Source organism: Drosophila hydei, unplaced genomic scaffold, assembly GCF_003285905.1.
Source record: "Drosophila hydei strain 15085-1641.00,03,60 unplaced genomic scaffold, DhydRS2 tig00008139-arrow-pilon, whole genome shotgun sequence".
Lineage (NCBI taxonomy): Eukaryota > Metazoa > Arthropoda > Insecta > Diptera > Drosophilidae > Drosophila > Drosophila hydei.
The window spans coordinates 2,172,751-2,241,953 of NW_022045847.1; the positions used below are offsets into that span (position 1 = coordinate 2,172,751).

At 37.2% G+C, this 69,203-nt stretch overlaps 11 protein-coding genes across 14 annotated transcripts; 5 read left to right on the forward strand and 6 right to left on the reverse strand.

Annotated features, from left to right (window-relative positions):
- Positions 1-312: 312 nt before the first annotated feature.
- LOC111602468 (peroxidase) lies at positions 313-2,676 on the forward strand. Its single transcript, XM_023319533.2, has 5 exons — positions 313-1,626; positions 1,686-2,025; positions 2,087-2,285; positions 2,351-2,456; positions 2,525-2,676. The coding sequence occupies exons 1-5, from the start codon at positions 329-331 to the stop codon at positions 2,604-2,606; spliced, it is 2,025 nt and encodes a 674-aa protein (XP_023175301.1). The 5' UTR covers positions 313-328; the 3' UTR covers positions 2,607-2,676.
- Positions 2,677-7,996: 5,320 nt separating this feature from the next.
- On the reverse strand, positions 7,997-19,585 carry LOC111602434 (peroxidase). Its single transcript, XM_023319487.2, has 9 exons — positions 19,211-19,585; positions 10,475-10,650; positions 10,209-10,415; positions 9,941-10,152; positions 9,140-9,884; positions 8,897-9,053; positions 8,456-8,825; positions 8,292-8,397; positions 7,997-8,234 (listed from the first exon to the last, which is right to left on the reverse strand). The coding sequence occupies exons 1-9, from the start codon at positions 19,211-19,213 to the stop codon at positions 8,126-8,128; spliced, it is 2,085 nt and encodes a 694-aa protein (XP_023175255.2). The 5' UTR covers positions 19,214-19,585; the 3' UTR covers positions 7,997-8,125.
- A 2,438-nt stretch (positions 19,586-22,023) lies between these two features.
- On the reverse strand, positions 22,024-27,269 carry LOC111602440 (epidermal growth factor receptor kinase substrate 8). 2 transcript variants are annotated; one of them, XM_030225728.1, is made up of 7 exons: positions 27,183-27,269; positions 24,616-25,018; positions 24,323-24,561; positions 23,097-23,784; positions 22,644-23,028; positions 22,227-22,567; positions 22,024-22,172 (listed from the first exon to the last, which is right to left on the reverse strand). In XM_030225728.1, exons 2-7 carry the CDS (start codon positions 25,012-25,014, stop codon positions 22,077-22,079), a joined length of 2,148 nt encoding a protein of 715 aa, XP_030081588.1. In that variant the 5' UTR covers positions 25,015-25,018; positions 27,183-27,269; the 3' UTR covers positions 22,024-22,076. The 2 variants fall into 2 exon arrangements, with proteins under 2 accessions (XP_030081588.1, XP_023175267.2); XM_023319499.2 differs by having other exon boundaries at positions 24,616-25,015; positions 27,183-27,258.
- A 1,815-nt stretch (positions 27,270-29,084) lies between these two features.
- Positions 29,085-34,708, reverse strand: LOC111602365 (chorion peroxidase). 2 transcript variants are annotated; one of them, XM_023319381.2, is made up of 12 exons: positions 34,621-34,708; positions 34,378-34,547; positions 33,573-33,681; positions 32,857-33,187; positions 32,602-32,797; positions 32,367-32,545; positions 31,734-32,302; positions 31,382-31,529; positions 31,142-31,309; positions 29,713-29,830; positions 29,489-29,651; positions 29,085-29,271 (listed from the first exon to the last, which is right to left on the reverse strand). In XM_023319381.2, the coding sequence occupies exons 2-12, from the start codon at positions 34,475-34,477 to the stop codon at positions 29,241-29,243; spliced, it is 2,112 nt and encodes a 703-aa protein (XP_023175149.2). In that variant the 5' UTR covers positions 34,478-34,547; positions 34,621-34,708; the 3' UTR covers positions 29,085-29,240. The 2 variants fall into 2 exon arrangements, with proteins under 2 accessions (XP_023175149.2, XP_023175157.2); XM_023319389.2 differs by having other exon boundaries at positions 34,658-34,705.
- Positions 34,709-37,220: 2,512 nt separating this feature from the next.
- Positions 37,221-40,178, forward strand: LOC111602511 (splicing factor 3A subunit 1). Its single transcript, XM_023319595.2, has 7 exons — positions 37,221-37,443; positions 37,542-37,706; positions 37,765-37,936; positions 37,994-39,468; positions 39,524-39,702; positions 39,810-39,980; positions 40,057-40,178. The coding sequence occupies exons 1-7, from the start codon at positions 37,335-37,337 to the stop codon at positions 40,156-40,158; spliced, it is 2,373 nt and encodes a 790-aa protein (XP_023175363.1). The 5' UTR covers positions 37,221-37,334; the 3' UTR covers positions 40,159-40,178.
- A 52-nt stretch (positions 40,179-40,230) lies between these two features.
- On the reverse strand, positions 40,231-42,865 carry LOC111602520 (xylulose kinase). The gene is made up of 6 exons (XM_023319607.2): positions 42,627-42,865; positions 42,130-42,251; positions 41,243-42,070; positions 40,925-41,146; positions 40,673-40,862; positions 40,231-40,612 (listed from the first exon to the last, which is right to left on the reverse strand). Exons 1-6 carry the CDS (start codon positions 42,687-42,689, stop codon positions 40,376-40,378), a joined length of 1,662 nt encoding a protein of 553 aa, XP_023175375.2. The 5' UTR covers positions 42,690-42,865; the 3' UTR covers positions 40,231-40,375.
- A 412-nt stretch (positions 42,866-43,277) lies between these two features.
- LOC111602449 (ER membrane protein complex subunit 2) lies at positions 43,278-44,632 on the forward strand. The gene is made up of 4 exons (XM_023319512.2): positions 43,278-43,417; positions 43,566-43,974; positions 44,031-44,187; positions 44,247-44,632. The coding sequence occupies exons 1-4, from the start codon at positions 43,384-43,386 to the stop codon at positions 44,526-44,528; spliced, it is 882 nt and encodes a 293-aa protein (XP_023175280.2). The 5' UTR covers positions 43,278-43,383; the 3' UTR covers positions 44,529-44,632.
- A 536-nt stretch (positions 44,633-45,168) lies between these two features.
- Positions 45,169-46,851, reverse strand: LOC111602574. 2 transcript variants are annotated; one of them, XM_023319741.2, is made up of 4 exons: positions 46,745-46,849; positions 46,596-46,647; positions 46,115-46,525; positions 45,169-46,060 (listed from the first exon to the last, which is right to left on the reverse strand). In XM_023319741.2, the coding sequence occupies exons 2-4, from the start codon at positions 46,643-46,645 to the stop codon at positions 45,625-45,627; spliced, it is 897 nt and encodes a 298-aa protein (XP_023175509.2). In that variant the 5' UTR covers positions 46,646-46,647; positions 46,745-46,849; the 3' UTR covers positions 45,169-45,624. The 2 variants fall into 2 exon arrangements, with proteins under 2 accessions (XP_023175509.2, XP_023175501.2); XM_023319733.2 differs by having other exon boundaries at positions 46,596-46,851.
- A 1,956-nt stretch (positions 46,852-48,807) lies between these two features.
- Positions 48,808-53,560, forward strand: LOC111602479. Its single transcript, XM_023319544.2, has 3 exons — positions 48,808-49,079; positions 52,648-52,693; positions 53,095-53,560. The coding sequence occupies exons 2-3, from the start codon at positions 52,681-52,683 to the stop codon at positions 53,364-53,366; spliced, it is 285 nt and encodes a 94-aa protein (XP_023175312.2). The 5' UTR covers positions 48,808-49,079; positions 52,648-52,680; the 3' UTR covers positions 53,367-53,560.
- Positions 53,561-57,821: 4,261 nt separating this feature from the next.
- Positions 57,822-61,374, forward strand: LOC111602385 (adenosylhomocysteinase-like 2). Its single transcript, XM_023319408.2, has 8 exons — positions 57,822-58,387; positions 58,453-58,520; positions 59,445-59,514; positions 59,575-60,134; positions 60,198-60,304; positions 60,358-60,920; positions 60,995-61,115; positions 61,171-61,374. Exons 2-8 carry the CDS (start codon positions 58,470-58,472, stop codon positions 61,175-61,177), a joined length of 1,479 nt encoding a protein of 492 aa, XP_023175176.1. The 5' UTR covers positions 57,822-58,387; positions 58,453-58,469; the 3' UTR covers positions 61,178-61,374.
- A 2,348-nt stretch (positions 61,375-63,722) lies between these two features.
- LOC111602398 (V-type proton ATPase subunit e) lies at positions 63,723-64,149 on the reverse strand. Its single transcript, XM_023319417.2, has one exon. The coding sequence runs from the start codon at positions 64,096-64,098 to the stop codon at positions 63,832-63,834; it is 267 nt and encodes an 88-aa protein (XP_023175185.1). The 5' UTR covers positions 64,099-64,149; the 3' UTR covers positions 63,723-63,831.
- Positions 64,150-69,203: the final 5,054 nt, after the last annotated feature.

The window sequence follows — 69,203 nt, forward strand, 5'->3', positions numbered from 1 at the left end:
GCTGACCTCTACCTTGTGAAGAGATGTGCGATGCGTAAACGTCACGAAGTGAATGTGCTCTTAGCTTGAGCTAATGAGCTTTCAAGTACACATTATCTTGAAATCTGAAAAATAAGCATTTTGCTTAATCTTCGCCATCAAAGTAAGAATTTGGCACGTGCGTGTTATGCTGTGCTATGCGGAAGTTACCATTCTATCAAATCACGACTGCTATCGCTCGATGATCGTGCGAAAACAGAAACTCTTCTTCGCTGAGCGGGCGTATATATGCCATATATATAAGGTGTCAGTGAAGAAAGTGCATCACAGTTAATTCAGTTCGATAACAATGAGAGTGTTTATTGCGGTTGTTGGGCTACTCTTGTTGGTGATCAGCGCCTCAAGGGCGAAGGATCAACCATTTGGTTGCCCATTCCATCAGTTGGACTCGTCAGAGTTGGAATACACTGGTAGACACAAGCGAAGCAGCGACTCGTTTGATGTGCCAACTGGCGAAGGCGCAGAGCATCACCTGGACGACTTACTCAAAAGCATTTTACCTAAGAACAGCATCAGCTCAGGACTCAGCAGTTGGATAAGCACGACTGAAAATGAAAAGCGAATGAAGCAGCCCATTAAGTGCGGCATACCACCGCTGAACTGTTTAAATGATACGAGGAATTTGCATTATCGCAGTATTGACGGCGCCTGTAATAATTTGCTGTATCCCGAGTTTGGAATCGCCACCTCCAGATATAAGCGACTTTTGCGCCCTACATACGTGCAGCATGGACAAACTGTGCCCAACGCACGTCTCCTTTCGCTGTCAATGTTCGGTGAGAAAACAGTTATGGACAAGTTCCGCACGGTGGCGTCCATGCAGTTTGGCCAGTTCGTCGCCCACGACATTAGCCAGTTGACCACCCAGGGAGCACCCAGAGATTGTTGCGCCGAACCGCGTCACCCCCAGTGCCAACCCATAACTCTAGCAGCAGGTGGACCCATCGCCTATAATACAGGGAGGTCTTGCCTTAGCTTTGCACGCGCTTTATCTGACGCGGATGGCATTTGCCCAAAGAGCGGTCTACCTTATAGTGAGAAGCTGTCTGTGGTTACGGCCTATTTGGATCTCTCTTCACTGTATGGCAATTCGCCGGCACAAAATCAACGAGTACGTCTTTTCAAGGGCGGACAGCTCCGCACTTCGTATGCCAATGGCCAGCAGTGGATGCCCGTGACGCAGAATCATGAAGGTGAATGTGGCATTAACAGTGAGTGCTACAGCATGCCAGACTTACGCAATCGTTTCACACCGACAATTGCCGTACTTCACACAATTATGCTGCGCGAGCATAATCGACTGGCAGAGCAACTGGGCCTATTGAATCCCCATTACAACGATGAGCGCTTATACCAGGAAGCTCGCAAGATTAATATTGCGCAGTATCAGAAGATCACATATTATGACTACCTAGTGGCTGTTCTAGGCAGCGCCTACACGCATCTGAATGGCCTTACGTATCCCTATTCAGAAGGCTCAACGGACTATGTGAATGACTATGACGAGGGCGTTAATCCCAATCCCTACGCTGAGTTTTCTGCTGCTGCCTTCCGCTACTCGCACACTCAGGTTGCGGGATGGTTCTCGTAAGCTATAATATCTTGGGTGTTAAAGAAACAAGAATTAACTTTCTACTCATTTACAGAATGGTTTCATCTAATCGCTATGCAAATCAGACTCTACGTCTCAGCGACTTCTTTGAGCGCCCTGAGACGATTCGTTTATTGTCCTCGAACTACAATTTTGCTGATTTGGTTCGTGGAATGGCCACGCAACTACAGAAGCGAGCAGACTCTAATATCGATCGTGAGATCAAACACTACTTCAACCGGAAAGAGTTTGAGGAGTTCGGATCCGATCTCAAGTCGTTGGACATCCAACGTGCTCGCGATTTCGGACTGCCTTCTTACAACGATGTTCGTGAGTTTTGTGGTCTGCGGCGAGCCAGTGACTGGTCGGAATTTGCCAGCGAAATACCCAGCGAGGTGGGACACATATAACATATAAATTTAATGTCAATCACGAGCTTAAGAAATCATTTCGCAGAAAATTAATTTACTGCGTAAGCTGTATGCCTCCCCAGCTGATGTCGAGCTTAGTGTGGGTGGCACTCTTGAGTTTCATGTTCCTGGCTCATTATTTGGACCCACATTGCTCTGTGTTGTTGGAAAGCAGTTCCTAAATACACGTCGAGGTGATCGCTTTTTCTTTGAACGGGAAAATCATCTAAGTGGCTTTTCACGCAGTGAGTTTCAACTAAAGTATTTCAATATTATTACACTTCTTTAACGTTATTAACTTCTCGTAAAGGCCAACTGTCGGAGATACGGAAAATCAGCTTAGCATCATTGTTCTGCAATAATGTTCAAGGCCTACATTATATCCAGCCGAATGTTTTCATTTTCCCTAACACTCGGTAAGTAACACTGTGCATAAGCCCATTAAATGTTAATATTATTAACTTGGTTTTTTATACATTTTCAGCAATATTTTGCTAAGCTGCAATGATATTCCACAGCTGGACCTTACCAAATGGCAAGACCTCACTCCCCAACTGGTTAACTAATAAGCAGCAAGTCACTTTGGAGAGAAATGTAGAAATATTACTTTGTTAAATAACCACCTGATAGATAATCAAAAGCACTTAAATGGTTTCAATTTTATAATAAATGATTTTTAATTAAAAAAAGTATTGTTTTCTTCTATTGACAACGAGTTGTTAGCGAGGATCTGCGCTCTAATAGAGATTGTGTAAATAGGTTGACTCAGAAATTATACATTTTATTTCGGTTAATACATTCTGATCGACTCGTTGCTTATGCTATTCGCGTATATATATTCGTACAAAACTATTAGTTCTGCTGCAAAAAAAAAATTTAATCATATATCGCTCTTCAATACACAGACTCACATCGTTTAGCGCCGGCTCCAATGGGCATACCAATATTTTCACCTGGTATATGTTTCTGATATCAAGTCTATTGAAGAATCAAATTATTAAGAGCGTTAAAGCAACGGCCTAATTAAAAAAAAAAACAAAACCTAAACGTTTTATTATTCGCAGAAATAGACTTACATATAACAAGCCCAGAATTTCACATTGTGAGCCAGTATAAAAACCTAATCTGCAATTAAAAAACAAGTAAGAAAGCTCTAACGTGGTGCCCGACTAGGAGATACCCTGATCCCAGTCCTTTGAGTTTTAATATTTTCCGTAGTTTGTATCGAGTATTAAAAAAAAAAGAAAACAAAAATCGACATTGCGAGACCAGGTTTCGAACCCGGATTATTTGTGCAACGTGCACAAACTCTACCAACACCGCCACTTCATAACTAAAAAAAATAAAACAATAAAAAACATACAAGCGGCGCCTCTACCAACGCAGCCACTTCCCTCTTTGCGTGAGCTGTTGCAAATTTGAACATAAGTAGCAGCTAATAATTCAGCACAATTCAATCGCAATTTCAATTCTTGGAATAGAAAAGAATAGGAAAAATGCGTGCGCGTGGCGCTGCTGACATGTGCTTTTGCAAATTGGCCAAACGTTTTGTTTAATAACTTCTGTTTTACTTAATGGATTTTAATGCAATTTTCAGCATTTGATCTACATATCCTATTGGCTTGGTTGAGATGCAAACGCCTTGACGTAATGGCCCTAGTTCCAACTAAACTTAAATTCTAAGAATTTGGGGGAATTTGGAGCCGGTATCCAAAATCCAACAAAAATCAAAATTGCATAAAATATACATAAGACTAAATACAAAATTTGGAGGCTCTAGCTCTTAAGACGTTCGAGATATAATTTATTTACTGCATTTCAATCATGTTTTTATTCGATAACAATTGAATGCGAATAGTTATCGAATATTTGAAACAAACTTGACCTGCGCGTGCTATACACGGACCTACAAAAAAATTTCAAGTCTCTAGCTCTTATAGATGCTGAGATCCACGCGTTCACACATACGGACAGACGGACAGACGGACAGACAGACAGACGGACAGTTCTCAATCGACTCGGCTTGTCGTCCTGATCAAGAATATATATACTTTATGGGGTCTGCCACGCCTCCTTCTGCCTGTTACATACATTTGCACAAAACCATTATACTCTGATTTCCCATTTTCAATGGGATCAGGGTATAACAATAGATCAAGAGATTAAAAATGTCCTGTTTTTGAACTGAATGGATACATATTTTTTGGTCTACGCTCTATCAACAGTCAAATGCTGGGGCTAAGACTCTCACAGTGTCGAAATTACAGTGTATTTTCATAGAATTAATCAAAGTTCAAGTCCCTAACAGTGATGAAATGATTTGAGTTCATGCGGACAGATGGGCGGATGGACAGCAAACTGAGTCCCAGCACAAAAGCAATAAACTATTTTGCTAAATGATAACTACTTTGTGGAGAAAACGATTAGTGATTGGTGCCAGAAAACGCGTATATTGTCTACGGCATCTGTACGTCTGGATAAGCGCAGCAATCTGAGCGTGTAAATGAGCAATTTAGCTCCAGCTGTAGAATATTTAGGTGTGCCTGCCCCAATTTGATTATAGACGTCGATGCTAATGCATGCTAATAACAAGTGGAAGATGCTTTAAGTGTAGAGATTCAAATAGGAAAGTATGAATTAATAAGCAATTCATACTGAAAAAGTGACCATGTTTCATTAGTCTTAGAGATCTTATTAATCAATTAACAACTGAGAGGTATGCAAGTGTCCACTGATGAACTCAAGTGTTGACTATGGCGTAATATGAGCCACAAAGACTGAAAAGCCTTTAACTTTCGCTCTGACCTTGCGGCTTCTTTAACGTTTGAATTCTTTTGACACATCAATCTGTATGTGGGCTAATGATATTCTGACGCGCGACACCTTTGCGGAATGCTTTAACGTTTTACTATCAGTCGTAATGGCGTGACGAAAGAAGCAGATCTAACGCGATAGGTGCCAAAATTTTTATCATAGAAAGTCAATGAGTTTTATATTTAAATTATTGTTGAAAAATAAAGAAACCCAATAACAGATAGATTTCTCACTTGATGTGATGAATAACGGTCCCATAGAATCTGGATTATTGAAAGTAAGTCTTTGAAATATGAATTTGCCTGGCACATTCTTGCGCTTAATATAAAAGCGATCGATTCATCGGCGAAAGACAGCATTTGTCTCTTAGCCATGAAACTGATCACTTCAATCTGCATCTGCTGTGGTAAGCAACAATAATCGACTTTATTCATTGAGGTAAAATAATATGACTCTTGCCGCAGGGATATTCATTGCCAACAATGTTGGTACGGTACTCGCGAAGGAGACTGATAAAGAAACGGGAAGATTTGTCCCCACATTTTCGGCTCCGGTTCCAGCGCCAGCCCCGGCACCAAATGTGGTATACAAAATACCGTCACCATATTATCCGCATCCGCACCCACATCCGCCTCAGCAATGTTTCTGTCCGCCGGGTCCTCCAGGACCACCGGGTCTACCGGGTCCACCAGGTCCTTCAGGTGAGCACTGTATAAAAGTGTGTATTTTACATTATTTTTATTTTATTCTATTTTTCTGCAGGCTCAAAGGGAAAACCAGGTTATCCCGGACAGAAAGGAGACCCAGGATTAAAGGGAGACAAAGGACACTTTGGTCCTCCAGGGTTGCCGGGACCTCAGGGTCCAATAGGACCTCCAGGTTATCCAGGTGGCAAGAAGTGGCCGGCACCTCCGCCAATTTATCCACATCCACCTCCTATAATAATACCTTTTCCTATTCCACCTCCCCATAAGGGACATCATCATTCAGACCATAAAGGTGGTCATAATGGGGCTCCAGGATTTCCTGGATACCCAGGCTATCCGGGTCAACCGGGGTATCCAGGTTATCCAGGTTATCCTGGTTATCATCCCCCTGGTCATCCTGGACATCATCACCCAGGACATCCAGAACATCACCATCCTGGTCAACCTGGAGACCATCATCATGGACATCATCATCCTGGTCATCCTGGACATCATCACCCTGGTGACCATGGACATCATCATCCTGGACATCATCATCCTGGACATCATCAGCCTGGACATCATCATCCTGGACATCATCATCCTGGACATCATTGGGAACACCGGCGACCTCCGCTAATGCAGCCTGAGACAGAAATGCTGAACGACTCTGCCCAAAATGATTTGAATTCATATGACAATCAAAACGATGACGACACTGTAGCTGAAAACGATCTTAATGCATCATTGCTCTACCTGACTGAAACTATGTTTGATGAAGGTGAATCAAGCAATCAGCTGGCTGATGTAGGCAGTTCGAGCGAAAATAGTGTGGAAGTATCCAACCCAGATATGAACGAAGAGAGCATTCAACAACAGCAATCAATGAGCGATAATCAGTCCTTAGAGAATAACGAAGTTGAAGAACGGAGCAGAAAAGGTTCAATTATCTTAGCTATTAGCACCCCACGAAATCCATTGCAAATATATTCATACGATAAAATCAAATAAAAAGAAGTAGAGGCTCTCTAGTCCGGATTGCCCGACTAGAAAATACACTAAACCCTGAGGAGCACTGATATGTCATTAAAAATGGGCGATTTAGGCTATGCTGGTACCTATATATAATGCGTATATATATGGTTGATTGGGAAGACAAGATGAGTCGATCTAGACTTGTGCGTCTGACTTTTCGTTTATCCGGATTTTTGAATTTTGTTATATTGCGATAAAAGCCAATTTTTAAAAATGTTTGCATCTTTACTAAACTCACAAATACTCAATAACTAACTAAACACTAAACTAACACAGATGTTATTAAAACGCTTGATCAACTGGCAACAGCAGGTGTCAGCAGCGACAAGCATACGCATTTACATATACATATACATATAAGCACATACATTCAAATCAGTGCATTCCTCTCTATTGAAGGAATCACAATTATGCTTGAATCTCTAAACTAAAGTAGCATTTAGTTTAAATTTACAATTAGCGGTTTTATTCCTGGAACATTACATACATATAATATATATAAATATATATATATATATATATATATATAGTGTATCTCCGTGAGTTGAGTGTTTCTATGCATAGCTAGCAGCTATATAGTAAAAACGCAGATTGGTTGGCTTATAGTCGGGCACAGCCGACTAGTACTTTCTAACTTGTTGTACCCTGAGCTCATTGAAAACGTGATAACTCTTGGTCAGAACGACAAGTTCAATCGATCTGGACATGTTCATCCGTCTTTTATGCAAATATAGGGTATACACAAAACTAAGAGTAAGAATGCACATATTATGAATATTTTCGATTTTTGATACTCTCTCTAATGCTCTCCTAAATTAAATAAAACGTGTAGACTTGGGTGCAAGTGTGTGGAGTCATTAAAGCTGTTAAGACTTAAGACAAAGTGTCGGCGCTGAATAAAGTAATCTTGCTTACTTTAGGGTATCTCAAAGTCGGAATGACAGCAGCATTTGTAGTAGTTTACAATTATTCATTCACATTTTCTTGGAGTCGACCACAAACATCGTTCGCTGATTTCATTTTCCCCTTTTTTGTATGGGCTTTATAGGAAATTTTTGAATTTGTTTAATTCAATTATTAAAACAGAAAACTTTTTAACTCAAAAGCACACACAAAGCCACAAGCAAAATGGAAAGAACACTCAAAATTTCAACAAAAGAAATGTAAATATGTTTATCTTTTACACATCACATAAATATGCATTGAGAAATATGTCGGTAAATAAATTTGATTTGTTTATAACATATTTATTTATGTATTGAAATGTAGAAACAGTGAAACTGACCAAAGATAATAGCCCAGAACGACGTCGACTATACACATTTTCAGGCCCCTACGTTCAGGATAAAGAAATCTAATTCAGTAAAACCATTTAAAATCTTTTGATTTATACAAATTGAAACATTTTTATTCATTGGCATGATTTATTTATATACATAAAAAGGAAATATAATACATGGAGCTTGTTGATTTCATAGGTTTTAACCTGATTACACTATATGTTATTATATTTTGAGCTAGTTAATGATAGATCGTGTGTATAAAGAGTATCATTTCCTTCCGAATAGAATTGAATGATCTGAGGAGGGATGTACATTTTGGTCGATCCATTTCGTGATGTCAACTTGCGGGATATTTGAGCATGGCACAACAGGGTTCCTGGCAAAGTGATCATTAAGAATCATTTGTGATACACTTTACTTTTATTATACTCACGATCCAGAAATCGTTTTAAATGCTGCAGGTTGCATCGAAGCAATATTGTTGCCATTGTCGCAAAGCAAACGTGCCATGCTTGCCTTACGTAGCTCTGCCAATTGATCTGGTAATAAGAAAGGAACCGTTAATAAAAATATTGGCAATGCGAGCTACTTTAATACCTGGAGTAAAGCCAGTAAGCTTGTCGCCATTTTCGTAGAAGAAACGATCGCCTACACGAGTTCTATAGAATTGTTCTGTTAGGATGCAAAGGAACGTGGGACCGGCCAATGCACCGGCGACATGTGCTTCTAAAGAAGCCCCAACTGTCAAATCCACATCCTCGTGACTATCATAGAGCGACTTGAGCGTAGCGATTATTTGTGGACTGATCAGATCGCCAAAGTCTTCCCATGAGCCAGCACGTTTTAGCCCACAAAACTCTCTCATATCATTATAAGATGCAAGTCCGTGATCGCGATTCCGCTGAATATCCAATGAACGCAAATCGGTACCAAAGGGCCTATTGCGTCTAAATAGGAAATGCTTAATCTAAAACATAAGGAGAACATATTAACGAATCGTATTTTCAATATAACAGTAGTGCATATGTCTATAAGCACCTGTTTGTCGAAATGGATATCCGTCAGCTCTTCTGGCTGCGTCGCATGACCCCTGGTTAGGGAGTCGAAGTTGTCGCCGACTTCGAGAATGCCAGGACGATTAAACCAATCACTCAGAGTCAAGGAGCCAAGCACTGCTCGTAGCTCGGACAGAAGACTACAAATAGAAACAATTATAATACATAGAGAATGCTCTCAACCAATCAACTCTTTAGGGAGGGACATCTATTCTATTGTGCTTACTCCAATCTGCCCTCGATTTGGGAATGGAAATATCTGAAAGCAGCTGTGGCATGTTCGTTTAAGACGCTGGGATCGATGTTGGCATCGTAGTCATTTACGTAGCTTCCGCCAGGTGCCTTGTAAATAATGCGGTTCTTTAACATATTTTCGCCACCCAGGAAGATGGGAAGCCATTCGTAGAAGCTAATATGTTGGTATTGGGCAATGTTTATTTTACGAGCCTCCTGGAACAGCGTGCGATCGTCGAAGTGTGGATTCAGGGCTGCAAGAGCATCAGCAATACGGTTATGCTCGCGAAGTAGCACAGTTTGTAGAATAGCCAGGCCCGGGTTCTGATTGACACGCACGTCGCCCGCTCTGTAGCAGACCTCACTGGCATCAACCGCATCGCAGTCACCTGTGACGTTACGAGACAAAGGTAGCCATTTGGCGCCATTGCGTTCCTCGACAATCATTCGACCGCCTTGGAATTCGCGGATGTCGCTGTTCTGTTGGATGGAGTTGCCGTAAACCAGCGACAGGTCCATGTAGGCAGTAACTACTGTCAGCTGTTCAGCTGGGCCACCAGTGTATTGACAGTTGGAATCGCGATCTGTCAGCGTGCGAACGAAGTTTAGACACTCCGTACCCACTTGGGAATAAGCCGGATCATGCGGCGGCACAATTATAGCAAAACAGGTCTTATGAGCAACGTCTAAGCCAACCAAACGTCCATCATCGGTGCAACAACGAGTCGGATGTTTCCCTATAGAACTGAATATGGTTAATAATCAACTTAGCATATCTGGACGGCTCTCATACTCGATTGGGTTCCGCCAGCTTGCATGCTCATGTCGTGCGTAATTATCTGGCCCCACTGCATATTGTGGAGCGTAAACTGAGGATCGGGCACATCCTGTTCGCCAAATGCCACCAGAGATACTAGACGTGCACTGGGTAGCTCATCGCCAGTAACAGAACGAGTAGGTGCTGATATGCCATCGGCGTACTTCGGCGATAGAAGGCGCCCGTACCTAGAATAGTTACATATATACATCAAATGTGCTGTAAGGGCTACATTGCTTCTTACTTTGTATTGGGAACGCCAAGTCCTGGTCGTTGCAAGTTATTGCATGAGCCATCCATCGTGCGGTAGGCCGTCTTCTCACATGCAGCTGGAGGACTCGCACATGTGACTCGCGCCGGCATCGGAGGAGCTCGTGGAGCATTGGAAACTGCTAGAAAGGGGTTTTGTAGTGCGGGTGAAGTATCTACCAGTACTGGGGGCAGGGCATTGCTAGGAAAAATCAAAGAGTTCAAGAGTCATAGCAAGTGTAAGAAGGACAAGGATCTTACCCTATAAAATGCTGATTTGCTGAGCCTTGCAGATACGCGAATCCATGGTGGCTTCCGCCATGGCCCTGTAGTTGATCGTTGTGAACGATGTGATAGCCAGTGGACACTTTTAGCCCGGCTGCCTCATAGACAAGCCCCAAAAGGCCAAGTAGAAGAATATTTCGCTGCAAGCGCCCCTGAAATCAAGTATTTAACCATTGCAATGAAATATAAACAGAAACTGGAAACCTTTAACCGAGGCAAAGTTATGCAAACAGTGCACATTTTATTGTGAACTAGATTTGTGTGGTTCAACATTATTGATATCGAGCACACAGCTATTCCAGGTCGAAACATTTTAATTGTAATGAGATTGAAAATGAAAATGTTATGTCTCATAAATTAGTAAAACACTGAATTATAATTTATCTTAGGCATTGGTGAATTTGGAGCAAGACCAGCAGAACATTGTGAAACCAATTCAGCTTGACTGGCAGCAGAGTTACGTATTTGCATGTTTGCTTAGCATTTGTGAAGCTAGGAAAAAGTTGACTGCAGCAATTGAAAATCGATCTCTGCATCTTGTTACAGACTCCTGCTGATATGGTCAGAACTGGTTTCGTCGCTTTTTTGGTATGTATTCTATCCATGAATTATTCATTTCGATTGCGACATTTTAATAGCTCTATATACCAGGCACAGGCCAACAATTTGTAGGGAATATTTGCCTAGTTAGTTATGCACTGTGAACTGTGCTGGCGTGAAAAGTCTGTTTATTGTTTTATTATAATAAATGCTCATTTGACCAATTTGCAGGTTTCTTATGTAAGCAAACTGAGCACAATGTATTTTTTTGTAGCTCTCTAACCTCGAGCTTAGACACGGACTCATTTATCTAGCAAGAGCGCCACAGCAGTTGGAGCAAACCACGACTCCAAATCTAGTGTCAGACCTTTGTTTAAATGCCAGCTGCATGCAAATGCGCAGATATTAGCGACCAATCCGTCGCCGTGGGTTCCGCGACAAAAACCAACACCAACATATAGTATATTTTAATTGCATGCCAGGCAGAACAATGGCCCAGACAATGCGATCGGACGGCAATAGTTGCACAGTCAAAGCTGCCATGAGTCTTGACTAGAGCAGCAGGCTCTGGCTGGTCGGCTTCCTAGTTGGGTCAAGCCTCGTAGCTCAATTAAAACCAACAAGGCAGCGCTCTGACGTCCATGTACCCCCACAATCTCCAGCATCAAGCTTATAAAAATTAAAAAAGCAAACACAAAAACGGCTAAATACACGATTTTGAATTCTAATTTAAACTGGATTAACAAGGCACAATGCACACAGCGGCGATTGTTCAAGGTTAATCATTGATGTTTTCGAAACAAATTACAATAATTTAAGGCGGCTGCTCACCCTGCCAGTTCCAGTTCCAGTTGTCGAAATGAACTGATCCCAACTTGCGAATCAGAAAGCTTAAATACATTTCAAAAGGAAGTTTTAGAGCTGCAACAACTACACAAAGATCGTGAACAATTCGAAAAATAATATAACTAGTTAATGGACTCGAGTCTTAATAGTGAATTCATTAATGAATTGGCTGTAACAGCTTACATTCCCAAGTGAATAGACCAGCAAATAATCGCATATTTTATGGGGAATACATGCATTTGAAGTGGAGCAACCTATAACTGACGATTAATGCCCGTATTGGGTAAATGCGAGCAAATTTTTACAACTTTAACGACTTCTAATTAAAATCGAGTTCGCAGTCATTCGAATCGCCAAAGAAATTTGGTGATCATTAAGGTGTAAAATAGCTCTGCACAAGACGATAAAGATATTCAATATAAAATGATTGATTTATTGATGGCTTGGAATACTGGTCGCAACCTTATAGAGCAGCCAAAAGTATTGCGGCTGTTCGCCAGAGCGCCATAATGGATATATAGACGTGCATATCTGTCAATATCTCTCTGGCAGTCTGTTGGCAGCTGGGAGGCGAGGTCGCCGAAAGGCATGTAAACGTGCTGTGCTCACAAATCGCCAAGCATTCCGATGGATCTATGTAAGTAACAAGCACTAATTGAAATTGCCATTTTAAGTGAAAGTGTCCCAAAGACAGCAGAGCACCGAGACTATCAGCACCTTACAGTGCAGATTGGGACGCTGCTCTGGTATTCGAAATGTTAGCTTATAAGTTATGTAAGTGTTTTGCTTCTTTTGAGATCTGCAAAAAATAATTACAAAATATTTGCGCATTTTGCAATCGAAATCGAACACACACACATATTTTATGCAACATGACAGCTTTTCGTATAATTGATGCCAATAAGTAGAGTGGCACATTGAGTGTCCCACACAAGCATAATGAGTGTGTGAGTGTGTGTGTGTGTGTGTGTGTGCATAAGTGCACAAAAAATATTCACTTACAAGCACACGCATGAGTATGCTTCGTATCGAAAAAGTCTTGTGACCAACCAGACCCAGCCAGAGACCAGAGACCAGAGCAGTTAGCTAAAAGTCACATGAGTTTTAAGCACTCAGTATATCGTATTGTATAGTAAAGTACCCTAACTCAGTGGGGTGATTAGCAATTTATGAACTTGTTGGGCACAACTGGTCGCATTTTGGCATTCGAATTTGCCACAGAATTCCATTAATTAATTGCGAATGCAATCATCAGTTGCCTTTGCCGTCGTAAATTTAGATGCTACAAGCAAATTGATTCTTAATAGCCTTTGGCCGATTTGGCCAATTTACGAAAACTGGTTATAAAGGAAATTAAAATCAGTAACCTCAAATCAAAATTATAGATGGATGTAAATTGAGCCTGTGACATGATTCTAACTGCCACATACTGTGTCTGTGCTATGAAAGAGCGTAACATAAACAAAGTTTTTTAATGCAAGACATTAAATTAATGTTAGGCATAATTTTTCATAATTATTAGAGTTGCAATAATTTACACATATATTTTCTACTTAAGTTGCACTCTAAAACCCGATGTCGGAAAGAGTATAAGCCATTATACGTAGTGGGCTTAAAAGTTGTCGCCGGCTTGCACAGTGGAGCTATCATTCTAGCTTCAGATCTAAGGTAGTGCAATGCCTTTCGCCATTCGAAGTGACATATCACGATTTCGACTTTAATACTGGCCTGCAGTATGAAAATTCGCCTGCTTCACTTTTAATTACCGAAAATACCAAGCCAATTGAATCGGCGAATCGAATAACTTCTCTGATTTAGAGCTGTATACATTTTGACATATCCTTAGAACTTTTATTTTGGCAATGTTTATTTATTTAGAAATACTTTCTACCGCCTTGATCAGGTTAAGACTTGTTTTTGCGGTTTTTGTTTTTGTTAAAAAATATAAATTTCTTTTTAATACATTCTACTGTTAGCTACAAAGATTAAAAGAATTTATAAATTTAAAGTACAAAAAACATGCCAAAAGCCGGTTTGAATAATGCCCATATACTCGAATTAGAGAATCGCAAGATCGTAAATATATATATATATTACAAAAGGCAGCGTGTTTTCTTTTAATTTATAGTCTTTGTTTGGGCAAATTTGTTGATGGGCGTTATAAAAAGTGATTATTTTAAAAGAGCACGTAATATATATACACTTACATATATATTTAGATATTATAACATAAAATATCAATATTAATATTATCCCACAAATTTATTGGCCCTAATTACTTTTTTAACACAAAGATGTATGTGTGCTGGATTAATTAACGCTTAAAGTAATTAACATGTCGCATTCACTTTAGATGGATATTCCAAAAATGCCATAAAAATGCATTTGTCCTTAGACTTTCACTTTTGCCACAGAAAAAATCCATTCACAATGACACTCGTGTTCACAGTACACTATTATTGGTAGATAATTCAATCCCTTGCTGTGTTATAATAATTGTCTTTCCCATGATCTACTGCATGGCTGAGTTTTGACCGACACATGCTTCAGCGGCAATTAAAAGCGAGCTAATTATGATGCTCTTAACGCAATTGCCTCATCCGGCCTGGTTCCGGCCCCTACGACAACGACGGCACTGACAATGCCAACCAGAGCAGAGCCAGCAACGTTGTCTTTACAACGGAAGAGACTGAACGAAAAACTATAAGGCGACAATAACGAGAAACACGCGAGAAAAACAATAACAATTTGACGATCAAAAGTCTGCGGATATGTAAAAAAGCCAACGACCAAAGCTTTGAGCTGTATGTATTAAGGGGTAGCTCCTTAGGGGTCTGTACTGAGTCACATGTGTAGCTTTCAGCTAATAGTTAGCTACAGTCAACTGATCTTGTGTTTTACTCACTTTTCCAAATTATGATTTATGTTCTCTAGGAAGCCACATTAACATTTAACTAAATGTTAAATATTTAACATTTAAACTGACTCGAGTTCCAGACTAGACTATATCGTAGTATCTAATAATTTAGTATTAATTTTAATAATTAACGTTTCTACTATGATTCTCAGTCCAAGTTTATCGTATTCTTTTATAGGCTTAACGCAACTTTTATAAGTTGAGATCAAACAGTTTTTAAAACTGTTCTGTGAGCATGGCAAATAAAAAGATCTCTTTTTCAGCTTCAGTCTTAGAGACACCAAATGTTGCGGGTGGAGCAGTCTTGATCTGCTCTGCAGATAGACTTGAAAGTAATATGATCCTTATAAATGATATGAATTGGAAAACATCCCTATCGTTAAATGTATCCTTTTTGGAATATAAACAAGTATAATGCTGTCAATTCTGCTTCAGCTTTTAATGTAACTCACCTACTTCAGTTTTCGTATAGCTCTCCATATTCAAAATTCAATGCTCCATATTCGAATCTATTGTGTAACGAACGCATTATAGGGTATTTCTTGGCTGCCCTCTCCCGTCTGTTGCTTAGCAGCAATGATTTCGAAAATTGATGTGATCGGTATCGGTATGTGACCGCGCAGACTATTATTGTCCCCGTTGGCAAGCTACAGTTAACAGCTAAGTAATGAGCTTCGGAAAACACGAAGTGTGTGCAACATGCTCGAAACAGTCATAAGTACACTGACAATACTTTGTGTGTAGAGTGTGCGAAATATTATGTGAATTTCTACAACTTCATTCAGATGTCGCACGCGATTCGCATCCGCCTCCCCCATCCCGCCGTTCGGGCTGTACGAACCACAAGCCTCCGTCTGCGGAAAGATGAAGTTGTAATTGGCTTAAATTATGGCCAGATGGCGTTTGCTTTTAGCCGTTGTCCGTTAGCCGTTAGTCGTAATGTCTGGCAATGACTTGAGCGCTTGTGCTGCAGCTGTTGTTGTTGCTATAGACCTTGACTTTGAAAGTGTACAAGTTGCTTGAGTAGTTGCATCAACTAACGACTCGCAACGTAAATGAAACCGAAAGCTAATGCCAAACCCAAACTGGTTAATATTAACGTGTCATTTGCTTTCTTTCGGCGTTCATCCAATTAGCTCTATTTTTTTAGATTTTGAGGTCGCTAGATTTGATTTGAATCACATCATTGCCTCCATCCATAATTATTTCAATACGAATCGCGTGTGATTTTCTCTCTTTGAGGTAGGGCAAATTAAATCATAAGGCCACAGAAAATTAGCAAATTATGATTTCAGGCAAATACTTCTGTCGGAGAGTTTATTTCCCATTTATTACTGATCGATAAAAACTAACTTAAGACCGCTCAAACTTATCAAATTTGTTATACCTTGGCTTTTTACATTAATACCCAATTATTCATTTTCAGGTTTCTTTACGTATTTTTGTAATTTGTCTATTTCTTTAGTAGAGCATTTTACTTTGTCAAGTTATCTGAATATCTTACATGCAAATAGTTTTAAGTTTACCAAACAAATCATTTTTCTTTAACTTAAGTTTTACTATTAATTAATTTTTATAATTTAAATTCTAATAACATATATGAGCATTTTTTGAATCGCAGCAAACGTCAAAACCGCATTCTACGTTCCGCTCAGCTAATTAATTTTGAAATGAATTGTTTTTAACGCTATGCATTAATTGGGTTGGTTAGTGAATTCTCGAGCGGAATTCGATGAAAGTGCCTTTTGAGCGCGTTCATAAAGTGAATAGATTATATTTGTTTTGTGCAATCTTGAATCCTATCATCGCTTTTATGTCACATGACTTGAAAATGGAGGCCTCTACTGATATTTCTGTAAATCATATGAGCCTGCCATAGGGTGTTGTAAATTGAAAAACATCGCCTTTTTAATGATATACCCTAAATGTATTGAAAAAAAAAAAAAAAAAATTCAATCTCGATGTTCGACTATCTGTCAATGCTCGCATCAAATTCCGACTTCAAATTTGAAATATATATTCTTGCTTATGGCTTATGCTTTACAAGTTTGTTTATATATACTTTCGATGTATATCATGACCTTTTTCTCGATAAAAACATTTGTTTTGACTGGAAAGAGCGTTAAACCTAGAGAAACACAAAAGTAACCAGTTTGAAATTCTGAATGGCTATAATAAATAGAGTATTGGTATTTTCACTACTCGCCCCCAAAATAAAAAACTCTTTTCTAACAGCACAGAGCGCTGGCTTCAGGCTTCTGGCTGTTAACCAGTCGGTCATGGGCATTTGTTATTATTAACTTTTGCTTTTATAAACATGTTATATGAATGCGCCTTTAAACTCTGTACAGACAATATCTGTTTCTTATCGAATAAACCCATTGAAGCTCTGGGTTTGGATAAGTAGACATGTGGCAGCATGCGAAAGGTACGCATAGCTTTTTTAAAGTATATAGGTAGCTTTATGTTTGTCTTCGAGTAAATATGTACTTCCACAATTATTGCCGTCAGCATACCCAATGATTGAAAACCAGTAAAACAATGCATAAGAAATAATGTAACTCTCAGTTTTGGAAAAAAATCTTAAATCTTCGGTTCGCCTTTGTGAGATTTTTACCCAAGACCAAAGCAATGCCATTGTTCGCTACGCCCTGAGATGACGTGACTGATTTGAAAAAATCCCCAATAATATGTAATATTTATAGTACATGTGAGTGCGGGTACTTAACCAGTGCATCTGTTTATTAATCACTTGGTCTAAATGTATTTTGGAGCAAGTATGTATATAAGACATAATAAGTCTATGTGCTTATGTAGCATTTGCATATTTGACTTCTGGGTTTTGGTTTTAACTAAAGCCAGTGAACTGAACTGAATGTAATCGGCAAGTGAATGGCAAGTCGTCAAATTGTGGTTATACTCGTGCATAAATAAGCAAACACACACACACACTAAGTCAGCCGTAATGAAGTTTGTATATACATAAAATCGTCATAATTGAGTATATTGCGTAACTGGCTTAAGATTCCAGTTGAGAGTGAGAGCCGCCTGGCGAGTAAGAGAAAGTATATATGTGTGAACTGCTAAGCCCTCCAGCCACCGAACTTAAGGCCTGTCTAAATCAAATGCACTTAAGCCAGTTCAGAGTTCTTTTGAATACTTAATTCCCCCTCTATGCAAATAGCTCAAGCAAAAATCAAAACAATACCAATGCTCGCTTTTAATGTAATCGACATTTAGCTTTGGCCAGTTGCAGCAGTTGGCCCCACTCGAAAAATTCAAATATGTCGGTATATAAAAGTAAATAATTTATGGTTGCTGCTAAGAGTTGTTGACTGTCTGCATTGATTAATATCGAAAATGCTTACAATTCTGGTTTACCTAGAGCCGATACTAAACAATGGGGCGTATCCAATTAGATGGCGTCGATTTGTGGCCATACACCAAATCCCTTGATCTTTTAATAAAGATGGGGCAAGGTATGATGGGCCACAGGCAAGGGCCAGAGTTGGGCATAAAGAAATATTTAAAGATGTCTTGGGTGTTTCTTTCATGGACTGGAAGCTATACTTCGTGCTCTACAATTTGCGACAGGGACACAAAACCAGCACAAAAATTAAAACGAATTCAGCTATGAAGGTCATTCGCTGGCTACCTTAAATTAATTACCTTACCTTTAATATTGAACAAAAAAAAAAAAAAATAAAGGCAAATACAATTTTCAACACAATTATTATGCCACTTTCAAAGTTGTGTGTGTTTTTACTGCACGTCTAAGAGTTGTAGCTGGTATTACAAACAATAGTGTGTAATTTGTTTTTAAATATGCTATTAGAGGTAGTCAACATAAACTGGTATGAATAGTTAGAGTTAGATTAACAAATAATCTCATATTATATATGTATAAATGGCAAATAAAATATTTTACAAGCACTTACAGCATGTTACGAAAGTGTAACGGGGCTGGCCATAATATGGTCAACATCAAGGCGACATAAAAGCCTTCTTATCTTTCTGTTTACAAATTTTATATTTAAAAAAAAAAATATACTTAAGCTAATTTTTGGCATATACGAATTCACGTATTTATTTAGAATATTGTTTGAAAGTTAAGTAGCACAAGTAGGTTTTGGGCTCACAATAAATCTTGAAATATTGTCTTTATATTTATATTTATATTTATATTAATTTAATGTTTAATTTTATTTAAACAACTTTAAATTTATCATAAAGTTCTTAACCTTAATCGAAAATACAAGTTTTCTGCATTATATACGATGCTCCGAATCTCTATCACTCATAGATAATCTACTCTTCCAATAACTAGCTACCTTATATATATTTGTGTACACATAATTGACCAATTATATTCAAATGATATTTATATTTATTTAGGTTCTGGTACTTACCATGCTAAGCTTCTCCTACTCTTTAGCAATTTGTAATTTCAAACCGTTATAAATATTTCACTTTAAATTACTCACGAAATACAACAACTCGAATATAGGTCTATGAACAGCCAATATTTGCTATTCGACAATTACAAAATCGGAATCGTGAATTGTACGCTCAGTTGGGCATGGATATATAAATTTTTCTTGGCAAACAATATTTTGAATTGATTTGATTTAATTTGATTTGCCAAATTTGCAGCTTAATTAGCTACTCATTCACAACTCAACACCTGCTCATAAATGAGCGCCAAGCTTTAATTCGGCAGCTGGATTAGATTACGATCCGTCGGGTAAATCTCTTTCAACCAAAACCAAGTACCCAAGTTGCTGTCGGCGGCAAACTAACTGGCCAGCCGTTGATTTTTGGGCTTTTATAACGAATCGACATCGGCTGTCGCAGCAACTGAGCTGCACAACGCCAACGCGAACATAAACGCCAGCGCCTAGGCCAACAAAGCTACCTGCGCTTGCGGTTGAGCTTCAGCAAGCGTTTGCTTAAAGCCAGTTTATACTTGGTAGCGCTGCAGGCGCAGGCGACGGCGAAGGCGCAGGCGCAGGCGCAACAGTAGACGGTAGACGCGGGCGCGTGCGCAGACGCAGGCTCAGGCTTAGACGCTGAAGTTGCCGTTGACTGCGAAGAAGCTTGCTTAAATTTTTTCGCTCTGCTCTAATTTATAGCTATGCGAAGCGACGATGGCGACTCAGGGACGCGAGGAACACACATTGCTGGCGCTGCTTAATACGTCCAGCAGTGGGTTTTTATGCTTCATACTTGCAATCTATGCAATTTCAGTCTATTGGCCGGTTGTCACTTTTTGGCTAGGACCCGCAGAGCATTGCTTTACAATCTGGGCCAAAAGCCATTTGTATAACTTTAAGGTAAGCTCCGCATGAAAAACGAAGTTGGACATAAGCACATGCAGACTCACTCATGCACACATATACACATACGTAACCCCATCGACCTTTTTGGAGTGCGGCTGTTGTAATGCGACAAAATGTTGTATGGAATCGGCATCTGTGACCTAGAAAGCTTTTCTTTTAAAAATGTTACGCAAACTGTAGCTGTGTTTGCGTGACGTTGATATGGACAATTGTTTTCATTAATTAAACATTTTCAACATAATAAGCCAACTTTTTGCAATGTATTATTATTTACATACTGGTACACAAACATGATTGACGATATAGAAAATGCGTACGCACTCGCATCTGATTTCTATAAGTAAAACGCAGCTTAGAAAAAGCTTAGTAAGCCGTAGTTTACACCTTTGCGACTCTTAATAATTACTATGATCATTTATCGTACACGAGTAGACCAGCATCAGTGGTATACACAACGGGGGCTGTAGGGGCCACACGTCAGTCAAAACAGTACAGGAAATATTTCTTAAAATACTGTCGAGAATACGATTAAAAAGCGAGTAAGCCTGCTCATAACATGCTATGCATTCTATAGTCTTGTTAACCCCCAATATATATAATACGTCACTTAAAAAATATCTTTGGAGATTATTATTATAAAATGCCACTGCTTTAGTTATTTTTAAACTTCGCATGGGAAGGTGGTAAAAAGTGAAATATTAACAAATTATATATTATCTATCTATTTATACATTTCAATATCTATAGCAATTGCAAGTAAAAGTGAAGCTTAATAAATATTCGTTATCTTTAAAAAATGGGAATAGATATAAAAAATGTTGTTGATGTCTCATAATATTTACGAGTCTTTTAAATGTGCACAGTAACGAAAGTCACAATAAATAAAGTGCTCAATGTTAATTTTTTGCACAAATCAATTTGATCTTCACTAGGTATAAATTTGTGTATAACTGTTCTCTTGAAGAATCGCGCCTTGTTCGTAATTTTAAACCTTACTTAAGCCCATCAAATGGTTTTAAAGACATCAATCAGGAATGGTGATATAAGATCTTCTTATTACCTTAGCCTTAGGTACATTAATCTTAATCTTGTGGTCAGATTGATTGAAGTCTAAATATCTAAATATTCGTGTGCTGCAAATAAATTGAATTCAAACCGCAAAACAGCGTAACCTAAGTCGTCGCACGCATGCAAATAATTTTAAGCGAGGAATTGAAGCATTGCCTCATGTATATTAAATATTTCTTATTTAATTTAAAAAAAGTTGCACTTGCTACATTGGGAAGTAGGCTTGAAAGTGTGCAAATGTACCTATAGATGGTCAGACAAAGGAACATAAAGAGATCGTTCTGCCCAGGATTTTATGTGGACAACAACTCAACGCAGTTGGTTCTTCGATCTTTCTTATCGCCGTTGCATATGCACCATGGTTTTAGTGGCACCCCTTGTTTGCAACTAATAATTTGTACCTCCGCCGCTGTATAGCGTATGTATGTTTATGTTTGCTTGCCTTGAATACTAAATGTTGAAACTTTGTCCAATTAGAGAGTTAGAACTCATTTAATTTGTCTTAGTTTGCCGCTGGTATAAATAATCATGTGTATTTCGCCAGAGTCCGCTAAGACTAGATCTTAAGTACGACAACATTAAAATTGTAGATTATAATAAAACTTATCATTTCTTATGTTAGTAGACCTTAAATTGTACTAATGTCTATAAGGCATGTATGAAATTTAAATATTACACTTTTTATTCTCATATTGTATAGTATGTACAGATATATATTAAAATAAATGAACAAAAATTACAAGTAAATAAAACAATTTAAAGGTTCATGTGGTCTAATTAAGTACCACATAATCGTAAAGTTCATTTGATTCGAAATGTTCAAATCATGCTCCAATGTAAAAGTAAACATTGAGTAACAAAAGAATGCCTAGAAGACCTCATTAAGATCGTTATTTGACTGGTCAGCCTTTTGCCTGGCACGCGCCAGCTTCGCTGACAACTCGGAGGATCGAATTGTTTTGTACTGAAAAAACGATCATTAGAAGAAAAGTTTATTACACATTGAAAGTAACTGTACCTCGCAGAAGTTTTTCTGTAGCACAATTTGTGATATGAGTCGACGGCTCTCGCGCTGTCCAAAGTAGCTCTCAATAGTGTGAGGAGACAGCGCAAATATTTCCTCGCCGCTTAGCGTGTGCAGTCGCTTGATGATATTATCGGAAAACCCTTTGCCGCGCAACCACTCTTCCACTTCCTTGGGCTTGGAGTTCTGGGTAATAAATATCTCGGGTGTCTTAAGGATTTCAAGATCCCTGCGTTGCTGTCTCTGCTGGAGCAAGATTTTCAGTTCGTCGTTAACGTCGCTCTGCATAAGGTAGGCCTCATCGTCGGCATCGCAGTCGTTGCGAGCGCGCATCGCTGTTTTAGGTCCAAGATATTATTATTACGATTTTAGCTTACAATTGGGAAGTACTTTAGTACACTTAGAACCAACCTGCAAGGGTTCCAGCAGCGGCCATGTTGCGTTTCAAGGTTCCACTCGGAGTAGGTGTTTGGCTATCACTTGCCGGAGGCATCGGTGGAGGGATCGGCACGTTGGGCATAGAGTAGGAACGAGGCATATTTTTCGAATTTCCTATCGGTTGCTGCGACTCCCGATCACCATTAGGCACATATAGTGCCATTGTGTTGCGGTAAAGTGGATTGTTCATCTCCGGATCTCCGTTCTCCAAAGACTCAGAGGCCAGTGACTCATTATCGCGCATATTCCTCATAAGTACGGGATCAAAATTGTAAGGAATCAAGACGGTGTGAGGTACGTAGCCAATGTTTCCGGAAGAGTTGCGCGCCTTCCACCAGTTTTTGGAGCTGTCTATCACCTGCATATGCCAAATAAAAATATTTAGCATTGTTACAAATTTAATTACAGAAGAAATTCGCCGCTCACCTCCAAATATTCGCCTTTCGCAACATTTAGTTCCTTATCATTGGTGGCCGTCTTATTATAAGCCACTTCTGCGATGTTAACGTTGCGACTCTCAAGGCGACTGAGCCAAGTGCGGTTGCTTGTTGGACTTAGGGGAATGGGCACCGGTGAGGATGTTGGGGTCTTCTTGAGAGCGGGTGCTAGATACTGCACCGGCTCATCCACCACCCAATCTGGGGACCAATCGTCATAGAATATAGGATGGTATTTCCCTACGTGGTCCTTGAATTGATCTTTTGGGACTGTCCAATTCGGGCCCAGACTAAGCCACAGATTTTTCTCATTGGAGTCCAGTACGCCATTCAGAAAACCAATTGTTTCTCGGCGAAGTAGAGGATTCACGACGCTCTCCGGCAAATGAGTACCGGCGTATACGTCATTGCAGACGTTCACAATAGTTTGCAGAGATACAAAAACATTGTGAATTGGATCAGCGCTCTTGCTAAAATGGTTCTGCAATTTGACTGCGAAATTAAGTGCCAGCTTTATTTTAGCTAGAATGTCGAAGAACTCCGTCTCGATTGGAGGGCGCGATCGTAAAACCAGTAGGCCTTCTCCATGCGGGTTATGCTGATTTTTGCGAGACTCTAGCTCATGCAATGCCTCAGCTGCATAGTGCAATCTGGCAATAAATCGTTCCACATCCTCGCTGTGTGCAAAAAGTAAATAATCAATTGAGCAATAAACAAACAGTACAATTAAACAAAAAGATACAGAAATATTTTGAATGATCTATAACACGCATCATATAAAAAATAAAAAATAAATATGTTAATAAAAAAGTATGAGTTTAAGGACATTAAATATTGGGAAATGTGAAGAGTCGAATTGAAAGTGCAATTTTGTTTAAAAATTAGTCTTTCCCAATTATCCCATTTAGGAACTATCCAGAAAGACAATATACTCATGGATTGTGAATGCTTCAAGAGAATCTTTTTTTTCGTCACGATAATGCCTGAGTAGCTTAAGTTTGAATCGATCTTTTAATTGTTTAAAACAAATTTATCTGCGCATAGGACACAGAGGACGACATTAGCGTCAACTTCTGAGCTGTACCTCAAATGGGTCGACGGACGGACAAGCAGATCGTTTATTTTATATGTGTTAAGACGCTGTGGAGTATTACTAAATGATTAAACTGACAAAGGCCATTTTTCCAGAATGCTACTAAGCCAAATAGTACATACAAGCAATGATTGAGCACTTGGACATCACGATCGGTTTGCTCGCGATCCTGAGCATTCTTCTCAGCGGCAATTCCTGCTACGGCAGCTGCAATGCCGTATTGATCCTTTGCCTGTTGATTGCCTGTACGGTCGGGCTTGGGCAAGCGTATGGGTGTCTTGTTGCGGTCCACAGTGACGGGCGAGCCGCTGCTTAGCTTACGCAGATCTTCAACCAAATGGACCGAGTTCACGTCACTGACCTATATATCATAGTTAATAGGGGGAGCAATGACTTCAGTTAATTAATATCTTACCTGAAATATGTGCATTTCAGTATTGCCCAGCGAGATTCCCGGAACAGAGAATATCAAAATATTATTGTATGTTTCGAGTGGATCGTCACTTATAAAGGCTGTTGGCTCTGTTATTAGACTGCCCGGAAAGTTTTCGATTTCCTTCATGTCCTTATTAAGCATTAGCAGCCATTGGCCATTAAAGCACATGTACATCTTATGGGGCCAAATTCCGCCAGTCTTATCTAGTTCAATTAACAATTTCATTTTATCTTTCGGCTGTTTCACTTCAGCCTCATTTTTTAATTTAAAGGTGACCAAATGATCCAAGGCATATGTCGGCTTAATATCGTCATTATCGTAGCCTTCATTGAACTTATTACTGGGATGAGCTCCATTATCATAACCGTTTCGCAGCATACTACTAATAATTAAAAAAAAAACAACAATTTAAACTAAATACGTAAATTTATTCACACATAAAACTGTTAATAATCTCACGATATACAACTTTTCATATAATACCAAAGACTCAAATCATTTATCAGGTAATTACTGTTACCACACAAGTCAATAATTCTTCAGTCATCGGTGTTTTATACCCATATCATAAATACCAATTATGTGCGTAATTGATAAAGCCCAAATCTTTACTTTTCGAAATACACTAATTTTTATTTGAAGGGAATTCTCCAAATCGAAGAAATTCATCACAGAAAGCCAAGCAAAACGTTTGAAATCTTTGAAATCAAAATAGCAACTTCTATTGATAATAAGGAATGACGGTATTATTAATAAGAAAATAGAATAAACTATCAATCGAATATTATATACAGACATTTTTAGATAAAATTTCAAGTGTCAGCTTTTGTAATATACGAGATATGTATCTACGTTCAGACAGGCACGTCTAGATCGACTAAAAGGGGTGCTGATCAAGACTTAATACACACACCATAAACAAATGCCACGCCTTCTTATCGTAATTTCCACAAAAACCAATATACTCTGATACAAATTTGGACAAATTTTGAGTATTTTGAAGTCGTTTACTGCTTCCAGTAGTAGGTATTCTCTGAACACAATTAGGAGCATTTTAACTCGTAGATCAACTTCACATAAATAATCTTTTTTCTTAAACAAAAATATTATATATGTATATCAAGCAGCTCGAATGCCACATATATTTCAATATTTCTTTATCAATTGAAAATATGTGTTTGCATATCAAAACCTAACTTCTGACCTTTGTATAAAAAATTTATTTAACGGACCGATTGGATACTATTATAGCTACAACAGAAATATATAATATTTTAAAGTAAATAATTTAAAGTAAATAAAAAACTGAGTATAAATATGATACAGAGCTATAAATGCCCAACTGAATATTCTCAAATTGTATAGATAAATCAATGTTAACTTCCTCACAGATATGGTTTGGACTCTGATCTTGAATTCTGAAGTCGCTTTGCCAGCGATTGGAACGGCGTTTTCACTTGTTTGCAATATACACGACGAAATGTTATATTAATATTGGTTTTTTATTTATTTTTGAAATATATACTCCTGTATAAATATCAGCATAATCACAACAGTTTGGACGAACATTGAGTGAATCGTTTTTACAACTTTTAAGGGTTCAGCGAATCATTACATTTTAGAAGATTGATCACTGTTAAACTTCTCTACATATTTAGTAATAAATTATAGGTTTTATAAAAAGCAAGTTGAAAATATTGCAAGCGATCACATCGGGTATAAAAAGATAGTCCTTCGAGACACAGTCCGCAAGAACTGTATTAAATGACTCCTAGATTTTATTTATTCATTATAACTGACTGCATCGATAAGTAAGTTTTTAGTACTTGTTGATATTCACCTACGCGTAACCACTATGGGTCGAAAATATTTTAAGGTCCTTTGACTTGGCTTAACCATTGGAATGCGATTCAATTTTTATTCTTTGGTAACGCGTGTATTGAAGCTCGCGCGACTGAGATTTCATTAAATACATTTTAGCTTACTAATATCAAAACTGGCAGTACTTATATATAAATATGATTATTCATAAGATCAAATCAGAAATATATACTCGTGTCTATGTGAACACTAAATATAAATACATATATATGTTCTGAATATAGTTCATGGCATACACCTGTGGACTTGTGCATGTGGTGAGTGCCATGCTGATTAGATAAACACACAATTGAACGGTTGCTTTTGATTTTGCTTTTGCTCTTGCTCATGCTTTTGCACCTTTTTGTCAATGCCACAGTTTTCCGTTTATCGCCTTACGTTTGAAAATTCTTGTCGGGTGAAGCAATCTTTTTTTAATGTCCGTTACATAAGCCCTGTTATTATAAGCAAATCAATATAATTTTAGTTTCTGATTACGATTCAGTTGATTTTTCGTGTTTCTTAAAAATTGATTGCTCTCGTGACATCATTGCCACAATCGCAGACATGCACATTTCCTTTATCATAGAGATCTTGATTTATGTAGTATATCAGCTTTTGTTATCAATCGACTAGCAAATTCTTTATACAATAAATACATATGCGCGAGATGAGCAATGGGTTACCTTAGGCGAGATATTCAGATACTACGCTACTCTGGTAAAAACTTCCACTCTCGACACGCCGCGAATCAAACTTGAACTAACTGCCAATGGCAATGGGCCATCGGGCCAATGGAGCGATATCAGTTGGCTCTCCACACACAGCGACTATTAATTGATTGCTCGAAATTGTTTCGGTTAAGTCTTATCTCAATGTACGAAAAAACCTTTTTATCTACCTGTTTGTTTTTGTTTTCATTGCATGTATTATTATTTCTGTTTGTGCTGCTACGTATTCGCAGTGCTTTTGCAATGCTATCACACAGAATATACATATATACACATATATATACATATATGTTACATACATATTCATTATTTATATAATAGGAACGCTTCAATTCATTTTACAGCCCAAAAACTAGTGGCAAAGCTCTTTTTGTTATTATATCAGCTCATTACATTTTTACCGCTTCTATGCGAAATATTCTATAGACTTGTAGAACAGCTTAAATAAATAAGGAATTTATCTAAATCAAATATTTCATATTTACATAAATTCATTATATTTACATTATGCATATTTACATAAATGCATTGCAAAGCAAAGTAATGTCATTTAACTAGTCACAAGACAGTTTTCTTATAGCATACTACTAGTTAAAATGTATACAATTTTATAAGCCCCTCAGATTTGCTAAAAACTCAAAGCTCAAGAAATGCATATTTAAAAAAATTAACATTTTAAGCTGTCACAATCTCGAGTCCGAATATGCGACTTAATTCTTTTATAATACAATGAAGTATCTTTTTTGATCAAATAAATAAGACTTCAACTCATTATATAGTTATCAGGCCTTCTATACAAGCGTAAAGTGTTTTGCCCTACTGAAGCTAGAAATATGTGGAATTTTGAACATATGCTCGTTCATACCCTTACCTTATAGAGTGATACGCAAAACAATAAGAAAATTATATATCTTCGAGTACCCAACATCTATTATTAAAGACGCGGCTTAGAGACTTGCAATTTTGTATGTAGACACGCCCTGAATTCTCAAATGTGAAAAGTAGGCGGATCAGTGTTGACCTTCTTCAGAGATAAGCCTTTAAATTTGATCTGTCTATTGAGCCGTAGCAAATTCGAAAATTTTGATTTTGGAAAAAACTATTTGTGCTGTTGGCCCGTAAGCGACAATAAGAGGCTGCCCCAAATCCAACTTTCCTTCAAATTTATTTTAATATATAAATAGGGACACTTTTTATTTGCCTTCGTCGGTAAAGGACAACCAACAAGACGGGCTGATAGCAAGACATTGCAAAGTCGACTCAGCTGTTGCTACTGGTGGGTTGGCACATTCTTTCGTCATAGTATATACATATCAATAAAAAAATATCCATTAAAAATATAACTTTTGCGTGTAAACTAATAATTTACCTTAAACATTTTGTGATTTATTTATTTATAATTATAAGCGTTGTATATTGTATTCATTTTGTATAATGATATAGAATACGCTTTCAGCAGCACTATGAATACGAGTAAAATCCTTCAACAAAACATTCATGTTGTAAACAATAATTTAAAACGCAACTAGTGGCCGTATGAAAATATAACTTAACACCTTTCCGGACGAGGCTGCTTCACCTGTGAGGAAATGCTTTGCGTGCACACGGGAAGACGGGCAAGCAGACACATCATCAATACGGACATTGTATAACCAATATACTCTTTCCAGTTTGTAAATGCAAATCATGTAAGAGATACACTTTACATACATACCAAAGCAGCAAACTTTGAATTAAAGATAGATAAGAAATAGTTTTGAATAGGCATTGAAAACCTATTTAAATATTACTATTATTATTATTATATATATATATATTATATATAATATATATTATTACAAAGTACAGATTCCAGAATATTTATAATATTTATTGAATATAACGTCGGTATTTAACAATTGATTATATAACATGATCTATGCGTTGAAATTAGGAACATCATCAAAATTCGTCTTGGTTGAAATTGGGATTTCATTTCGCCACGAAGCTCTCCAGCCTACCGACGCTGAGTTATTAAATATCGTCACACTTAACCAGGCGATTGCTGCAAATGAAAGTAGTAAATTGATAATTGAACGCTTGTAATTACAATTGAGCCGCTTATCTCTCGAATCCTTAACCTTATATTAAAAGCAAATCAACTTTTTTACTGAAATGTGATTCACTGTCGGGTTTCTTGTCATTTTTGATAGCGACTTTCGTCGACATGTGAGCTGTGATTTGCGTTGTTATGTGCCAGAGTTATATGTAGTAGCGCTCACCTGTTGGACTGCAATCGGAATATATTTTGTGGCACAGACACCATATCAGAGTTCAGGCACAAGAGTTTCGTTCCGTTTATGGCACTGTACGCTCTCAGCAAAGAGTCGTCAGTTGGCAGTTGGCGCTGCTGTTGACGCTGGTGGATTTTCGAGAATTGCTCAGCTAAAACGATGCAAGCAAGTTGAAAGTACATTTGCTGCCGCTATCAAATTGACCCTCTTACCCAATATACACTTAAAGGTGGGGCCAACAGTTCCGTCGACAGGTTGCTCTGATATTCCTCCGATTAAGAGATCCACATCTCTCCATCTTTGATATACATTCCTCAGTTTATCCACGATCTGTTGTAGTTGAATAAATGTATATACTTATATACTATACATAAATGTATATCCTTAAGAATAAAAAAGTGGAGACTTAACCTAATTTTCGACTACAAAAATATTGCAAGCAACTCCATTATTTGTCCCCGAACTGTGAAATCCGAAATTGATACATCAATTGGAAATTCAAAAAATTCAATATTGAAGCTAGAGCAATTTGAAATATATACTCGTGGGTACCCTCGTCTAATATCTTCTACACAAACAAACCTAAAAATTCGATTATTGTGTTACTGTTACTTCTGAGGGAGTATCTAAAATACCGTCATTATCACAGTTTTGGAGCCTTACCCTAAACAAATTATAATTGCGTTACTTTAGACTCATTTTTCATATTTTATATTTCAAAATATAAAAATATAAAAAAAAATATTTTATATTTTTCATATTTCCACTTCCTTAAACTCCAGCGCTTCAGAGTTAGGAATGGGTATTTAGCAGTTGGTAACGCCCGACTGCAATGTTCTTATTTACGCTTCGCTCTAATTGCGCTGTGGTTTTCCCAATTGACCACACGTGTTTTCTAATAACATCTATATTACTTGTCGGTCTTCAAATGATTTTAGTATATAGCCGACATATTCTATTGAATATGTGAAATATCAATAATTAAACTTCTTCTATATTTTGACAATATTTTCAAAATTGGACAAACTGTACATGAACCAAACTGCTCAATTAATACATACTATCTTCAAAGTTTTAAGACGCACAGAAGTAGATCAACTCGGTATATATATACTTTAAGAGATCTCATACATATAAAAAACAAAGTTTTGATTACGCTGACGACTTGCGTCAATATATCTTTTCGTCATTTTGAATGAGCTTATCAATCAAAAAAATACACTCATATGTATATATATATATATAAATATATACATATATTTTGTTAGTTTATATATAAATACGTATCTTTTAAGATATTTATATAAATATTTCGACGTTGTCTATGCGTCATAGGCATGCAATTTTGCATAATACTTTTCATAATACGTTGTTAGTAAGTATTTCACACTTTCATAAATAAATATCTCCACGTTGCCCAAATCAAAATATTATTTAAAATAGTCAAGTCTTAGGCTTAAGTACATACACATATTAAGATACTATTTTATATATTCATGCCCTGAACATTTCATTCAGATAATAAATCTGGATATTAATTTATGTTATTTAATTTAATTTTCTTTTCACTAGATAGAATACGTAAGAGCTTTAAGCATCATCATCATTGCAGTATGCAAATCATTACCAGCATTGACTCACCTTTTTCGGCATCACGGCCTCAAAGTCTGACCAACCAGCAATGTTTTTCTTATTACCACATGCTTCCAAGTACTTGTAATAAGGCTGTAGTCCATGGTCTCGTCCTCTTTGAATGTCAAATGCCAAAACATCGGCATGCGTTGGCTTTGTTGGTTCATGCCATACAATCTGCAGTGAAGATTGAATATTGTTTATTCTCTGTTCAGTAGCTCTCTAGTCGGAAAGGTGCAAAATACTTACTGCACCCACGTAGAAGGCATCCATTTTCATGGCACGCTCATGCAGCAGACTCTGCAATATCTCGCTCAGTTTTTTGGAAGTATATTGTAGTTGGGGTTTGTATATTTCATTTTGCAGCTCAAAAATATTTGTCAGCGGAAGAATATTGCTAAAAAATGAAAGAAAAACAGATCGTTTCATAAGGTTCTTGTTTTTCGATTTCGATAATTTTCAGATATTTTCCACGCATGTCATTATACACTAGTATGTATATTGACAACTATACGAACATTACACAAAATCAATATAAAGACTTCACTTCGCAAATGTCTACAATCCACAAATATTACCAATAATGAGCCAACTGTCTTACTTGTTAGATGAGCCAACTTTGTTATCGGAGGCGAGATTGTGGAGTGCATTCGGAAGCATTGATAAATAGAATCGAATCGCAGCCACTGCGAATTCATTGGACACCTCCGAAAGTCTTTCGTCGGCTGCAACAGGGGGCGTTGCAAGCACATCTGCGGCCGTCTTCTGGCCTAGTACTTCAGGAAGCCACTCCCGCATAATAACGCGCCGATAAATATCAATATTTACTGCCTTGGCCGCTTGGTATAGCTGCTCATCAGTCCAAGTCTTGTGCCGAGACAACAGCTCAGCAGCAATGCGATTGTGATTCCTCATAAAGATCGTGTAGACCAGAATTGAGAGAGGACTGCTGTTAACACGTGAGTCTCCAGCAATAAAGCAAGTGGTCACATTGGCACTATTGTTCCAAGCGCAAAATCTATGATCCTCATCGTCTGACGTCATGGGCAACAATTTGCCATGCAAGCTGGACTTCAAGGCCCCGTTTGTTAGCGTACGCATTTTACGCTCCGCGGCATCGGTGAAACCATAGAGCTGAGACAGATCCAAGTTGCCAGTAGCTTGGTTCAGCTGCATTTGAAAGGATAATCCGGCTTAGTCCTGTTCAGATCCATTTGATGACAGCTACACCTACCTGCTCAGCAGACCCGAAGTTACATCTCTCGCCCACAGCAAGCGCACTTCTTACATAGTTCAAGCAATTGGGCCAATTGTTTTTATCATTGTACAGAATCGGCGCACACAGTGGATGGTGAAAACGGGGCTGCAAATTGTTCTGATTGCGATTGCAGCATTCAATCGGATAACCATTGCCTGGAGACGATAAATATTTGTATTGCAACTGCCTGGCCCTGAACACATTTTCTTACTCATCGACTGTGAAACGGTCTTGCTCATATCGTGCTCTACGAACTGTGAAAACTGAACAAGAACTAAATTCGAGTAGTCACTGTCATCTGTGTCAGCTCTTGTTCTTGAGCCAGTTCTGTGCAACGAATCATTTTCCTGATCATACAATGCCATACTGATAGACCAGGCTCCAGGTAATTTGTCCTCTCCAAACATCTAAAAGCAAATAACATTTCAATTAGCTAACAAAGTTAACGCGTTTTCACAATACTCGCCTCGTGAAAGCCATTCTTGTAGTTGCGCGGCAGCAGGCGCCTAAAGGCATGGTGACCTGTACGTGGGCTCTGAAGCACTCGATTGCACTCGACGCTTAGGGGGCTGCCTTCAGGGAGTGGCTTTGTCTCAAGGAATGCCCGACACTCATCTCCACTGATTCCTCTAGGAAGACACTTGCTGTTGTACATAAACAATGTTCCCTTGAGAATTTTAAGTGCGATGTCACTGTCAAGCTGCGACTTCTCATTCGGTAGAGTGTCCAGCAACTGAGCATGGGAGAGACTGCCATTTTGAACTGTGATGTCAGAGCTTAAGAGGTTGTCCTCGAGCCTAAATGTAATGTGTATTGTGAGTTCTTAAGTTAATTCAAGCATAAAGATACAAATTAGTTGCATTACAGCTAATTACTAAACCATTTTTATACAATTTTGTTATCTAACGATTCTTCAACCTCAGACCCATCACAAATTATGTTTAATTACTTCAAATTTGAAGAATTATTATTTACGTAATTCTTGATTATATTTATTTATATTATTTAAGAAGAAGCCGATTTTATATTGGTAGGCAAGCATAGGAGATTTTGCTGATCGTTGAGCTCAGCCAAGGGCCAAATGATCCTCCACCATACTTTCATTTGCTCCGATTTTTTTTTTTCAAAACGTGAAACAACCCAAAGTTTTAATAATGAGTTAAATTGTAAGCAATGCACAACCTTTTTTGTCTGTTGATTGAATCAATTCCTGATGTCAAAAATTCCATCCATTCAGCCGGCGATATTCTATTAAGGTAATCCCTTACATCCTTCCGTAAACTAATTGGAGCTGCAAGGTAAGCAAAAGTTTGCAATTATAGAAATATTTCTTTAGCTAGTGAAGAGTATAAGAATAATTCAAAGAAATGTGCTCAATCTGTAGGGGAACCTTTTAATGCATAAATAGCCTTGTTTAGCTTATATTACAAAAAAACATATTGCATGGAAAATTCTTGTAGCGTCAAATTACTTTCATACTATTTCAGATATGGCATTTGAAACTTGAATTACTCTCCTTTATAGTCACAGTGAATTTTTGGAAAATAACATATTTACATATAAGTACATGCATACATACATAACAAACCGATAATTACACACAATAAGTCAGCCCGTAAGCCCCATGCCGAACACCTTCCTCAAACATTCTATTCCTATCTACATACTAATACATTCATACACAAAATCACATGTACACGGGCATGAATACTTCGTATTCTACACTGTTTCTGTGATTCTTCTTTTTCCATTACTGAATAGAAATTGGTATTGTTATTGTTATTGAATAAGTTTATTGTTTATTGTCGGTTCGAATGGGAGTTTTCAGGGTAAGAATCTGTGAATAAGCCACGTCTGTTTCAACGTGTAACAGACATTTTAGAAAAGTAATACAGTTTGAGCCAACATACATTTGCGATCTTTGGCTAATTTACTATTTAACTATTATTGTTCAATTACATCATGTTCGTTACGAACTAAAACTTACATTGTTGAAATGCAAGCACGTTAGCACTATAGCTCGACCCGGGTGATAAAGCCACTATTATTACGAGATTAAGCAGCCAAAGGTAGGCTTTTTGCCTCATTTTAAATTCCTTTGTGATTTAATATTGGGTTTTCCACAATGTGACGAGTTACGATGTTCTCAAAAGGCGACTACGAAAACAAGATTCAATCTATTTATTTATATACAAGCAAACAAAAAATAATAGGCAATTGCACTCATTACACAGGCTATTGATAAGAACTTAATAATCTTCACACACTTCGACTAGTGGCAGCTCTAGGGCGATTCGAACTTTACTGAATTGATATGCAAATCTCAACACACATCGAAACTGAGCTGAACTGAGCTCAGCTGAGCCGAGCTACGCTTTTGTCATTATCAGAATGATCGCAGTTTAAATCGTCAGCATTGTTGGCTCTCGGAGAGGAACGCAACAAAGCTTTAATCAAAGGTCAACTTTGAAATACCCTCTACTCCATATTAAATTCTAATCATCTCTTTAAACATACTGAGGAATCAATTTAATTATTAAATCTTATTTATTACGTTTATTTGTAGTTCATCTGTGTAACATCCCGATTACCAAATTAGTCACATACTCGTTATGCAAGGTGTAAACACAATTATATCACAGATAATTTTATTTTTTATGTATTTAGATCTTTGATCTTCGACTCTTCAAGCAAGCTCCCTTTGTACTTCTGCAGTCTTGACCAATTAAAATATTGAAAATAATGATTCTATGTCCACTGCCGTAAATAGGGTATTTGTGAGTCTATGAGGAAAATAAAATAATTTCCAAATCGTTTTGATTCTTCATTATATACGCACATATGCACACCCTTACATACATACATATTATACATATTTCTGATCGTTCCTTATTTGTTTTGTCAAATGCTAAAATTGGAGAAAATAATATACATTTTCGATTTTAATTAAATATATATATATATATATATATATATATATATATATATATATATATATATATATATATATATATATATATATATATATATATATATATATATATGTGTATATATATATACGTACATTAATTTTGTCGTATATCTAAATATCTAAATAATTATATATAAATATAATATATCGTATCGTATCGTATATCTAAATATCTAAATAATTGCAGGGAATACGATCATCTCTTTGTTTACGAAGCGTGGCTCATGCCTACACATACATTAATATGTATACTGTGCACTGAAAATGACTCTGGCAAAAGATGCGTAAGATAACAAAGATTTCGTCTTTGCTCATGAGTAGTATGGACGTACATATGTGTCCAGATACTTCATTCAATTGTATTTTTGAATGACTGCAATACCTGACATGCGATATTTAGGCTTTAAATATATTTAAGTCTTATGAATATTCCCTATGTAAAAATGATCAATCACAATTAAATATTTTTAAAAATATATAGTTTATATAGAGCCTCAAAAAATGTCACGTGGGCACTAGAATTACTGTAGTTATCACTGCAGAAAGTATATTGAATATCCATTCCCATCGCGTAACGATCGCTGTTGTGTAAAAATAACTCGACATCTTTTCTTTCTAGAAATTTCAGAACAGTTTCGTTAGCAGCAGTAGAGAAGACAACCGGAAAGAGCTTTGTAAAGATATTAACAAAAATCAGATGAGGACTTAGCTGAAAAAAATAATAAACCAAACACCACCAAATTCCTTAAGGATAAAGAGGCTCCGGGACCACATAATATACCTCAGAGATACACAACCTGCTAGAGAAGCTCAAAAGACCCAGGCAGACTGCGTGAGGAACAGGGCAACGCAAAGAGGCTATGACAGGCTGGCTTCCTAGGGGCAGATAAAGAGTGACCGAAATACCGTAGATGTACACTATAGAGTAATTCAATTCGTTATCCGCACACAGACGTGGCTTAGCTCCCGAAGCTTTAGAACTTGCTACCCAAAAAACATGTATCCATCGAAATAGAGATGCAAGAAAGCGGGCACTTCATAAGAAAGGAAGTACCTTTTTGGTACAACTTCAACACGCCACGCAAAAAACAGCAATAGCAACGAAGAATGGCAAACGTTGACGGATCGACTGCAGAAAACAAAGACTCCTAATGGTAGCAACACATACAATCCTACTATATGGTACCGAATTATGAGCGGACACTTTAAAAGTACACGTAAGGCAGAAGTCAATGCTATTTTTATAGGATTTTAAGTATTGCAATTATTTTCACTTTTTAATAAAAATAATTATTATATATTTATCTTTGAAATATAATTCCATTAATTTTTAATGACGTCTTATTTAATATAAAATTTTGTATCCTAAAACAGTAGTTTTTTATAAAAATAACAGATAATAATAATGGATAACATACTAACATTATGTTAGTATTTTTATATGTTGTGATATAATTTAATTATTTAAGATGAATAATTATAAAACTATTTTTATTTAAAAAAACGTAATTGCAAAATAAATAAAATATTTATAATATCTAAGCTCATTAAATACATATGCAAAAGATTTATCAGAAACTAAAGCAAATGCAATGTGACAATATCATCATAAGTTTAACATCTGATAAAAATACTATTTTTTACGATTTACAACCTAAGAAATGCCAAAAAAATATGAGCTTGGGAATTTTTATTAAAGAGTAAAATAAAAGTAATAATAATAATGTATATTAGTAAAAAAATATTTCAATTTATTTTCCTTGATCGATCCTTTAGAAAATACCAAATATCTTAGTATTTTGTATTCATACTTTAGTGTTTTTATAGAATTTGTGGTATTTTTGCATTGCATTATTACGGGCATACTTTAATTAGTTCTGTTTTGCAGAAAATTTTGTGTTCAACAGCAATTTTTATAAAATCATATTATATCTGAAACAAAGTTATATTGTCGGAAGCAAAAGTAATCAACAATGCCTTTACTAGAAACAGACAACGCCAATGAACAGTTTTACACTGAACAATCTAAGCCTATGTCCGGGCCCATCATTGGCATTATATATCCGCCGCCGGAAGTTAGAAGCATCCTTTTACAAAACAAATATATTATATTTTATTTTATTATTAACAAATAACAAAAATGGTTTTCTATGCTCAATAAATAATAATTAACTTACTAGATATTGTTGACAAGACTGCTAGCTTTGTGGCGCGCAATGGACCGGAATTTGAGGCACGCATCCGGCAAAACGAACTTGGCAATCCGAAATTCAACTTCTTGAACGGAGGAGATCCATACCATGCATATTACCGGCACAAGGTTAATGAATTTCGGGAAGGCAACGGTAAATATTATAGCTTATTAGAAGTATAATTTTACTATACATTTCTCTATGGAAGTAGATAACACCAGTTCGGCAGTAAGCGGCATTAAGCAGTTGGCTGTAACTAGTGCAGCGCAGCAGCGTCAGCAGGAGCTATTAAAGCAGGTGGTAGAACAGCAGTTTGTACCGAAGGAACCGCCATCTGAGTTCGAATTCATAGCTGATCCTCCCTCAATTTCAGCATTAGACTTGTAAGAAAATATAAAATATATAGTGTCAAGCATAATATAATAATAATTATATTCTAGAGACATCGTTAAGTTAACCGCTCAGTTTGTGGCCCGCAATGGACGTCAGTTTCTTACGAATCTAATGAGCAGGGAACAACGGAATTTTCAATTTGATTTCCTAAGACCTCAGCATTCGCTTTTTCAATATTTTACCAAACTATTGGAGCAGTACACCAAAGTACTTATTCCCCCAAAAGATCTACTAAGCAAATTGCGTACAGAGAGTGCTCCCGGTCGGGCTAGTATGGTTCAAGTGCTGGAACAGGTCAAATATCGTGCCAATTGGCAACGGCATCAGGAGGCACAGCGACGCCGCGAAGAGGAAAAAATAGAACGTGAACGTGTCGCCTATGCGCAAATAGACTGGCATGATTTTGTCGTAGTAGAGACAGTAGACTATCAGCCGTTTGAAAGTGGAAACTTTCCACCACCTACAAATCCTGACGAAGTCGGTGCTCGTGTACTGATGGAAGAACGCTTAATGGAGGAAGAGGGCGACATTGAAATGCAAATCGAGTCGGATGAAGAGGAAGACTCGCCACTGGTTGGTCACATGGACAGTGGAGTTAAGCTATCGCAAATGGAAAATCGAGTGGGCATTCAAATGAAGAACGCTACTGCTTATGGACAGCCCGTGAGCACAAATCGTGACAATACACAGGTTCAAGACATGGACGAGGCATCTAGTGATGAGGATACACCCACTGCAAAAATGCAACCAGTTGCACCGATGCTACCTCCTACACACGACAAGGTTGTAGTTAAGAAATACGATCCAAAGGCGGCGCAAACGAAACCAGTACAAGTGCCTACAGATGAATATCTCATATCTCCGATTACAGGCGAGAAAATTCCAGCCTCCAAAGTGTCAGAACATATGCGCATCGGCCTTCTAGATCCACGCTGGGTCGAACAACGGGACAAACACACCGTAGAAAAGATTAACCAAGACAATGTATTCGCAGCGGGAACAGCCATCGAGGCCAGTTTGAAGCAATTGGCGGAGCGACGTACAGATATTTTTGGCGTTGGTGACGAGGAAACTGTCATTGGAAAGAAGCTTGGAGAAGAAGAAACCAAAAAGGATGATCGCGTTACCTGGGACGGCCACACGTCCAGTGTAGAGGCAGCAACGCGGGCAGCCCGTGCTAATATAACGCTCGAAGATCAAATACATCAAATTCACAAAGTCAAAGGTCTACTGCACGATGAAGAAAAAGAAAAAATTGGTCCCAAACCAGTTGGTAACAAGGCAACGCTTTCAGCTCCACCGCAGCCATCTTCTAAGAGCCAGCATAGCAACAGCCACCAACATAACCAGGCCCAGCATCATCAAGGTGGTGGGATGCCTCATCACCATGCTCAGCATCATCATCACCAATCGCAACAACAACCGCCGTCGCTCCATCAACATCATCAGCAGCAGCAATCGCAACATAGTTTGTCTCAGTCCTCTAATCCGGTAATGATGATGCAGAGACCACCTATGATACGTATGTAGCACATTTATATTACACGTTACATCTATTTTAATCTCATCTCTTGTAGCGACACCTTATGGCGGTGGCTCTAGCGGCTATATGGGCATGCCATCTGGCAACAATCCACAGCAGATTTCACCAGCGCCTCCAGTTGATATGATGCCTATTGAGGAAGAGCCGCCTACTAAGAAGATGCGTTCCGAAGATAATTTGATACCCGAAGCAGACTTTATAGCTCAACATAAGGTTAGTTAAACGTATTGGCTTAACAACTAATTATGTACAATATATATATACTTTAATATGTCCACTCGATACTTATATAATACAAATTGTAATTCTTCGACTTTCAGAGTCCTGTGACTATACAGGTGCAGGTGCCGAACACGGACAAATCGGAATGGAAGCTGAATGGGCAGATGATTGCCATTACACTTGCGTTAACTGATCCGATTGCGAATCTTAAATCTAAGTTACAGGACGAAACAGGCATGCCCCCTGCAAAGCAAAAAATATTTTACGAGGTAAGGAAAATATAGAAATCACTGTATTTTCCTCTGACAAAATACTGCAGTCTAAATGTGTATTTCTATTTTACAGGGTATGTTTTTTAAGGATAGTAATACCATGGCATTCTACAACTTGCTAAGCGGTACTACGGTGCATCTTCAAGTCAAGGAACGCGGCGGCCGGAAAAAGTAACATGCTCTTGCACTCAATAATAAAAAACATTTTGCATATGTAAAAGTATTTTTTTGTGAATGCTTAATCAATCAGTATAAAAAATGGTTAATCACAGAAAAATGTTTGTTAATTGCACTTTAGTCTTATATACGTTTATAAAAAAATGAAGACTGGAATGTGGAGTTGAGAAACTTGACAGATGTCCAAATCGTGGGGCGCGAGGTTGTACATTGGCTTACTGAGTTAATTGACTCTCTAGGATTTGTGCCATGTCTCTATACCGCTGCAGCATAGGCGTATAGATAGTCTCACTATCCTTATTTGGCTCGCAAACAAGCATTACAGGGTTTGGAGTCTGGTCCAGGATGTAGTCGCGGTAGCCCTTTTTAGGTTCCGTCGTATTATTCGTGTCTAGATGGAACGCATAGGCTGCCCGATATGCGGCACCTAAAAGGGCTGCCTCACTTTCATTCTGAAAAAAAAAAACAACAGAAATGTAAAAATACATTTAAACAGGTGAATAATAATTTACTTGTTTGTACACGGGGGCATTGAAAACATCAGCAATTACTTGCAGTATGGATTTGTTGATCGATGCACCACCAGTAACAAGAATTTTAGTCTGGCTGCCAAAATGGAAACCCATCTCCTCTGCAATAGCACGATGATGCAACATTTGTCCCTCGACTAATGCACGAATTTCAATTTGAGGCGAGCTGAATCTATGAAGAGTCACTGCGAGAATAAATGCTGACACACAAACTGATTTGTTTTTAAAACTCACTTGAGCACACCTTTTGCAGCATCGTTCGAACTGCTGTGCATATCTTTGTTCCAGCGCAGCGTTCCCTTAGCCTTTGGAATGATTTCCATTTCATTAAAGTGTAATGCCATATTGCCGAAATTGCCTCGTGGCGTCGAATCTAGCAATTCATTGAACCTTTCCCAATTGTTATCAGCCTCTGATCTACTTACAGCTTCACGAACGAGTGAGCCATTTCTGAAACTACGAGAGAACTTAAAAAAATATGCGCAAATTCTAATGTGTGGCTGATGGGCAGCTTTCAGTGAAATAGGGGTTAATTTAATATTGTGTACCTACCACAAAAGCCCCATATATTCATGATTTTCAGTTGGATGACATAGTACATGTCCTTCTTCTAAATTAGGGGGTTCATCTAAGGTCATCATGAGCGTATCGCTAGTGCCCAGTGAGATACTCAGCCAGTTTTTGTCGACAAGCATTCCGGCCAGAGCAGATGGATTATCGCCCGTACACGCAACAACTTTGCATGTGGACGGAAAGCAAAAGCGCTGCACAAAGTAATCGCTCACATTACCCAGAATAGAAAATCCACTGACTGGTTCACCCAAGCGATCCTCCAGATCTGGCGCACAAGCATTCAGACAGGTTTTTGACCACGTTTTGCTACGAATATCCAACAAGTTCATGCCGGAGCCATCGGCGAAATCAATAGCCGCCACTTTTCCTAGAAACAACGAGGCCAGAAAGCTGCTGACTAACGAAATACGCCTTGCATCTTCATATGCATGGGTGCGTTGCTGGTAAATTTTGCGAATTTGAGGTCCCGTGAAGCGCGCATAGCATTTGGACCCAGTCTTCTGAACCATTTCAGTATGTCCTCCTATCGCCGTCTCCATTTCAAAGCATTGCTTTAGTGTAGATGCATCCATCCATATGGGCGTTCGGTTTACTACAAACGCTGAATCGTCAATTTGCGCATGCAAGAATTTATCGGCATCTAAATTTTGTAGAGCAGCAATTCCGTGTTTTGACCAGTAAAGAGAGCCATGCTGCTGAGCAGATCCACTAATAGCGACAACTGTACTTAAATCTACCTCCTGCATCACTAAACGATCCAATACAATGTCCATTGCCTTAACCCACATCACCGGCTGAACAAAGTATCTAAAACATTTACATTTTCCTTAGCTGGAGAAGTTTCAATTCATCATTGTTTGACTTACTCGAATTTATTGGGACCTGGGTTGGCACCACCTGTGGTTCGAAACTCCGGTAAGTCACTATCGAATTTTACCTCAGCTGTGGCAACAACGTTCAGTTCAGAATTCAAAAGGATGGCCTTAAGCTAAAACAGTCAAGAATTATTGTCAGTGCTGAAGACACACCTTAAAATTAACGACCAAACATTAACAGAGGACAACCAAAGGCAAATTAACTGTCAATGCTTGCGTCATGTCTAAATAGTTGTTTATAAGTTAATATATGAATATATACATAAATACGGCCTAATCTTAATCAGCCGTATAAATACGCATTGTAATGTAATTAAAAATTAAATTTGAATTGAGCGATAAGAAAGAACATTATGTTGTATTTATTTCATACTGATAATGACTTGATTAACAATTATTATACTATTTTGTCTTTGAGCAATGACCTTTTGTCAAGCAACTCTTCAAAATTATTAAACTATAAATTTGGCTTATTTTTTATTCTTTACCTTTTGTGTGCTCAAGTCAAACCCCAGAAAGGTTCGCTGTGTATCCTGTTCTTGTTGCGGCATTATCTCGAAATTTGTCTTAGTTAATCCCGTTTTCTAAAAATCAGTAGCACACTTATAGACCCAACAGTATCGTTAACTTAAGAGCAGCTTGGCTTTTGCTAATAAACTAACATTGAAGCAACAAATCGAACGTCTCGACTCTTAGCGTCAGATGTGTTAGCATTCATTCGTCGGTAGGATTGCCACCTTGTTATAAAAATACAGTCATCATATATTCAGCGTTAATGATGTTCCATCAGTGAATTTAAAATTTAGCCTTGATTAAGAATAATAATTTGTGCATATACCACCTAAATTATAGAAAGAAATGCTAACTATAATTTCTCTCGTACTTATAAGGCATTCAATATTTTGCTTAGGCGATGGCGTCACCTAATATATTTATTGCTGTGAACATATCGCTGCGAAAATTTAATTTTTCAGTTATATATAAATATATTTTCAATCAGAAGGTAATTGATATTATTTTTTTTTGCGACGAGATTAATAAAATTATTATAAAAATAGATGTAACAATATGATATTTAAATAAAAAATCGAAAATGGCAATACTCTTCTCGGTAATGAAAATTAAAAGTATATCGAAACATATCAACACAATCACCATATGTACGTATCGCCGACTATCGATTACCTTCTGACTCGTCTTTTTTTAATAAATTGACAATTAATAAATTAAATAGTTTAAATAAAAATGTCGCTGAACTACGAAGAAATGAGTTGGTCAGGTAAATATTTAAAATACAATAACTGGTAGATAACTTATTAGACTTATTTTTATTGATTAAATATGGTTGACCCACTTGCTAAAGTAAAATTTTCTGTTAACAATAATAAAGAAGAAAAATTACATATTACGTGGAATTAAACTTTCAGATGTGCGAGATCAGTTTAGAAAATGGCGCGAGGAGTCTGGACGCCATAGTGAGGATGTGGTACAATTGTGGATAGCCGTACTCGAGGACAAAGTCTACAAAACAGGCAACGAAAGACATTTGATACTCGAACAAGTAATCGTTGCTGCATTGGATACAGCACGTTTTGACATTGCTACAAAATGTACAAAGCAATTGAGTGCCGAATTCCCAGGTAGCTTGCGTGTGATGAAGTTTAAGGCAATGCGATTGGAAGCACTTGAGCAGTACGATGCCGCCAACGAAGTGTTAGATGCCATCATTGAGAAGGACGAGACAAATGCGGCGCCGCGTAAAAGGAAAATAGCTATAATGAAAGCACGCGGATTACGTTTGGATGCAATTAAGGAACTTAATGCATATCTGAAAAAGTAATACATTTTTTAAACATATTTGTAATTGAATTAATGTCAATTGATGTTTATAGATTCATGTCGGATCAGGAGGCATGGCAGGAGCTCTGCAACTTGTACTTGGCCGAAGGTGAGTTCGGCAAGGCAGCCTTTTGTATGGAAGAGGTTCTGCTCCACAATCCCCACAGTCATCTTATACATCAGCGACTGGCGGATATCCGATATACCATGGTAATTGAGCATTGTTTTCAATTATTTTTTTATATTTAACACGTTACATATATCTTCAGAGTGGCGTTGAAAATATTGAAATTGCTCGCACGTATTACTCGCAAGCCATCAAGCTAAATCCGCACAATTTGCGAGCACTCTATGGTTTATTTTTATGCTGCAGCTATTTGGCAAACTCTAAAGCTGTTAGCTTGAAGCGTAAAGAGTCACAAAAGTTGGCACAATGGGCATTGGAGCAAGCCATGGATCATACTACAAGGCATTCATCAATCAATAACAATGACAAGTGGATTGCTTCATTGGATTTAGCTTTTGGCAATCTGGAGATCAAGTCAAATTAGTCAATAGGTACTGCCGATATATTTAGCATATAAATTATTCCAAATATGCCTAAAAATGCGACTACTATTTAAAGCACCAACCACAAACATATATAGATAAACAATATACTTTCATGTCTTTTAATATTATGATTGCAACTCAATCTGAATCAAAGTTTGTAATTTAACTAGGCAAAAGAATATTTTCATTTTAAAGTTTTGTTATAATGTTTGCCAGCTGAATAAATACCTTATACAACTTGTAAGATCGTAAATAAAACTAGGAGAATGTATATGAAATTCAAACTTTAAATTAATTTTTTTATTAAATGCAAAACAAATCGATTTAAAATATTCAAGCAGACTTTGTGAACAAATTAGCAAACATGTTCAAAGCTTCAAAATTCGAAAACATATTTAAAAATATGATCAGTACTGTGTGACATGTTCTTTTTTAAAACGTAAATGTTTTGAAACATGTTAATTAATTGTGCCAATATTTATAAGCAATAATTGATAAATTGTTCTTTGATAGTTATAAAAATTGAGATCGATAATCAAAAATAAAGAACGTCTATCTGCAGAGGAGATGAACTGACAAATTGTGGAAAATATACTTTTTCCCGATTGAAAACTATCTAAAATTGGTAAAAATTTGTCATTTTATTGGCAAATCATATATCCTTATTAGGCGGTGGCATATCCAACTATATATTTCCACTTAATTTGTGTATTATAATTTTCCAGACTAGCTTCAACCTGACATTGCATAATACTAATATATTTTTTGCGTAGCGAACGCGATGCATTGGCAAACAAATTAGTGTACCTCAAACAGAAAATGTAGGCGTCGAATGATTTTATTTCACTTATAATGTATATGTAAAAATCCAAGTATTTAATTTCAGTCAAGCAATTATAACATAATATACATATAAATAGTTATAGATATATGTCAATCTGTCTGTAAACAAAATTATAAAAAAAACTGATAAGCATATGCTACGAAGCCCATACTGTGACAGCATATTACTGGATGCAGTTCTCGACTCGTTCATCAGTGGACTATTTATTGCCTATAGTATTGTAAAGTATAGTATGTACGTATATATAAAGCTCAGTTTGATGAGGAGCCACCCGAACTGTTCGTCTTTTTACCAGATTTGAGTCGAAAGAGCTCCTTAAAGCTGAGGGTGGGTGAGGTGATCTTTGGCTTTTCAGAAGCACTGGTCGATTCGTCGGGGCCCTGTGCTGCCATAGAAACACACGAGGACGAGGGCGCTGCTGCTGTTGTAAGATATCGGTTGTCGATCTGAGTTTTGGAATCTCGATTGCTAAATGAATAACGCGAAATACCATCCACGAATTTGAGATTGGGTAGAGCTTGCAGTATATATTCGCGGGCATAGGTTGTCGGCGAGGCAGGGCCATGATTTTTGAACGCAATCTGAATGCCTGGATTACCCATACAGGAAAACTGTTCGAGCGCAGGACAATGACGCTCTATGCTGTGAATCCAGTCCGTTATATTGCAGATATCGCAGTTGTTTATCCTGGAAGGTTCGACATGCATATGTATACATTCCATTAAAAATATATTTACTTACCACAAAATTTTCAAATTGAGCATATAGGGAAATGTGTTCACATCCAAATTACTATTGCGGTCCAGTATAAGTGTATGCAATTCTTCGAAAAACAAAAGAAATTTTAGGTTCCGAAAGTTGTTGTAGCTGAGATCAAGGAATTTGATCTGTGCAGCAAATTTATCGGTCAATCGTCGCGGAATGCTGCACAGATTTTCATATGCCAATGAGATTCGATTATCTTCCTCGAGAACGATGTCGGTAAACCCATCTTCGCTGCCGCAGGTGCTGCTCGATATAAATCCACTAAATGAGTATGGCTCGGGTGTTATCATATTCTCGTCGTTGTGCAGCTGAGTACAAGGAGACAGCGACTCCAGTGACTGAATGTTGGCACACGTCTTCAAGATCTCTTGCAGACGAAAGTTGTTACTGGGCAGGGTATAATAGACCACGTAAAATTTCAGATTATAGTTCAACGCATAAAAGTGATAATACCTACCTAGAAAGATCTTCGGAATGTGAGCGGCCAGACGTTGATGTTTCAGACATTACTGAGACAAATGAAACGTATATTACTAGAAAGCAAATCTACGCCTATAAATGGCGCTTCTTCCCTCTGATTTAGTTCTCATTTATCAACTGCCTTACTTGACTTTGGGTTCGTTGGGCTCCAGGTCCAATGCTTGATGCTGACTGGAAAAATAATCACAAACCACTCGCACCCAGCACAACAATAGCAGAGCAAGTGACAAAAGATTTTCGAGTCTGCCACAGAAAGAATATAAATGTAAATATACATACATATGTATATGTATATGTGTATGCAATCAAACATGTATGTAAGCCAATTACGTATGTATGCACTTATCAGTGGTGAGAGCTTAGCCTTTTTGCAGCTATAGAGCTATATATATATATATATATATATATATATATATTGTGCAATATTTTAATTTTAACATATTTTAATATATATTTTACAAATTTTTTTTTAATTGAGCTTCATATAAATCGCCCCTAATAGATAACACATATAACTTTTTTGGCAATCTGAGGATCTTAAATGTGGAATTTCACCCGATGTGCGGGAAGATTTCGAACATATATCTCTTTGATCTTGGAGTCAAGTCTCTAGAATTTTAGCAAATATCCAATTTAGTATTCGTGCTTTAGTATTCAAGTCTTTAGCTTCAATAGTGGCGAAATGTTTTACGGTCACCCGTAAAACGGGCAGACAAAAAACAGGACGGACATTGCACGAAACCAATATACTCATTTACGAAGTGAAATTAGTATAAAAATAAGCACTAAAAGGCGAACTATTTTTATTTTCAATTTTCTCTCAAATTATATAAATGCATTTTTACCTTGTTTTTATTAGTTGGAGTTTATCTCTCATGTTTTTACGATAGGTAGTTCGCAGCACTGGTAGTTGGTTATGCATATCTCTGCGTATACAATCAGACTAATCGTAAAATCATCCACAAAGCATATTTACACAACACAACAGCATCGTCTTTGTCTACCTCTACGTTTACTAGGTAGTGCGTAGGTCCAAATAATTGGCGAATTGTCTCTGTACCTTTTCAACCGGGTATAAGGAACTATCCGACTAAGAGATACCCTGACACTTACGTAGATCTTATTATACCATTTTTGCTATCAATGCTTTCTGGTTATAGAAAGTAATAATTATCAGAGTCCAACTACCAAGGAAATACGATGAGCTATCGAAAAAAAAGATAACATTGTTCGGTGTATGGTATACACGACTAAACTTCCAAATTTCAACTCAAGACAAACAGACATTCAGACGGACAATGTCAACGTTATGGGGTTTACCATGCGTCGTCCTGCGTATTACATACATTTTTACAAAACCATTATATCCTAAATTCCAGTTTCCCATGGGTTCAGGGTGTACAAATTTTAGTTACCCATTTCCCCGGATTCGCTTGAAGCTTCAACATAAGATATTTTGTGCTTTGTAGTGTTCCTGAAGGCTTTCAATATATGAAATGTCCATATCCATATCCATATGAAATATCCACCTGCCAATGCAATCATTTCTTCGATGTTGAATCTAAATAACATGCAATTTGTAACATACATATGTGTACTCGTATGTACCTTTCAATAGCAATCGCAATTTGTATAAACCTTAAGAATATACACCATCATTGGCAATAATCATCAAGATTTTTGCAGATTTGATATGAGATATGAATTTGAAATGAGCTTGTATAATATATATATATATTTAAAGGATTCAAAAAGACTTCAATCTTCGATTTATTACTAAAAATTGTATACAAATTGATAAGAAATTTTGTTAAGACTGAAAGCAGGAAGAACTCCGAACTATAAAAGAAAATATCTGCTCTCTAACAGTCTGTGCTCAATGATGGATGCCTAATATGTCGCAAGCAAAAGAATGAACGACATTGGTACAGCTCAATACTTATTGTACCAAATGTGCTTGTGTAGATTAATGCATGAGTGTACCAATGTACATATGTATGCATATGTGTGTATGTGAGTAGAGGCAGCTGGTTTGGCTAGTTATCGTAAAAAGAATAATACTATGGAGGCGAGCCTCCAAACAGCTAGTTTCGGTCATTCGCTCTTTTTTACTCGCTCGTGCTCGTTCGCCCGCTCGCTGTTAGCGCTGGGGCCTCGGCTGCTCTAGCCCGCATGCTATAGATACAATGGAGCGAGGCAGCGACAGTCTGTGTCTATGCTTAGACCTCGATAGTTGGGCGCGGCAAGTATTGCATGTTAACGTGGACACACGATTAAAAATCCAAGATCGACTTCATCGGCGACGACTGACTGCGGACCCCTTTCAATTACCTACGATAAAGCACCCGCCGTGACAATCTGACTGAGAGAGCGGTGTGGGCATGTGTGCGTGCAACAGCTGTTGACAAATTATTGAGCACTGCTTGGCCTTCGTCGATTTTCGAGTTGGCAAATCAAAACGGTAATAACAGAAAACATCAGGTCATATTAGTGTAACTGTGTGTGTACGTACGTATGCATTTAGAACGCATAAATAATCATAAATGCATTTCAACTAATAACACTATTAAATACAATAATATTTTGATTGCCATGTTGTGATACAGTGATTAACATAATGTGATGGTCGCGCCATTTTTGTATGTGTACATTGCATCACACCAACATATACACTTGCACTTAACGAATTCGAAGTATTACAATATTTCGAAACAAAAAGTACCTAGCTTGCGCATAGAAACATTGTTAAAATAAATTTCCTTTATTTGAATGAGAAGTTTATTTTTTATAGTCAATTTACAAAACTATAGAAAAAATCAATATTGTTTTTGGTTACATACATACATAAGTACATTAAATTATAACCACACAATGGGATTGACAAGTTTCCATTGGGAGACAAAAATATCAAGTCTACCATGGAATAAGCAAAGTACCCACTTTTGCGACACGGACGGAAGTCGTACACACATAAGAAATATACACACATGCATGCATATGTATGTATGTATGCACAAACATGCATGGGAATACGTAAAACTTTAATTTAAAACAATAACCACGTTCGCGTGTAGGCATGCAAAACACTTTATAAGCATTTATGTACATTTATATGTACATATAGTATACATATACTAAATACAAACTTAGATTAATTACCCGAAAGAGGTATTTGTACGCTTATCAAATGATGAGGCTGGCGCGTGTTTGACTTCCATGAATTTTTGTGCCGAATTCTAGTTTTCATGAACTATTCAGCAGAATATATGGACTACAGTTAAATACTTAGCTAGTGAATATTGTCATGTGTATGTGCATACATATACACACATATGTACATATGTACATTTCTGTGTTGTCATTCATATTCAGCTTCACCATTTAATTATACTTTTAAAAGTCGAAGACTGTTTTTTCTAGCAGTTATCACGCCACACTCTTGGTTACCTAATTGGAGTCCTCACTGTGCGTTCGTCTGAACGATCAGCTGATACAATAAGGGAGGGAGAGAACGCGCTCATTGATTAAAGCAAAGTTTCCAGCTGTCGTTTCCTTCTTTGTAAATCTTATCAACAGTGCCAGCAACAACAAATGCTTAAGTATGACTACGCATACGTGCATATGTATATGCATACCTATACTTTACAAAAAGAGTATATGTCGCTACTTATGTATTGGGTTGCTGCAAACGAAGTAAACAAATACAATCGATGCAATCGATACGAGCAGTCCTAAATACAAAGTATTTTGACTGTATTATTTATATGACATTTTAAAGTTGTATACTTGTGTATGTACATACATGCCTTTGTCATATATACATACACGCTTTTGGCTGTGCTTCCAATAAGCTCACATGAGAAAGTGCATAGAACAGTTATATATGTACAAACGTAAGCCATGCAATTGTTTCAAAGTCCAGAGACTCTATTTGACTCGTGGGTATTCGTCGTTAACTGAGACTCACACAAACATATGTGCATCCATATGTATCTACATGTGTATGTGTTATATATTGTTCTGTCATCGGCCAAAGTTTTTTGAGCGATATGTGCTAAAAAGTAACAAAAACAAAAACAAAAACAAAAACAAAAAATATCGTGTAGAACAACAACGAAACCGGCATTGTTCAGTGCCAAACAAAGAAAAAATCAACAAATCAAATGCCAAAAGTCAATGTGTGGAGACATACATATGTACGTGTGAACATAAAGTAAAAATATATATTATATACATATGTATGTACATGTATAAATACCTGTATTTTAAATATATATTTTTATTTTATATTTTGGTTTTGTCCTGAACAACTAGAAGTTTTAGCATTGGGAAACTGGAAATTGCTCGGTGTGCCAATACTTTTTTGACTCACTGTACATAGACACACACAAACATTTATGAATTTAATTTATTTAACGCTATTAAGAGAATGAGTTATTAGGATTTATAATAAAGTCAAATGTATAAGGGCAATTTTAATTTATTTGTTTGATTTATATATTGATAGATTAATAGAAAAGTAAAGCATTGTTTTTTCCCCAGTCATGCGTCATGCCATATTTGTAGGTATTAAATTAAAAACTTATACAAATGAGTTTGTGACACTGTGACTTGCTTGTAAGCAGTATTTAAAGCGAAAAATACTCGTGCAAAGAGGTTTAGCTTCTACAATTGAGATCGTCTTACGTCATGCGCATCATTGAGATTGTAGCTATCAATGAGCATCTGTTTTCTGATCGCTTTGTTCCAATTTAAGCTGAACGTAAATATAAATTGAATATAGATTTTGGCACAGTTTAAAAGCTCAATAACATCTTCGTTATTTTTTTATCTAATAAAATTGTATTTAAAGATTATGTTTAACTAAAATTCAGTTAAATATGTTTAAATTTTAGCTTTTTTATATAACAATTATCAAGACAACTTCGGATTATTTCAAACTTTGCCACAATTCTATTAAGCAACATACATATACACATATCACTTAGTCGGAGCTTCACACACAAAGAATTTTACTACAATCAAAAAACTGGTTTGAATCAAAACAGATTTTAAGCAAATGAAACTTGATTAGTTTCGGTCAAGGGTATCTTTTATTTGCATTCAATCGGCGTCTGGTTGATCGTCCTTCTGTCTGCTGTTGCTATCATATTAGTATAAGACTTAGTAATTATACTTCCCATTGGAATATAAGTACTTGGAGTTTATCGTACAGACACGGATATGGCATCGCCAGATGAAAATGTAATTATGTAAGTGCATGTGGACATTCATTAGAAACGTGTTAAATCCTTAAAAAGTATATAATTATATACTATAACTTGAAGGTGGTTTGCATACAGTACAATTAGGGAATTACGAGCTACTGAAGCTGCTGATGCTTTGCTTGTATTAAATGGGTTTTTTTGGGGCGGGCAAATGGGAATCAGATATCAATTTATGAGCATCTTCTTATAATAATGGAGTCGGTACCGCCCGTCTCTAAAGTTTTCGAATACTGGTAAATAATATGAAAAACAATTAGTCGTAAACTTATTTAATATTAGTTTGACTTTCGCTGATTTTACGTAATATATTCTTTTTTGTGTTCGCACTATTCAATATTCTATGATTGCCTAGACCTTGGCACAGCCGACCACCTATCAATGATGAGCTAGCGTCACGTGAATGTAAATTGGTTAACAAACGGTGATTAGAGTGGACCTTAAATATTTCCTAGCGTAAATGTACATGTATATATTAAAAAAAAATATATATATATATATATATTTATGTGTATTTATATAACTACAAAATAGAACGAGAATTAAGATATACTTCTCTAGGTGATCCGCTATGCATGTCGTCATGTTTTTCAATTAGATATTGTACAAGTCCAGAATGTTTATTCAATTCGACCGTACTTCACATAGTTTTCAGTTTTATTTTTCATGAAAGCAAATTCATTGAAGGTTATTGCACCGCACAATCACTGAATACATAATCAGGTGTACATATATATTAATCGATTTTAATCAATTTTTTTCCAGATAATTTTCAATTATTAAACAAAAAATTGTGAAATGACTGGATCAGGTGAGTATGCGCATAATATTTACGACAAAAATAAAAATGATTCTTTTAGAATTCATAAATCTAACAACATTGTAATACGAACTTAACTCTGTTCTTGATTCAAGACCTACATTTTCAAACTACTGCAAAATATGAAAATGAGAAACTAAATTTTCTTGCTTCCTTCACGGAGTAATATATTTTTGTATGTTGCACTATACATAATACTTAATTATACAGCTTTGTTAAGCAAAGATTTTATGAATTTTAAAATATTTTCACAAAAATTTGAATTTTATATTATTTAATTGTATTTGAAATAGCACAGGGAATCGTCTTACTCTATCAAAGGGACCCTTGTATATTATTGCTTGAATCTGAGATTTTCCTTAATACTAAACATTTGCAAATTATATTTGCAGTCCACGATCCAAAATGGAGCCTGGAGCGACGCGAATCTTCGGGCCATTTGGTGTGGCGTAAAGAGTCGCCATCATCAAAGGTTCGCTTTCGATTCGATGTGGAAGTCTTAGAATTTGAAAAGCACCCAAACGAAGAGTTGGATCACAAAGACGATAATTTCTCGATCACAAACTTATCCACAACAATTGCCCTCTGTGCCACATGCATTGCCGTTGTAGCTGCCTCCGTATTCCTGCCCTGGTACCTTATGGAGAAGGTCGGCGCGATCTGAAAGCAGTTCGTTGGCATGCATATCCATATTCATACTCATGTGTATGTGCGATGTATATTATTGACGGTATTAAGTAGCTTTATGTATATAGAAAGGCGTAGATTTAAGTAATGTTACAATGTGTAAATACGAATGTAAATAATGCGTATATGTTAATAGACTCAAATCTAAGGCTTTAGTGGCAAATAAATTACACAGACTGTTTTTAATGAAATAAAATCATTTCGATTTTTAATTATATGATTACAAGCCCAGTTTTAAAGGTAAATAATAATAATAAGCAAATTGCATGTACCGAGCTCTAGATTTAATATACTTAATCGTTGCAATTGATTCTGTAGTTGGATAAGATACAAATAAGTTGTTGATAGATGTAACATAGAAAGGAATTTGATCTTAATTGAACAATATGTCCACAGAGAAATGATGCGTTTACGTTGGAGTATGGAAATTTTTCCAAATTAGATTACAGCACACTGTTTTTTAAGTAGACTCCAAATCTCTCAAACACATGTTTAGTTAAGTATTTTCGATCAGTATAGGAAATCACGATTTCGCCTAATAAGTTTTGATATGCACTCTTGTTTCTCAGTTTTAATCTGATCCCAATTTTTATAATTCATAAAAAATATATATTTTTGATCAGCACAACAAGCTGCGTCCCTTTCCAACTTTTCGCATGTATGAACGCGTACATATCTCAGAGCCTAGAAGAGCTAGATACTAGAGTGGATTATTGGTGGTTATTAAATTATAACTGTATCGGCTTTAGAGCTAGTCTCCAAATTTATTTAGTTTTATGTTTACTTTATACAACTATGATTTTTGCTATATTTTGGATATTGGTTCCCAATTTCCCAAATTCTTTAAAGTTTGTCTTTTCATTAAGCAATCAAGTATACCAATAGAATATGTAGAACTGCTTGTGTTTGGAGTGTCAGTAGCTACTTTATTTTTGATTTCAAACTTATCGCTCAAGCACAGAAATGACGGTGTGAAGTTCTGGGTTCAACGCCTGCCGACGTAAGGATCAACTTAGCTCGTCGTCCTGATCAAGAGTATATCCCTTCTATGGTCTGACACGCCTCCTTCTGTCAGTTACATAAATTTTCACACAATCATTATATACCCTAAATAAGGGTATACGTGTTTATGCCCTGATTATGAAATGAAGTTAGGAAAATCCATCTAAAACAAAAGTTATTAACAGTTGCACGTCTGCTTATGAATGCATGTATATGTGTGTGTGAATGTGTATGAATGTGCAATGTTTGTATATATCTATCGTTGACTGACTGGAATATCATCGCCTCGGAGGATTCGGGATAACTCCTAGTCGAACCTTCTCGGCTAGAGCCACCTCAGTTGTTTTTGGCAGGTGTTGGTAGAGGATATGTTGGCCCGAGTTCTGGTATTCTAATGTCTGTTTTAAGAATATCAGCTAATCGGGAATCCTGTACTAGTTTCTTTCTTGTTCTGATTCAGACAGGAAAGTCGTGTATGATACATCAGACCAGTGAGCCAGTTTAACGTGGAAAACGAACTGTGGAGGCTTACCTATGACATTATTTGGAAGTGCGATTTAGTCATAGCAACACAATATCTTAAATATTTGAATATTATGGATTTATTTAATAGTGTATTAAACAAGACACGCAAGTAGGCCGCATAGAGATTAAGTTTGTCTGGGCTTTGGTAACATTAATAACTTTGTGCACTTCCGTAGTGACTGGGAGTGGTTTATCCTAATGACATCTTAATTATCATGAGGACTATTCAATTTAAAAGTGCCTAGACAATTTGTCGACTAAGCATAGATTTTTACAAATAACGTTCTAACTGAATATCTTCCATATATTTAGAGGTGAAATAATCAAATAAGGCATGTGTCAACAGCTAACAAATAAAATATATATTATATGCGAGTGTATAGATAAGAGCTAAAATGGTTGAAAGTATTACACGGCAGTGTGCTTAAAGTATATATTATATGAATACTATTTATATATATTAACAACACAAGCTACATAACAGATATTTTGATTTGTTGTAAGCTTTGGGTATATATATTTCAAATGACACTGAAAAAATACAATTCGTATTAAACAATAAAAAGAAAATCTTGATTTACTATGCCCTCGGTGGGCATATACATATACTTTGTAAATATATTCCGAATACCGATATACAGACGGACTATGAAAAAAGTCACTATATTCTTTAACTTCGTCAAAGTATATAAAAAAACAAAAAATAAGAGTACCCCATAATAAATTGTTAAAAAATAAAAAATAAATTGTTAAAATAAAGTGAACGATAGCACCTCAAAGTGGATAGAATTTTACAAGGAAATACACAATAAAACGTTATAAATGATTAGGGACTTTTTGATCTCTGTTTCATCAGTTCTCGACCCTTTAGGCTGAGCGGGCCATTTTGCATTGTATTTAACCCCCACAGTGGGGTTTGTCTCTTAGGTAGTGCGCAGCATCCGCAGCGTTATTTGATGGTGGATGATTCATAGCAGAGTCTTTATTAAATTCCCTCCATTTTATGAACACGCTAAAAGGTATATGGGCGTTTAATTAAATTTTCTGCAGTCAAGCCATTGGGCATTAACAGCTAAAATGGCGGAACGGCACGTAGTTAATAAAATTAATGAGCAACCCTTAATAGCACAGGTCTTATATAGCCAGCTAACAAGTATCCGATAAAACCAATTTCTTTGTAATTTAAGATAAGCATTCAATTTAGATTAGGAAATTAGGACATAAACCAGCCATGATTTCGATTAATCATCTTAACAAGAAAAATCAAATGAATGTTAAATATGTAGTATTATCTATGCTAATTATAAAATTAAACATATAATATTTTATGTATCACTAGGCGTCAAAATGTTAAAGGAGAAATATAACTTTATGCAAAAAGATACATGAATAAGCTACATAACCACGATAATGCTCTAGCACTAAGCCTACTGGACAATTCAAGTAGGTAAATATATGGATTTATTTCATTGGAGCCCAAGCCATCCGGATATTATTGTTAAGAAATTTGTTTATTGCCTAGTATAAGGCAGATTGCAAATAAAAACAGCAAAAATTAAAAATTAAAAATTAATGTTTAAAAAAACAAGGAAAGTATTCAACAAATCACATTACACCGAAAGCCATTATTTGTCATTTCCCTGAAGGGGCTCTTCCCTATATGTCCTTTCAATAACAAGTGAAGACATTGCAATCGCGTGCAACGGATTGTAAACAGTCGTTCTCTGCTCAAAAACAGCAATTTTAATTCAGAATCAAACCATTGTGCAGACCATATATCATATGTTTATCTGCGTATGATCTAATCCACATGCTAAATTAGGCCATGTTACAGCATTTACATATATATATATAAGGTTTGGTAAGTCAATGGAGAAGGTTAAACCTTATATTCAAACTTTTAAAGTTTAATAGTATTAAAACTGTATTAGAATTGATATAAAACAGTATATATTCAGATTTGTCGAGCCACAAACGGCGTAGCTTTCTGAAGCTCAATTAGCAGTTTTCAACCATCTTAGGTAATGGGTATGATACGAAACTAGATAATTGGTTTCAGCTCGAATTTTCATTTCAAAAAGATAATCGTATATGGTTCGGATCGGAGTGAAATACTATGAGATTTACAAAATTATTAATGATTTTTCTGAATTTTAATGTTTTGGTACTTGTCGTAATCAAGGAGGTTTTAGAAACACTTCAATTAGATGCTTATAGTCATACTATATATCGTCTCCGTTAAACAAAAAAAAAATATATATATATATATGTATATATATATAAATTTGGTAACTTAATGGATCTTGTTGTAACTAACGATGACTCTCTATATTTAACTGAGACTAGGAAACAATTAGAAAAACTGTAGAAAACATATTTGAAATCTAATATAAACCTTCAAGACTATTGGGTTGATATATCTCTATTAGTATGTATTTTTGGTTTAGTATCTGCGTACGTCAAGAGCCCAATTGATAATTGGCATAACCACTATATGAGTCAATTCAAGTTGTGATAAGCGCTTTTTAAGCAATTGGAATAGTGAAGACTCCGCTGTCATCTAACCGTTCTAGGGGAGAGAGAAAGACAGAGAAAAAGAGGGACAGAGAGACGTGAAGAGAGAGAGAGAGAGAGAGAGAGAGAGAGACGAAGAGAGAGAGAGAGAGACGAAGAGAGAGAGAGAGAGACGAAGAGAGAGAGAAAGAGAGTGAGAGAGCGGAAACACTGAAGAGCGATAATAGCTTTAAGATAAGATGTTTATTTCTGTTCGGTCTGTTCTGTGTGTATGTGTATGAGCAATTTCTCTGCCCAGTTATTTGTTGCATTCGTTTTGCGTTCTTTATTTGTATTATTTATTTATTTCTCTACGATCGCTCTGCTCCCAATAAACATAAGCAGTACCAGTTGATGTGAATCAGTTTGTTGTTTGCGGCAGACAAGAGCGCACGAAGGCATCGTCACATTCGGTATTCCACGTTTCGCACTTGACCCAGTAACGGTGACGTAGACAACGACGAAGACAAGCGCGAAGAGAAAGATCGACAAGGAGACAGACATTCAATTGCTGTGACGTAGGCATCGGACAATACGAGTGCCGAGAAGGGACTGACAAGAATCAGACGCAGAAGAAGAAGGAAAAGGAGACGGAGACAGAGACAGAGTAACTGTGACGTAGACAGCAGTGAGGACGCGTGTAGAGTTCAACATATATAGAGTGAAGTGCATAAAGTTCAATTGTGTTGAGATCTGAATCAAAGTGGACAGTTGAACGTTGATCTTTAGGTTTGTCAAGCCATATCTAGTCAGTGGTTTGATTGCCATAGCTATAAACCGTTCTGTCGGTCACGTGCTTCGTTGTGTATACTTTAAACAGCTGATTATAAATAAGCAAAAAGCGAAACGAAAAAACAGCGGGGATTGTTGACAAACTTGAAATATATTGTGTATAGAACCAGTTTTCATTGTCAATATGTGAGTGGTCGAAGGTCGATAGCCCCAACGATGTAAATATTTAATATTGTTGCTATCATTTTCAGCTAAACGTGTCTGCAAAATGAGTAAAATGCCAGAGACCACATTTGCCGACCTGAGCTTGGCCGATAAGGTAATTTGTGCAACTATTTTCTTCGGCTCAATAAAGTATGCAAAACAAACGTGAAACGTACAGTCTTGATCACAAAATATTTGGCACATGAAACATTCGACTAATTGCATGAATGTGTGTCTATACATGTGTGTGTAACGAGGAGCACAAGCAAAAAGAAACAAGAGAGAACAAGTGCAGCTGACTGCGAAATACTCAGTGTTAAAAAGTTGACAGCTTATATATTGATTTGCATTGCAAGTCGGCGCTCTTAATATACATAAATACTTCTACTACTTTAATCATTTGTATATGTAAGCGCCAAAACAACTGCATTTCACATGCATAAAAATAAAATAATTTACTCTAAAATGTGCGGGCGTATATTCGATTAAAGCCAATATACTAAGTTTCCCATTACGAACAGAGTATTGAAAATATTTACAAATGCTGCGAGTTGATATAAAGAATAAGCTCTTCATGCATATGAGGGTTGATGATGTATTTACAAACACACATGCATACGTAGGCTCACATATGCACACAAGCATGTATACAGGTGTGTAGGTACATGCATCTAATTGTGAGTGTGAATGTGTTGAATGTTTATTGAAGACGGCTATGGAAATGTACACAAGTCAGTTAGCAAGTGGGTTGGGATACAAATGCAAAAGCCTACATTTGCGGAATTGATTAATTTGCTCGTTTGCTTAAATGTTGGCATGTGATTCTTTGAGGTCGCGATGCTTGCTACGCAAAACGATTACACAGCGTCAATTGACGCTGCGAATTATCAATGATACTCTAATCGATGCCAATTACCACCAGCTGCGATCTCTGTCCAATCTGGTTGATAGCTCTAGGCTAAAATAAATTAAATAAAGCTCCCTTATTAGTTACCCAAATACTGAATAAAAAAAACTTAAAATTTTTCTCTTACAAAAGACAGCAGTGAAGAAATCAAGCATTGAAGCCCGTCGATTTTCCGACGTATCCACATGCTCCTTTAGTTCGGGTAAGTGTGGGAAGTACGTTATTAATGATGATCTAACCGTTACCCTATTCCCGATTGTAGCTTGCTTCACAGGCAGTTCCGATGAGGACGAGATTTCGCCAAAAGATATTAAGCAGAGCAACTCAACTGGCAGCTCTGACTTTTGCGTTAAGAATATTGCCAAGGCATCATTTGGGCGCAGGGAGATCGAAATCGCCGAGCAGGAGATGCCGGGAATTATGACACTACGCAAACGTGCCGCCGAGGACAAACCGTTGAAAAATTCAAAAATTGTGGGTTGCACCCACATCAATGCGCAAACGGCGGTGCTAATTGAAACTCTGATTGAACTGGGTGCGTCCGTTCGCTGGGCAGCCTGCAACATCTTTTCGACCCAAAATGCAGTTGCAGCGGCGTTAGCGGAGAAGGGTGTACCGATCTTCGCGTGGCGTGGCGAGACCGAAGAAGACTTTTGGTGGTGCCTGGACAGGTGCATCTACAAAGAGGGTTGGCAACCGAATATGATCCTCGACGATGGTGGCGATGCTACCCATCTGATGCTTAAGAAATACCCGGACTATTTTAAATCCATCAAGGGCATTGTCGAGGAGAGTTTGACAGGGGTGCACAGGTTGTACCAGGTGAATAGCCAAATACATCACAGCCTCTACTAGCTATTGAAACCGATATCCTTCCTATTTCAGATGTCGAAGGCAGGCAAGCTTACAGTGCCCGCAATCAATGTCAATGACTCGGTAACGAAAAACAAGTTTGATACATATTATACATGTCGTGACTCTATACTGGACAGGTAAATAGCAGTTCCTATATGAAATTCACCTAATCTATACCATTTCCCACTAGTTTGAAGCGAACGACAGACATCATGTTTGGTGGAAAGCAGATTGTGGTTTGCGGCTACGGGGATGTTGGCAAAGGTTGCGCAGAAGCCCTTCGGGGTCAGGGCTGTATAGTTTATGTAACAGAGGTCGATCCGATATGTGCCCTGCAAGCGGCAATGAACGGATATCGAGTAGTGCGCTTGGGAGAGGTCATACGGACGGTAGATGTGGTAATAACCGCAACCGGTAATAAGAATGTTGTTACACGTGATCATATGAATCGCATGAAGAACGGTGCCATCCTCTGCAACATGGGTCATTCGTGCTCTGAAATAGATGTGAGCAGCCTGCATACACCTGAGTTGACTTGGCAGCGAGTACGCTCACAGGTGGATCATATTATTTGGCCTGACGGCAAAATGATAATTCTTCTGGCTGAAGGACGATTGGTAAATCTGTCTTGCTCCACCATCTCATCGTTTGTCGTCTCGGTGGCCTCCTCTACACAGGCATTAGCTCTCATTGAGCTTTATTCATCGCCGGGACGTTACAAATCGGATGTATACCTACTGCCAAAGAAAATGGGTAAGCGGCTGTTATATATATGTTATGTGTATATAGGTATATGTATTCATTATTCTTGCACTATCTATTCATAGACGAATATGTGGCTAGTCTACATCTATCGACTTTTGATGCTCATCTGACAGAGTTAACCGATGCGCAGTCGAAATTTCTGGGCTTAAGCAAAGCAGGACCCTTTAAAGCGAACTATTACAGGTAAATATATGAAAATACGGATAACTGTCTTCTACCATTCTGTTTTTGGTTATAGATACTGATCAAGTGTTGACCTTCCGCTTGTTTAATCGGATAAAATATGTGAATGTTTGAGTTTTTCATATTTCAAGTTGAATACACGTTTTTATTTCGTTTGCTGGATGAACTGGATTTATGATGACCTGGTGTTATTAATAAGCAAACTTAGGCTATTTATGAGTTATGAGAAAAATTATTATTCTCTTGAGCAGTAAACCATAAAATGAGAAATATACAGAACTATATTTATATGTATATAGATTAACTAATATATATATATATATATATATATATATATATATATTTATTTATATAATGACATCTCTATTTAATGCTGATGCCATTTTCAAAATATCAATTTCAAAAGTTTCAATAGTAAATTTAAATAAGCTTGCAAGCCCGTTAAAATATTTAATTATAACAACAAATTGATGATTGTTTAAAAATGTTATCTAATATAATTTTTGTCCAGGTTTCTCGTCAAAAAAAAGTAGAATAAACATAATATTGTGTAAACATAAACATAAATAATAATTCGATTCTTATATAATTACGGGGTTACAAATTAATTAATTAATCTAAATTGAAATTAATTAATATACTTTCTGCTATGGACGATGAAGACCACAGAATTCCTTGCTCAAGGTAAGAAAGAGAAACTATCATAGGAAGGCTTAGAATATTTGATATATTGTGAGTCAAGACAGTGTCAGGTAGGTCTTGAGGGAGGTGTCTTATAAGCCTTCTCCTATTCTTAGTGCGGAGTTAGCAGATCTGTGGGCTGCAGTTTCTAACCTGGCTGTTTATGAGAATCTAGTGTCTCAAGTTCTTTTTGGCAGATTTTTCGATACCGTCTCCAACTTTTGGTGTCTTGAGGTCACTCTCAAGGACCCGGTACCCATCCAGTGATCTTCCTCAGTGTTTTTACCTGAAAGCCATAGATGAGGCCAGCAGCAAATATACTCTTACTGATTTTGACGTTGCTGTCTAGAGGTAGATTGCTTTGCGACGTGACATGTATTCTGAAAGTGACGATAACCCCAAGGTGATTTAGCCATCATGACTAATTTCCTTCACAGCGATACTAGGGTAGTAGCGACGGCCATGAGTGAAAGTCAAATTTGTCGACATCGATTCGCATTTTCCACTTGTCAGTCCAATTCTGGAACACGTTTTGGTATGGTTGTAGTGCACTCGTGGCCTGGAGTATACAGTTGCTTGTTGCGAGTCATCGACGTATCTTATACATATTTTCGATTAGCTCAAACGTCATTAAAAAAAAATCTTTAATTTGTTGCATTTTGTTTTCACCACAGTAATGACAGTGTCATAGTGCCAAGCTTTTGACACGCTGTAAGTAGGCAATGGATTGTGTACTAGGTACAAGTTCGTACAATATATCACAGATGGCGCTTTCTATTAGAATTACAAAATTAGAACGCTGCATTTGGCAAGAGTGGGTCAGTTCTTAAGTTTTGGTCTGAATTATTTAAATATAATATTTATAATATTTATCAATCACATATTCACCTTCTGACTTAGCTCTCCTTACGTGTGTCTCTATATACTAGGTAATCATGTCAGAATCGTTTAATATAAATAAATTTTAATTTAATTGAAACTGAAAGCATTCGACATTAATTTATTAAATCGTGCAATAAGGACTTTTCTAATGAACATCTTTTTATCAAATTAGAGTATGTTCGTATTATGAATAATATTCAAGTCTTGTGAACAACCTCCAATTTAATTTAAATAATTCAAATTAAATATGCTGCAATTGTCGTTGCAATTAAATGTTTATCTGAAGCGAAGATAAGATTTTTATTGGAAATGGAAATTCCTTTTGTTAAGATGCATGCAAACAGATGGAGGCGTGGTCATAGAAGGCCATAGAAGGCCATAGAAGGTCATAGAAGGCATTCATATTCTACCTATTCTGCTCACCTGCCAATCAGTCCTCCCACATGCCTGAGTTGAATGCAATTTTAGACGTAGCACGTTCAAATAAAGTTCTATTCAATGGACTTACATTATTATGAAGAATATATTTCTTAAGAATATCTCTCACATTTTTATAGTTAGACCCCCCATTAGAAGTTATCTTGAAGAATATTTAGATATCGAGTTTTGCCCTATATATAGAATATATATACGGTCATTGGAAGTGGATTAAGGCACGTGTATCTCTATATGCTGGAGTTGCAGAGCTTAAAAGCTAAGAGGTTACTGCTAACCTCTTTTATCATTTAGCATTTAGCATAAATTGTGCATTATATGTTCGCCTATACGGCTCGCCAATTGGGGCGTGGCACATCTCCAACAAATAGTACTCAAGCAATAATTTCGCTGAAGCAAGCAGTTTGCATACGAACGATGCTTTGAAGAACTCACTCATCAGACTCGATTGAGTGACCTTAAAATGTTTTCGCATGGATAAAGGTCTGAAATATATATTATCAATGGCAACTCGACTAATCGGACAAGGCTCTGATAGGAGAGATATTTGCCCTTCTTCGGAATCAATGATGAAAATATTCCAAACACGTTCAAACAGTTTTAATAGTCTTGAAAAATGTAGTTAGCATAATGAATGACAATTGAAATGCGTTCAGAAACTTCATCTTTAACTGTACTGTGCGCCTGGTGCCAGAGATGGGTGGGACTCAGCTTTTGGCTAGGGGTCGGGCTCGCTGTGTATATACGAGCTTTCCCAATACGACAACATGCCCAGAATATCCATTTGTTGCAGGCGGGGGCCAACCAGAGGATTCAGCTGCATTAGGAAGGTGACAAGCCACACGAGCCAGCAGCAGGCGGCAGTAAGGAGAACGCAGCAGCGTATAAGTGTCCGCTCCTTGAAGTACTTGGCGACGATACAGCCCACTCCGGCGAACAAGGCCCAAAATACGGTGAATATTATGAGACTGACGTATTTGTTCATCTTGACAATGAGTGACTGTTGTTTTTGAGAGGGAATAGTGTTTCGAGTGTTTGACAACTTTTGCCTTCATACTCAGCGAGCCTCGAATCAAATGCTCCTGCTTGATGCCGAGACATTCGCTTAAAACTTTGCCATGGCGCAAACCCAATTTGGGTGCTTGGGCTCGTAAACTTTTATGAGTGCGAACATTTATACATTTTACGGCCAACCGCGAGGGCTGCAGACGGCTGACGGCAGACGTGCGTTGGAGCGTAAAAGTTATAAAAATGAAAATTGTATACATTTTCCCGAGTGCCAGCATCAATAAAACTGCAGTCGAGTATGCGTGTGCGTATGTGTATGTGTATCATTTTCGCATACTCACATCCTCACATCCTCACATCCGCACAGCCTCACATCCTGACTAAGCACAAAATCCGTTTCAGCTCAGGCGAACCTGATGAGCAGTTGACTGTCAGCATGGGCCCAGGATTCAGGCCAGCCGTGCCATGTGCAGCCTCTGTTCTGATGATGCCATAAGTGCCCAGGCGTGGCCCATAAAATGGCGGCTGCGCATTGGCATTAGACTCTGTGTTCGTCCGTCGGCTGGCGGCGGTCGGATGTCCGTTGTCCGCTTTCGTCTGTAATCGAGTTTTTCCAAAGTAGCAATAAATGTTTATGGCGACATCGAATTTTCCATTTTCTCGCCATAAGTATGAGAACGGCCGGTGCTGCTGCCAGTGCAGACCTCTCTCCAACCCCAAAGCCAAAAACCATTTCGCAAATGGTGGAGTGCTTGCTGCGGCCATCTTAAAGGCCATTTCGGATCAGCAATGAAACGCACCCCAATCACGAAAGATGGCAGTTCGCTGATCACCCCAGATCGTTGAGTTCGGAAATCGTTCTTTCAGTTCACTTTTCACTTGCGACTGGAATCTAGTTCGACTTGACGTCTAGATCGATTGCATGTCATAAATTACAGTTCTCATGGCCAGACGATGGTTCGCATGTTCGAGTCGCAAGCAAATGCAAATCAGGCGTGAAGTGTGAGTTGGCCTTTAAGCGTTACCGTTGTTGGCGGCAACAAAAAAGGAAACCGTCGCTCCCGATTCTGAGACAACGGCACTCCCAGCTGTTCCGGTGTGTTTCTCCTTTTGTTTGACATGGCCCAGAGTCAAAATATTTGACTCTAATCGCCACATTTATTGTTAGCTCTTCCAAGGCTCACAGAGCTTCTATAAACAATTTTGATTAAATTAGTCACGTTGGAATTTAGAACTATCTATCGAGACCGAAAGTCTGATGTCGATTAATCGATAATCGATATCATGAATATGATATCTTGACACTTGACCGTGCTCATTTGCTTTAGCTCCATAAGCAATGGCTCTACGATGGGATACTGCGCACTTGGACACATTGATTTAACAGATGTACATTATCTTCCGGTTTCATTGCTGTTATATAACTAGGTGCTATTATGCATTTAAGGGCTTTCAATTGAAGTCGAACTATTATGCAGTTTTTTAACGTGTGAGAATATATTTTTAACGGGAATAAAACGAATTAAATGGCTCCACGTTTTAGTTATTAACTATTTGTAGAAAATGCCTTTATTCTTTTGGATCATGAGTAATTGAAGCAATCAGCAGTTCAATATAACATCAACAGCCGAGCAAACCAAGGCGTTCATGTTTGGTAGAATGATTGTTAACAAGGTATAGTTGATGGTCGCTTGATTTGTATCGCTCACTTATATTAAACGAGTTTAAGGCTTCGATTATTTTTAAACAAATTATGCAACTTAAGCACTGTGCACCTGTGCACCCAGCCGTATGTCTGCCTGTATAAAAGCGTAGACTGATTGGAATACTTCTGCGTACCTCGTAGTCGGTCACCTTTAACTATAGCGCAATACTTGTTTTAGTTAATTTTCCCTTAATCAACTTTGCCATTCCCCCAAAGTTGTAATAGAGTCGAGATTGTTTAAACTGAACTGTGCTAAAACCACTTTAAAAGCATTAAGTCTCCAACTTTGTATCTTATGATTGATTTGTCCCTGCTCGAATTCCCACAAAATAAATGCAGCTTTAGATTATCTCTACAGATCCATACGAAAGTCATTTTGAAAGCGTTCAAGTTGTAGCCAAAAAAGATTTTGCAGATTTTGCTTAAGAAGTTAAAAGTCTCTCGTCAATACACATGACTAGGACATAGCTTTGACCCTAAGCAGGGCTTAAGAAACCCTCTAGAAATATTAACTGGTACAGTAAATAAGATGCAATACCAAACAGCTTGTGCAGTGTAATGAAAACAAGTTTTAAGTTATTATTATTTTGCTCTCTGATGTGGCAAGTCTTCATCTATTGTAGTTATCTTCGGCTTCATATAGACTGGCAGATATAAAATTTGATATTAAGGTTTTCGCAATGATAAAACCATAAGAATTTTTGTTTTATAAATTGAGTGAAAGCTTAAACAATATTAAATTAGTTAAGTCTAAAGTGTGATCTAACGAGATTAGGCCAATGTATTTAAGAGCTGCAAAATAGTGTTGCTTTTACTTGAACTAAACTGCTTTAAGTGCATTGCTTCTTTGACTGAGGCTAGTAAATTAGTTATTATTCTTATCAGTAATAAACACGTTCCATTGGCATCTGTTCTTGCATCTTTGAAATGTGCAAATAATTGTTTGCAGCGTGATAATGCCTATATTATGGCTTATGTTATTATGCTCAAGATCAAGATCAGCAGGTGAGTCAAATGAGCTCAATTTCTAATGCGTTTACTAGCAAATATCTTGTATTTTCTACAGCTTTGGAGACTTAGTCCCAAAAATGATATATCCACGCCCAGTGCATTAGAGACTCACTCTATGTTTTGCCATAAACTCTATATCTGTCCTTTGGGGCGTGGCATATCGGGAATAAATATATCTTGCAACATTTTGGAGTCAGAGTTCCATATTTGGACAGTTCATTTACTGTAGGCAGTCGCAAAAACATTCTTAGTTGTTTCAGTCATTTGTGTTGTATCTGCAAAAAGGAGGAAATAGAAAAGTAGTAAAGTACAGTACAGTAAAGTATGCAGTACAGTGAACTAAGTGTGTTCATCTCTTCGTCTGTCTGTCAGTTTGTTCAATTCAAATGGGAAAGTAGCCAGGGAATCCTGCAACGTTACACGTGGGCTTCAAACGTCGAAGAATCGTGCAGTTTGCATCAAATCTATTAAAGTCGATATCGAGTTTCATTTACTCCCATTACTTATTTATGTTCATTTCCACTTACGGCACATCCAATTAAATCCCACTTATATTGACTTGCACTTTAATTGTGAACCACTTTCATTACTTTCAAACAATCAAGGCGAATGATGAAGCGAAACTCTATTTAAATTTTAGATAGTTTTATGTCTGCTATTTACTAAACTGGAGCTGCGTGTGCTGTCAGAGTGTTCTATGTGACCTATTTTACTTTAGCTCTTACAGATGCTTTTTACATACTGACAGAGGCTCACACACAGCCATTGCTGCATCAGTTTGATTTGAAGAGCAGTCCTTAAAGTATACATATGAAAGAGATCAATTGATGGGGGCAGTCAACGCTGTCTATTTGCGTTTCTTTAGTTTTCAATCAAAAATGCACTGCATTTGTTGTCTCAATAGAGACGCATGCGGCCAGGTGACTTTTGATATTTGAGTTCGTGGCGCGACAACGAGCCAGCACGCGTTGTTTGCCACATCAATTAGCAGAGTTAGCACCACTGAAGGAAGTGCTATTAGAAGCGGTTGCAACACATATCACAGCTAAGCGCGCTGCAGATGTTGCCTCTTGTGTCGTTGGCGCTCTGTGATCTGTAAAGGGCGGCAAGCAAAAGCTTCTCGGCCGTTGGCTTATCGCAGAATATGGCAAACAGCTGCAGCCTTGCGGCTCGGCTCGTTCAGTAAGAGTTCTTCCAGTTGGCGATGCGCCAAACACCAGCTCCCTGGCACCCGACCTTTGTTTGGACAGTTTCGGTTATGCTCCACGCAACGAAACATTCTCTTATTAACCTAAATACCCAGTCCGACTTTCTGTCTCAGCGATTTGGAAGGCTTAAAATCGAAAGCTCAAGTATTAAAATCTGTCTGCAATGTATGTGAATATCTCTATTTTAGGCTAGGCTGCCTCTAGGCTCTAGTTGTCGTTTGTGGTCCACTCAGATTCCAAGTCTTTAGATTTATTTATATATAAAACACTAGAAGCCAGTCTCGATTTATTATGCTAGGGATATGAATGGATGTATTATGTATGTATAAGAGAGTATGTAGAGTATGTGACTATTGAGAGGGTTAAACCTTAAAAATGTGGAAGATACAGTCGACCTATATACATATATTTTCTCTATATCTTTTGTCGGCACTTCTCTGCAGTAAATAAAATAAATAAAGTAAATATTTTAAATTCTGTTAGCTTTTTTGCTATTATTATTATTGGAGCAGATATATACTCTATTTATTTCGAGCTTGTTCTGGCTATATTACTCGTGAATATATTTCGAACATCTTAAGTATTTGGTCTTTTTTATTTTTTTTTTTTAACTTTCTATAATTTATAATATATATAATATAGCTCGATGAGAAATGCATGTTCGCTTTGCGATTGGATAGCTCTATTTAGCTCTATTTAATATAATAGTAAAATTAAGCCCAGAGAGACAAACAAATATCGAATAAATAAGAATCTAAAATTCAGAATTAGATGAATGCGTGATTCAATACGTTTTACTGTGTTTTTGTGAAGTTTGCTGTTTCACTGAATGCCTAAAATGCCAAAGCTGAAAATATATATTCATCGATAGCAAAGTTGTGACAGAATATACTCAGAAGCACAATATTATATTTGAAAATCATAATTAGTATGTATCAACTTCTTGTCTTCCCTTCTCTCTAGAATACAATTTCTACTTCAAATAATCACAGTTCGAGCGACACAGATGCTAGGGGTAGAGACAGCGACTTTTCAATTTATTTCTTGTACGTGTACGGGTTATAGAAGTGATTCATAATATATAGTGTGCTCCAGCAATGTGTCATCTCCCCTAGGCTTCATTCTGTGTGCTCGGATTTTAGTTTTTTGAGGACTATT

Excerpts from the sequence above, each read along its gene's own strand:
- LOC111602468 (XM_023319533.2), top strand. The coding sequence starts at position 329 with ATGAGAGTGTTTATTGCGGTTGTTGGGCTACTCTTGTTGGTGATCAGC. Across the intron at positions 2,286-2,350 it reads TCTAAGTGGCTTTTCACGCA|GCCAACTGTCGGAGATACGG; the intron begins GTGAGTTTCAAC and ends CTTCTCGTAAAG. Across the intron at positions 2,457-2,524 it reads TTCATTTTCCCTAACACTCG|CAATATTTTGCTAAGCTGCA; the intron begins GTAAGTAACACT and ends ATACATTTTCAG.
- LOC111602434 (XM_023319487.2), bottom strand. Across the intron at positions 9,885-9,940 it reads AGCTGGCGGAACCCAATCGA|GGAAACATCCGACTCGTTGT; the intron begins GTATGAGAGCCG and ends TCAGTTCTATAG. Across the intron at positions 8,826-8,896 it reads ATATCCATTTCGACAAACAG|ATTAAGCATTTCCTATTTAG; the intron begins GTGCTTATAGAC and ends CTTATGTTTTAG.
- LOC111602440 (XM_030225728.1), bottom strand. The coding sequence starts at position 25,014 with ATGCTGCGAAACGGTTATGATAATGGAGCTCATCCCAGTAATAAGTTC. Across the intron at positions 22,568-22,643 it reads CGCTGCTGGAACCCTTGCAG|CGATGCGCGCTCGCAACGAC; the intron begins GTTGGTTCTAAG and ends GACCTAAAACAG. Across the intron at positions 22,173-22,226 it reads TACAGAAAAACTTCTGCGAG|TACAAAACAATTCGATCCTC; the intron begins GTACAGTTACTT and ends TCGTTTTTTCAG.
- LOC111602365 (XM_023319381.2), bottom strand. The coding sequence starts at position 34,477 with ATGAGGCAAAAAGCCTACCTTTGGCTGCTTAATCTCGTAATAATAGTG. Across the intron at positions 33,188-33,572 it reads TCAATCAACAGACAAAAAAG|GCTCGAGGACAACCTCTTAA; the intron begins GTTGTGCATTGC and ends CATTACATTTAG. Across the intron at positions 29,272-29,488 it reads TTCCGATTGCAGTCCAACAG|CAATCGCCTGGTTAAGTGTG; the intron begins GTGAGCGCTACT and ends TTTCATTTGCAG.
- LOC111602511 (XM_023319595.2), top strand. The coding sequence starts at position 37,335 with ATGCCTTTACTAGAAACAGACAACGCCAATGAACAGTTTTACACTGAA. Across the intron at positions 37,444-37,541 it reads TCCGCCGCCGGAAGTTAGAA|ATATTGTTGACAAGACTGCT; the intron begins GCATCCTTTTAC and ends TTAACTTACTAG. Across the intron at positions 37,707-37,764 it reads TGAATTTCGGGAAGGCAACG|ATAACACCAGTTCGGCAGTA; the intron begins GTAAATATTATA and ends CTATGGAAGTAG.
- LOC111602520 (XM_023319607.2), bottom strand. The coding sequence starts at position 42,689 with ATGCCGCAACAAGAACAGGATACACAGCGAACCTTTCTGGGGTTTGAC. Across the intron at positions 41,147-41,242 it reads GAATATATGGGGCTTTTGTG|TTTCAGAAATGGCTCACTCG; the intron begins GTAGGTACACAA and ends GTTCTCTCGTAG. Across the intron at positions 40,863-40,924 it reads GCTGCAAAAGGTGTGCTCAA|ATTCAGCTCGCCTCAAATTG; the intron begins GTGAGTTTTAAA and ends GACTCTTCATAG.
- LOC111602449 (XM_023319512.2), top strand. The coding sequence starts at position 43,384 with ATGTCGCTGAACTACGAAGAAATGAGTTGGTCAG. Across the intron at positions 43,418-43,565 it reads CGAAGAAATGAGTTGGTCAG|ATGTGCGAGATCAGTTTAGA; the intron begins GTAAATATTTAA and ends TTAAACTTTCAG. Across the intron at positions 43,975-44,030 it reads CTTAATGCATATCTGAAAAA|ATTCATGTCGGATCAGGAGG; the intron begins GTAATACATTTT and ends TGATGTTTATAG.
- LOC111602574 (XM_023319733.2), bottom strand. The coding sequence starts at position 46,645 with ATGTCTGAAACATCAACGTCTGGCCGCTCACATTCCGAAGATCTTTCT. Across the intron at positions 46,526-46,595 it reads CATTCCGAAGATCTTTCTAG|TAACAACTTTCGTCTGCAAG; the intron begins GTAGGTATTATC and ends TACCCTGCCCAG. Across the intron at positions 46,061-46,114 it reads CTCAATTTGAAAATTTTGTG|GATAAACAACTGCGATATCT; the intron begins GTAAGTAAATAT and ends CGAACCTTCCAG.
- LOC111602385 (XM_023319408.2), top strand. The coding sequence starts at position 58,470 with ATGAGTAAAATGCCAGAGACCACATTTGCCGACCTGAGCTTGGCCGAT. Across the intron at positions 60,135-60,197 it reads GGGTGCACAGGTTGTACCAG|ATGTCGAAGGCAGGCAAGCT; the intron begins GTGAATAGCCAA and ends TTCCTATTTCAG. Across the intron at positions 60,921-60,994 it reads CCTACTGCCAAAGAAAATGG|ACGAATATGTGGCTAGTCTA; the intron begins GTAAGCGGCTGT and ends ATCTATTCATAG.
- LOC111602398 (XM_023319417.2), bottom strand. The coding sequence starts at position 64,098 with ATGAACAAATACGTCAGTCTCATAATATTCACCGTATTTTGGGCCTTG.